Source organism: Hibiscus syriacus, unplaced genomic scaffold (assembly GCF_006381635.1).
Source record: "Hibiscus syriacus cultivar Baekdansim isolate YM2019G1 unplaced genomic scaffold, ASM638163v2 tig00109916_pilon, whole genome shotgun sequence".
Taxonomy (NCBI): domain Eukaryota; kingdom Viridiplantae; phylum Streptophyta; class Magnoliopsida; order Malvales; family Malvaceae; genus Hibiscus; species Hibiscus syriacus.
The window spans coordinates 948651-1017536 of NW_024062526.1; the positions used below are offsets into that span (position 1 = coordinate 948651).

Below are 68886 nucleotides of genomic sequence, written 5' to 3' on the forward strand. Positions count from 1 at the left end.
GAGAAGGTCAAGGTGGTGTCGTAGATGAATGACATCCCGCTATCCTCTATCGTAGGATAATAATAGCAGCTGGATTTTCCGAGCTCGTAATCACGGAGGAATAGGTCATTCACTCCATTTCTAGCTATGTCACTATATACATCTTCGTTCGACACCTTCTTCGCCTGGATCACCTGAAACATGTTTATATGGAGCGAGATTAATGGAAGATTTTGAGCGATTGTAAAAACCGAATAATTGGTATATTGTACATAGTTTTGGTTTTGACTATCTTGATAACAATGATGAAATCCCCGAGTTGTAATCCGTGTGTGCTAACGAATTCTCCTGAGGAATTTAATGCAATTACGATGAATCGAGTTGTCATGGAGAAAGCATGTTTTTTTGTTGATTCTATTAAAGGAAAATGAATTACGAGGGCGGGTGACGGGTTTACCAGTGTTTCAAACACATATATGCGGCTGTTGTTATTAGGCCAAAACCTGCAAACAATGAAGGAAACAAAATGTTTTTATCATGCTATTCAAGGACATAAAATGCTAATCGTTCTTCTTCTTGATATTCATAATACATATAACCAACTTAAATGCCATTATATCCCTAAATTATGGATTAAAAGTTTTCTTGCAAGACAAGGAAGAGAGTGAGCAAAGGAGAACTTGCCTATACTTGAAGCTCCATACATGCAGACCATCCAGGTCGTCCATGGTGATAAATGTCCCCTCTTTTGACTCGAGAGCAGGTAAGTGAGCCTCCGCTGCTCGCTGAAACGATGAGATTATTATATGATTACACCATGAAAGAGCCAAATTGCATCAAATGAATCGAACTGAGTGAGAGGTAACGATTGAAACCTTGGGGAGTATCATTCTTCTGAGGGAGCTTACGTCGCTGTTCTTAAGTTCCTTCTGGAAAAGGAATCTCAATCTCTTTGGATCAATAACCTAATCAACCGTAATATATAACATTCCATTATACTCAAACCAAACAAAAACATGTCTAGAATGCATCACCTGTCCAATTTTTTGCAAATCATATAAAACATCTCAATTTTTTTTTCTTTTTTAACACATTAAATTAAATTAACAAATTTTCTAAAATAATAAGATACACTTGACCTCTACAATAGCTTAATGCATCCGTCACTATTTTCACCCATAAATGAATCTGTTACTAAATTAATTAAATTGTCATTTTTCGCTTAATCTAAAAAAATTATCTTTCCAAAACATGAAATGATAATTTAAATTTTTTATAATTAAAACCATTTGAATATAATTTAATAATATTCAATTTAATTAATTTTTAAAAAATTTAAATTTTTAGTTGTTTTGGTTTATTATGGAAAACGCCTTAACACAAATATAGATAAATTATTTATTTAGTGACTCATCTATCTCGATTTTATAATTTGTCGCTTATAATTTTTTTCTATTTCGATCAATAAACCAATATTTTTTAAAAGAAAAATGGGTTTCGTTAAGAAAAACCTTTCATAATCTATGATAAAACAAAGTTTAAGGACGAACAGCGTAAAGAGAAAAGAGTACCTAGATAATATTATTAAAAAGAGAAAATAACCTCAGTGATCAAAAATGCCTTATAATATACGATTTTAATCAACTTTTTTTGGATTTGCTAAAATGACCAACTAAATCGCAATGCGATCGATAATTCGCAACGCGATCTCCGGTATCGCAAATCAGTTTCCAGATTCGCAACGCGATTCTGACTATCGCATTGCGATTTTCCTAATTCGCAATGCGAATACGACGTAAATCGCAATGCGAATACGTAAATCGCAACGCGAATCTGACTATCGCAACGAGATTTTGACTATCGCAACGAGATTCTGACTATCGCAATACTGAATTTCAAATTCGCAACTCGATTTCTGAATTCGCAACAGGTTTTAGTTTCGCAACACAAATGTTTTGGGTATATAACTACGCAGCAGCAAAAACTCATAACCTAAATCCCTAAATCGCAACTCATTCCATCTCCATCTATCACTCTCTCCGACGACATCCGTTCCTATATCCAACGACATCCTTCCCCATCCGGCAACAGGTTTTAGTTTCGCAGTTCGTTTGTTTAGTAAATTAATTTACAATAATGAAATCATCTAATGTTGATCATGTTTGGATAAATTTGTGTTTTGGAGGGTCATGGGAGAATGTTCATGGTGTTTTACAATATATGCCTTTACCCATGAATCTTCAACTAAAACTGTCATTAAAAAAGTTAACTTATGAAACTCTAATGTTACGTGTTGCAAATAAATTGAATTTAGAGCCCCTAAGTGGATTTAGGCTATCTTATCAGAAAAATGGTAAAGTTTATTTGTTAACCGACAATGAAGATGTTGAACGATTCATTGCTTATATTAGTGTTTCAAGTGATGATGTTACATTGTATGTTGTTGAACCTAGAAGTAGTGAAGTTGGGTCAGTAGCGGGTAGTAATCAACTAAGTTTTTCAACCCCAGTTTATGGTGCTCAAAATTTAATGGTTCCACCACAATTTCATCACCAAGCAAATATTATTTCACCACATTTCCAATACCAAACACAATCTCAAAACCCACAACCTTTCCCTAATCCAAATCCCAATCAACTTTTAGCACCAAATTCCGGTTTTCGTATTGACCAGTTAGACGATGATGAGCCAACAGAAAAAATTGTGAGTACTAGTCAGTATTCAAAATTTGATCTTGGTCAATACCCGGACTTTGATCTTGATCAATACTCGGATTTTGATGATTTTTCAGAAGAAGAAACAGACCCTGCGTGTAATGATTTTGATATTGGTCAATACCCAAATTTTGATGATGAAACAGCCGTTGCCGAGGAAGATGTTGTTGATGATAATGAGGAGGAAGTTACGACTGTAAATGAACATGTTGAACATCCATTCTGTAATTCATATAACCCTGAAGAACAAAAAGAAGAAGAAGAAATCCCCAAAGAAAAGTCCCCGAAGAAAATGCCACGGGAGTATAACTGGAATATGCCAGAATTACTTCAGATACCGGAAGAAGAGTTGGTAAAGATAGCAGTTGATTGTTACACAAAAAATATTCGTATCAAGAAAGATGATTGCTTTGATACAAAGGAAGACTTGAAGATAGCTTTGTATACGAAATGTGTGGAAGATGGCTATCAACTAAAAGTTAACAAATCAAGCAAAGATCGTTTCGAAACAAGGTGTATGATTGACAAAAACTGTACGTGGCGTATGATTGCAAAGAGGATAAAAGATTGTGAAATGTTTCAAGTTAGGAATTTTATTGATAAACATACATGTTCAAGAACCCAAGTTTTTCCTCACCATAGACAGGCAAACAAAAAGGTGTTGGGTGGTTTTCTGGCTGAGTTAATGTTTTTGAATGGTAGGGTATATCGGGGACATGAAATTATGACTGACATGAATGCTCGGTTTAAGATTAGTATCTCATATTATCAAGCTTGGAGAGGCAAATGTTATGCCTTGGAATTGTTGAGGGGGTCTCTAAAAGCATCGTTTGCCCAACTGTCGGCTTATTGTCATAATTTAAAGCTGAAAAGTCCTGGGTCGGTAACTCATATCAAAACAGATAGAGATGGACGCTTTGAGTTGCTGTTTATCGCCATTGGTGCTGCGGTTAGTAAATCAATATAATTTTGTTGACTCATTTTTGTTAGTTACATGCATTTCACATTTAAATGATTATATTTCTTGTGTATATGATTTTGTAGATTTGTTCGTTTATTACTTGCATGCTCCCAGTTATTATAGTTGACGGAGCACATTTAAAAGGTCAATACCTTGGAGTAAACTTATTAGCAGTAGCCATGGATGCTAACAATGGGATACTGCCAATAGCTTACGGGGTTGGCAAATCTGAAACCTCTGATTCATGGACATGGTTTATGGGGCATCTTAGGGATTGCATAGGTCCTATTAACAATCTGACAATCATATCCGATAGGGCAAACTCAATTGACAATGCTGTTAGAAGGTGTTTCCCAGATGCTTTTCATGGGCTTTGTGGTGTTCATTTGTATAGAAATATAAAATCAAGGTCTGCTCGTATAAAAAATCACAAATGGACATACTGGAAGGCTGTAAAAGCTTATCGGGAAGTGGATTTTAATAAGCATATAAACTGTTTAAGACGTGTTTTGCCTCAGTGTGCTCAAACACTAGATGATGTCGGGTTTGAAAGATAGTCAAGAGTACATCAAGTTGGAGCAAGATATGGTTTCATGACGTCTAATAGTGCAGAATCAATCAACGCTCTAAGTCGTCATTCCCAGAAATTACCCATTACTATGTTAATGGATTTTTTTCGAGCCTCTATTCAACAGTGGTACTACAAGAAAAGAAACCATGCAGGTATTATTTCTTTAAATTCGTAACTTATCATATATTTTACTAAGTATTATTTATTTAAATTTACAGGAACATTGGAACATCGTGTTACACCATGGACTGAAAAAAAGATAACGAAACGTGTTGTGAAGTCAACGTCATGGAGAGTTGAACCATGTTCAAACACTTTGTTTGAAGTACTGGATAATAACTTAAATGGGCTTGTCGATCTAAATGCAAAGACGTGTAGTTGTATGAAATGGCAAACATCTGGTTATCCGTATGGCCATGTTATAAAAGTTACTCTTCATCTAAACCAAGATGATTCAAGTGCATACACTATGGATTGCTACACTACAGAAGTATATCGACAGACTTATGTCGAGATTGTCTACCCTATTCCACATCCTTCTGAGTGGAACATACCAGATGACTTACAAACAGTTTTGCCACCAGCCATGGACAGAAGGCTACCTGGCCAACCAAAAAGTCACGATCGTATACCGTCTAAGGGTGAAGAGAAGAAGAGATCCACATGTAGTCGGTGCAAGGAAAGTGGTCATACAAGGTTGACATGTGGATCACCAGTGCCATCAGAATCATCTTTTCCTCTACCAAAATATGGATCCTCATCAAAATCTCAATCACAACCGGCTTCACCTTTTGGGACTGTTAACTTAGGTGATTTTTAAATGCAAACGTTGTATTATGTGTATATTATGTGTGAACTTTTAACATTTTCAGTTAGGCATGTATTAGTAACTTGAGTTTGAACATTGCTATGATATGTTCAGTTGTTATCACTTATTAGACATTCATTTGACTATCGCAACGCGGAAATCGCAACGCGAATATGACTATCGCAACACGGAAATGACTATCGCAACGCGGAATTGACTATCGCAACGCGAAAATGACTATCGCAATGCGAAATAAAAATCGCAACGAGTGAATCGCAATGAGAAAATGAAAATCGCAACGTGAATTTAGTTTCGCGTTGCGATTTTCATTTTCGCATTGCGATTCTCTCATTGCGATTTTCATTTCGCATTGCGATTCTCTCGTTGCGATAGTCATTTCCGCGTTGCGATAGTCTGTTTTGCATTCAACATAATGCAGATTGAAATCAACAAATCAACTATTATATTTCAATCAATTAAACAAGCACAAATAATAATTATGTACACATCAATTAAACAAATCAACATTTACAAATCATCTTTTACAAATCAATTAAACAATCAAAAAATAATAATAAGAATTATTTCCTCATCAATTATTGAATCAACTTTTGTACCCATATATCCATTTCACGCAGCTCACTTCAGGATTAACCTGCAGAAACCAAACATTGAATCAACAACACTTTCTACACATCTAAAACCTACAAACAGCAAATTATTGAATTCTAGCTACTTAACCAAACATTTTCAAACCAAAAAGAGTATATATGTTTAACAACACTTGCATTTGACTTACAAATTGTTTATGGACACTTTCATAACGCGGATGCAGGTAGGCAGCGTCTCTCATATATTGCTCTAGCCATAAAATGCCGAAACCACAAGCCTACTGCACCTCTATCTCTATCGGTGGGAGGTAGAAACTGTGTACTTCCTGTCGTCAAATGCTCCAAGCACATGCATACGAGAGGACCACAATCCCCTCTGGCTTTCTTCATTTGTTGTGGCGTGGTCTCGTCTCTGATAACTGTAACATTGAACTTCTTTGGCTTCTTGTTTCCAGAATTAGTCCAATAATTAATTGCATCCAAGAATTTAGCCAAATGAGAGCTCCATCCCTTAATAATATCTCTCAAATTAGACAATGATATATAATTTATCATGTTGTCATATACTATTGTCTTTAGGGATGAGAGTTGAAGCTCGACGAGAAGCCAATGAGTACGTTCCAAAACAGGGATAAACACCTGCATCGAAATGTAATAATTCAAATTGCGCACTTATTTATGAACACCTTTAAAATATTTAAACAAATATACTAACCTTATCGACCTCCCACCATGCAGGATAAAGTTTAGCTTATCCATTAGCCAACACATATGATTCCTGTCGTTGATTCTTCAAGTGAACTACGTGAAAAGACGTCGACATAATTGTATATCGTATTTTTTTAATATTTTTCTTCAATTTCCTTACAATTAGAAGACGTGTCACCCATGCATCAATATGTTGTTTTACAAAAAAAGACATATATTAGTGAATTACATAAATTTTTTAAAAAAAATAATCAAACTGAAATATAAGAAGAAATATAAGACTTACCCCCCATCGAAATAGTCGTTGTCTTCAACCCCTAATAATACACCCCACCAAGACCGTTCAATCAACAAATGCATATCATCGTTGAGTTTGTATATGTCAGCGTAACACCCTTGGCTCCGCTCATATAGATAAAAATCAACTGCAGTCTTAGCCCAAAGGGTATTATCCAGAATTGTTTTCGGTAGTTGTTTCCTCTCCACTTCATCTGCCGGAATGGTACTGGCCGGTAACTTATACGAAAGCCAACAGTCATCCATCATGTCCGGCACGTGAGGGGGCTTCTCAATAATTCGATATATTACGCCGAGTGAATCGGGCTCTAGAATGTTGGGAGGGACCTCTTCAACGATGACAGTGGCCTCTTGAACGCTGGGAGGGGACTCTTGAGGGATGATAGGGGCCTCTTGAACGATAGGGGAGGCCTCTTGAATTATGACAGGTGAGTCGGGCTTTTTCTTACGGATTCTTCGCACTATTGGGGTGAACGGAGACATAATGACATGTGCACGCCGTCTGATACGTGAACTCCGTCTTGCAAGAAAAACCCGACGTAAAACATCCACCTTAGCGGGCCGCTAAAAATAAATTAATACATAAATCAGTAAATAAACAGACATGATATTAAACAGTGAAAACAAAGACAAATATATTTCAAACTTGCACGGTATTCACCCAAGTCATTATTATATCATTGTTCACAAAATGCATCAGATAACATTCCAGAAGTAAGCACTTATATAAACATTTAAAAAGGACAACATATAGGTTTAGTGCAGGTTCAATGACAACATAAATAGTAGTAGTTTATTCTTGAAACTTAAATTTTCAACACTGTGAAATTAGTATTTGTCTTTTGGTTGAAGTAATGCAATTCATTCAAGTTTCAATTTGCAGAAGAAGAATAGAATCTGAAACTTAAAATCGCAACGCGAAAATGACTATCGCAACGCGAAAATGACTATCGCAATGCGAATTTGACTATCGCAACGAGAGAATCGCAATTCGATTTTCATTTCGCAATGCGATTCTTTCGTTGCGATAGTCAAATTCGCATTGCGATAGTCAAATTCATATTGCGATAGTCATTTTCGCATTGCGATAGTCATTTTCGCGTTGCGATTTTGTTGTTGCGTTTTTCATTTCGCATTGCGATTCTCTCGTTGCTATAGTCATTTTCGCGTTGCGATAGTCATTTTCGCATTGCGATAGTAAACTATTCTTCTTCTGCAAATTGAAACTTGAATGGATTGCATTACTTCAACCAAAAGACAACAAAAAACAAATACTAACTTCACAGGGTTAAAGAATAAACAGTTAAACAGTATTGGCAGCAACCGAATGAATTTACTAAGCAATCTAAGTGAAATTATGAGTAAATTTATCATCAAGTTAAATATGAAAAATATTAAACTTACCTCGTTGCGTAGAGTATGAACCTCATTCTGCAACGATGCTACAATCTCACGTAAAGCTGCTACCTCACCACGTAAACTAGACACCTCAACACGCCATGCACCATTGTCATCGCGTAAAGTACCGAGCTCCTCACGCAAGGCATTGACCTCATTACGTAACTCCCCTAACTCATCCCGTGGAGGTGGAGAACAGGGAGATAAACGTCGTGGCATCTTTGCCGGTCGCCTATCATGAGGTGATAGTGGAGAAGAGGCTCGATGATGTGACATAATAGGTGATTACTCTCGTTGTGGAGGTGTATATTCGGGTCGATCAGGTGATGGCTCTGGGTGAGGTGATGGCTCTCGAAGTGGTGGATGCTCATCATCCGTGCCATCAAAAAAACGCTTACTAGCTTGCCACCAATCAGTGGCAAGCTCAGCTTCCGTGGGTATCAGCCTCTGTAATGGAGTGTTGGCCTCCTAACAATATAAAAGCTCAAACAAAGTTAAACGTGTACTAGTAATAACTTGTTTATAAACATATGGTAGTATTTTTTGTTAACTTACATTATTTATTGTAGTATACGGTAGTAAATCTTCACATTGCTGCAAGGACCGTTTCCTCTTCCAGGAAATAGCCCTAGGAATATCATTAGAAGTTTTTAATGCATATGTCTGCATGGCGGGAAAGGCCTCAAATATCCAAATCTACAAACAATATAATAACAAACATTAGTAATTGTTAAAGAATTAATTATAATTTTGGAAACATTATATAAAAATTATTACCTTAAAGGCCCAAATAAAGCCTGACAAAGTGTATTTGGAACCATCGCCACGCAAACTTTTCCGATCATCAAAGGCAGACGACAACTTATTCCATGTAGCTCTCCATAGATACGAACCTCACGGAAACAGGTTCCATGCATTTAGGTCCTCTACCAATTTAATTAGATCATTAGGAATAGGTTGTCGGGCCTCTCTGCCTAAAAAGCCGGCTTGCAAAAGTATTAGAAGGCATACTCGGACAACATCGACGTCATCCATCCGAGTAAAACCATCTTTCTTATTCAATAATCTAGTCAAGTCTTCCACGTGTAAATTCGACTTCTCCGTTGACAGCTCAAGAAAAACCCGGGGAAAACCATGATAGGCGGGTAATATGTCTAGTGTACCAATCTACATCATCATGTCCGAAGCGTAGACCGGTGATTAAGCAAAACTCCTCCCGCCCAAAACACGTATACGCCGGTGGAAAATCAAACCATATCTCTTCATCACGACGTTGTATAGTCTCTGGTAGATCGCTAGTCATGGTTTGAAGAAACAGATGGGTCAACATAGCATCTCCACCCAGATGTTGTACTTTCAGCCATGGCCCGAAGCAAGTATCCTCAAATATTTTTCTTTGTGCAGGTGAAAGCTTCGACGCAATTGTTTTGGCCAGCTTACTTTATTTCTTAAGGTCAATTGAGCCGAATAAAAGTTCTGCAAAAACAATAAACATACCAATTTAGATATACCAAAAACTACACTGTGAAGATATAACAAGAACAATAAACATAAAGAGTAGTAGTTTATTCTTTAAACTTAAATTTGCAACACTGTGAATTTAGTATTTGTTTTTGTTTTTTGGTTGAAGTAATGCAATTCATTCAAGTTTCAATTTTCAGAAGAAGAATAGTTTATGAAATTTTAAATCGCAACACGAAAATGAAAATTGCAACACAAAAATGACTATTGAAACGCGAATTTGACTATCGCAACGCAAGAATCGCAACGCGAAATGAAAATCGCAACGACAGAATCGCATTGCGATAGTCATTCTCGGTTTCAAATACTAAAATTGAAAGAAACTTGAATGGATTGCATTACTTCAACCAAAAGACAAAACAAAGACAAATACTAACTTCACAGGGTTAAAGACTAAACAGTTTAGCAGTATTGGCAGCAATCGAATGAATATAATAAGCAATCTAAGTGAAATGGTTAATCTATTATTGAAAACACCAGTAAACTTATCATCAATTTCAATATGAAAAACCTAATAATAATGCAAAAATTTCAAAATAAAAATAATTAAAAAAACTAACCATCAGTGGTTGATTTGGTTGATTTTCCATTTCTGACCGTGAATGATTTCGCCGGAGATGGAGACTGATATCGTCGGAGATGGGGACTGATTTCGTCGGAGATAGGGACGGATGTCATCTTAGAGAGTGAGAGATAGAGATGAGACTGAGTTGTGATTTAGGGTTTTAGGTTATGAGTTGCGATTACGGGATATACTGTGGACGATTTAGTGTTCCGATATATTAATATATTTGTGTTTGGAATTTGAAAAAAAAATATGCGTTGGATACGAATGGCGCTGTAAATCGCATTGCGATACGTATTCGCATTGCGATTGCGATTTACGTATTCGTATTGCGATTGCGATTTACGTATTCGCATTGCGATTTACGGCAAAATCGCAACGCGAATTTGGAAAATCGCAATGCGATAGTCAGAATCGCGTTGCGAATCTGGAAACTGATTTGCGATACCGGAGATCGCGTTGCGAATTATCGATCGCATTGCGATTTAGTTGGTCATTTTGACAAATCCAAAAAAATTAATTAAAATCGTATATTATAAGACATTTTTTTAGGTTATTTTCTCTATTAAAAATCTCAAGAACCCAAATATCCTTACAACAATTGACCGAAAAAGCTACTTACACAATCACGGTACGATTACCGGAGGAGCCTCCAAAGAGCAGAACCTAACCTAGTGAAACTAAGAGAAACCTCGACTAAAATAATCAATACGGATCGATTATCATGTCTACGCCAACCTTCATAATTCTCAACTTCTACACAGCTTAAAAAAATTCTCGCACAATGACACATGCAAGCCGACTAAACTCAAAACAGAACCTAGACAGCCAACAAGTGAACGCCTCAGGATGTCAAAATAAAAGCTGAACTTTCCAGATTTGGAACATCGAATATCAATGCAAGGTGGAAGAGCATCTCTTAATTTTGTCGAAGACTGTATTTTCAGCGAACTTTTTGTGGTTTAATTTGGAGGTTAGTGGAATTTAGTTATTAGTGTTAGTTAATTCTATGGGTTTATATATGCTACTGTGTTGTAACTCAAAATTTTAATTTTCTCAGAATTTCTATGTTCAAAATTTCTGAGCTGTTCTTTTTTCTCGTTCGTTTGCTTGTTTCCTTTGTTTTTGAAATGCCTCAGAGATGAGATTGAACAAGGGGAGGAATATGCTAAACTTAGTCAAAATTATGGTCTCAATAGATGGGTATTCGCTGTTAAGCCTTTGTGAAATCTGAACAAAATGTTAACTTTGTTTGCTCGAGTTATGCAAGGAACTTCATGATGAAAAATGTGGGGAAATCATAGCCCTTCCGCATTTGACTGTAATGTACTAATGAATAAGAAGTCCCTTTATGTATTTAAACTTAAGAATGCATCCTTAAAATGTTAGGCAGATACTGAACAATTTACGAATTGAAAACAGGTGTGACATTTGTATTTTTCATTGTCGAGAGAATTACTTATATCTGTAGATCTTAGCTTGAAACCTATCAGCATGTTTTGCTTGAGAAGTTCATATATATTGTTTTATTAAGTGGTAATACTAGTGAATTATATTTTACGTTGGTTGAAATAACGTGGTTTCAGTTCATGTTTTAAAATGCACTATGGGTTTCCAGTTCAGCAATGACATAGCTTTTCTGCTTTGCAATTGGCGACATGTTTGTCATCTTGTTTTAACATTGTGTATGTTACTTCTGATTATGCCTGCCCTCGTCATTGTTTTTCTTAATTTGAAAATATTGCTTGGTATTGCTCCCATGTAAAGATGCTTTCGGCAGAAATTCACATGAGCTCTTATGTGGCTAGCTAGAATGCACGTAGGTTTAATGATAAATTTCATTGAAAAAGTGCAAGTGGTTTTTGAATATTCTAAAATTTAGGTTTTGCATACTGCTCTGATTATGTGGCTAAGAATCCGTGAGTATTTGATCATTTGAATTTTCAAGTTTCCAATTACTAAATGCAAAGCAATTGCTAGGAATAATCATGTAAACAAAGCCTGTAAAGCTTCTTCTTCTTCTTCTTCTTCTTCATCTTCTTTTTGTTGAGTTCAAACTTCGTTTTTTAAGACGTAAGTTGTTGGAATCTAACGTCTTCAGGCTAAGTTGGTTCAGTTTAAACTAGAGTTGTATCCGTATCAGGCACCAATATATCAGGCCTTGATTGATGCCTTGGTAGTAATAGTATACTGGCCTTCTTCAAACTGCTTTCATATTTGTGATCATTGTTAGTGATAAAAACTAATTATCAATAGATATAGTAGTGCGGAAACTGCATCATTTGTAGTCATATAATAACTCTGTACGGAATGAATTGTGAATGAATTCATGCAAGTCTCGAACTTGTTGAGATGTTTATCTTTAGACAGTTGAAGAATCAATTTTGTTCCATAGAACCAGTCATGTCACATTGCAATGTTTTTTTTTATCTTCCTCAACTAGCTTACTAACTGGGTGGCTGCTAACGGAACTCTCTTTCCGTTGTTATCATTCGTCTCAAGGTTTGATTATTAGTCTTGTGTAACCTTATGGCAAGTGAACTCGCCGAATAGTAAGTGCTATGACAATCGTTGCATACATCCTGTAATACAGGTATTTTGTTTTGTCAACGTTGCATGTGGCGGATGCAATGCTGTTTTCAGATTGATTTATCAAACAATTCTGCCATGTTCACACCATGTGGGGGAATTTTGGCATTTAAATTCCTGGTTCACGTATGCTTTGATATAATTAATAGTGCATCAACAGCAGATTACTTTGTCTTATTGGAAGCAACTACTTGTTTTACTCCATTTATTTCCAATTATCTTTTACAGCAAGGTATAGTAGAAGACGAGCACACCGGGGCTTGGAGAAAGTGTCTACAGTTTCATAGCCCGCTGCAGAACAGCTGAGCTGAGAATGGATACGCAATGGCATATTTTAGGTTTATCAGCTTGCTTTTTGCCTTCTCTCAATACCTTTTACAATAAAGAGATTGGTTGACATCAACCGACCATTATTTTGGTCCTTAAACCTTCTTCAATTTCGTCTCTTTTTTTGTTGCCTAGCCGTATTTGCAGAGACCACCATGTACGACTCTTGTCGTTGCACATTTTAGAATACGCCCCGTCAAAAATGAAATGTGGTACTCGTCCTTTTCCTCATTTTCATTGGACCGACCTTAGAGACAACTACAGAAACATGTTTGAAGTTCAACCCTTTCAATCTAGAACAGTACCCCCTCATCCGCCTCTTGCAAACAATGATAAGTTTGGCTTGAAACAATTTGGACCACACACAGTCCATCTTCATGCGTTATCATGGCCGCATGCCCCCTTTGTGCTTTCCTTCCAAAACCACATACAAACTCTAGCATGAAATCATGCCCCCTAAGTTCACACTTCATTCACAATCAATCAACAAGTCTCTTATTAGGTGATAATAATTGGGGAATTGTTTTCAGCACTTTGAAATTTGGTTGGATAAATCTTTGTTTTGGGTGGTTTTTTTGTATACCCTTTGTGTACTTCACGTGGTCTGCAATTCTTGCAAATGATGAGCCCCCCCCCCCCTTTCTCCATATGAAGATGGTGAAATGATTATCACCATCACCCACTTCTTAAAAACATTATCCCCTTCTTTAATTTATTTATTTTCTTTGGTCAATTGTGTTCTTCTCCCCTGTAATAATATTTTAGTATTTTTATGAATTCGTTGAACAACTTAGTCCTAAAAGGAAGTATTATTTCTTCTAAAGGTTGTAGGTTCAAGCAACTACGTCGTACAAATTGTTAACGACTAAAAAAGATCTTGAACAGATATTACCTTGTAATCACTTTGGACTATTAAAAAGATACTATTTTTCATTATCCTTGTAACTAGCAATCCTTAACCAAGATCACTTTCAACTTACTTTTACATCAAAATTTTAAAAGAGAATAATTGCCACATTCAATTCGACACTTTGATGTATAGTAAAAATCCCATTTGAATTGAGTTGCTTGACACACTGGTTCAAAATGGCATTGTACAGCTCTGGTATGAGTTGGATCCATGTTAGGCCATTGAATAATTTAAGATTTAGCAAAAGAATCATCTACTAAAATCTATTACTATTAATTGGTAGCCCCACCATAACATGGCCTTTTGAGTCCAAATATTTTTTATTTCTTTTCCTTCATGGCCAAGTAATAGTAGGTGAAAATTGATGCAGGTGGTACACTGCCACTGAACATTTTCCAAGCGGCACCATCGAATTGGGGAGGGGTGTACAGCAATTTTTTAACTCCAAATTGCACATTTTCAACACTAATAAGGCCATTTTATATCATGCCACTAAAAACCAACAAATCAAACACAGCTACAAACACCTTTTTAGCTTAGGTTGGTTGCCTTAGTGCTGCCATGACCATCCATCCAAGCCCCCTCCCTCCAAATGTTGATTGTTCAACAAATGAATTTAACATTTTCCTTACCAACCGTTGCCTGTCAAATCCTTTTAAGTATCTTCTCTTATTGCAATCACCTTTGGCATATCAATTATCGGCCCTTGTTAGTGCCTGGGGTTCTCTCGAAGGTCACACAAACAAGGGAAGTTGATTTCTTTTAGGTTACAAATACTCTTACAAGCCATAAAATATCTCATTCGTAGTCAAAATAGTCCTACATAATCAATATGAATTACATATTTGCATACGATAAAATTCGAATTTATTTTTTTTAGTAGTGTTGGGTTTACTGAAATTTTGAGATGATGACGATTGAAGATGGACGCTTTACATATACTCAAACGAGGTAAAATTAGTGTCCCAATCATGGGGTTTTTAACAGTGGGGAGTGGTGAATTCCACAAGAAAACAAGTAAAAATGAAAATTAACTTTGCCCAAAGTGGGGTGGCAAACTGAGGAGAAATGGAATAATGTGGGTGGGCACTCCTGCTACATACAACATAATATAATTGAACTATTATATCAATACAAAATGACAAATTAATTCATTTGTCAGCCAAAGATTGTAAAATTTGCAACCCTTTCAGTTTCATCATTTCCATTTGTTTCAGCCTACGATCAATTGAGTCGGTTCTTATACACACATCCTGTATAAAAGAGTTACTATTATAATTACGTTTAATATAAAAATAAATATTTAAATTATATCGTTTTTTAAATAGATATTTTCTGTAAATCTAGACATTAAACGTGAAAAATATTATCAGTTTAGGTGTTTCAATTATAATGATTTTTAAAAAAACTCCATTAAATGATGCAAGTTGGGTTTAGATAATTTTGAAAGATTAAGAAAACACTTATAAATTTATTAAAAATCCCAAAATTCTATAAAAAAAAATTAAAACTTTAAAATCTTTTACTATCATCAACGATCACTCATTCGTGACTAACCACCTACTAACCTATCATTATCTTTATTATCATCTCAAACTCTAAAATTCTTACATCTCTGATCTTTTAAATCACAAAATTTTCTAACCCCTACTTCCTAAAATCACCCAAACGGCGGGAGATTTGTTTCTTTGTTCTTAGCTATTGCTTGGAGTCGGCTGCTGCACATGGATTAACAAATTATTCATATCATTTATCGTTATATTACAAATATCACGATACCTGTGAGGACTTGGGGACGGGAGGGAGAGGAACGAACATAAGCAGGAACAGCATTTTAATGGTTTTTAATAATTTTATTTTTAAAGAAAATTAAAATTATCATAATGTGATATGTGTCACTTAATATAATTTTTTAACGGTGATTACAGCCCGAGTACCTAAAATAATAATGTTTGTAACATTATGTACTTAGATTCACCGAAAAGGTCTTATTTTTATATTAAATCCTATAATTATGTAACCGTTAGAAAATATTAACTCTTGTAAAAAATTAAAATAATTTAAGATTTTTTATAACTATCGATATCTAATATATTAATTAATTAATTCTAATCGAATACTACATAGACAATGATGTCCCTCTAAACTTAATTAAGTAAATCTAATCCATCGTTCCACTAAATAATTAATTGTCGGCAAATGGTTTAATATTTTGTTTTCACATATTTCCTTTTAGCTTTACTTTGTTTATATGATGGTAATTGAGCGTATGTCATTTAGTCAAAGTGATAAATGGTTGGATAAAACCCACAACTAAACCAAGAAAAGTTAACAAACTTTGAAGAATCATTGCTTTCATTTTATTAAATGAACGTCTTTATGGAAGTTTTACGGATAACCTTAATATGTTACTGGAAATGCTATTTTTTTAATATTTCTAGTAAAAATTACCTAAAAATTATTTTTTATCTAAAACATTAATATTTTTTAATATTTTCGGTAAAGTATTTAATATTAATATTTTCAGTAAAAAAAAATATTTTACGTAGCGATTTACCGTATATGTTAATAAACCCGGAAAAACGCCCAATAATAACATTTCCGGTAGAAATAATAATGTTTTAAGTATTTTTTTACCGGAAATATTAAAATAATAATAACATTTCCAGTAACGTATTTCCTTAGCCGTATATTAGGTTGTCATATATTAGGCTGCCGCACATAAGACTTCCCCACGTCATTATCAATCCAAACATCAATTCTTAAATTTTTATTTAAAATTAACATAATTTTATTTAAATGGTAAATATCTCGATATCGCTTAAATAAAGTCTTAATTTTGAGTTATTGTACATGTAAAAAATATTATGCTCAAAGACTCATCCACCAAAATTAAATGTGCGACGCATATCGATCTTTATTAGTAAAATCCTAAAAGCGGGAGGGCAACTATTTTTTTTTTAATTTAAGGATTTCATTAATTAATGCATTAAAGGGTACTCTTTAAAGTTGATAATACTCATCGAATAATCAATTATTTATTATAATTACATATTAGAAGTCTTGATTTAGATTATTGACTGTCACAAACTAATGAAAACTTGTCACTAACAATAATATACTCTTTACCATCATCAATAATATGCCAATTGTCCTAATAAAACTAACTACGATCATTAACAAAACTACAAAACATTGATTTGTTGAGTTATAAAAGTTACAAAATACAAGACATTGGTTTTTAGTCTCTCGACTATTAAATGTTACAAAATAGTCACTTTACTATTTATATGTTCCAAACTTATCATTTTCTTTTAAAAAGTTGACAATTTTTTAAGTTAATTAACATGTTGATTGAGTTATGATAAAATTTGATCTCATAATCATTTGAGTTGTATAGCCGTTTGAAATTCTGAAATCATATTTTATCATATCTCGATCAACAGGTAACATGGAGGGTCATCAATATTTTAACAAAAAATGACAAGTTTAGAGTATATGAATAGTAATATTTTAACATGGAGGGTAAATTTTTAAGTTATATTTATGCCTATTATCATTAAACCGGTAGATTTGTTACCGTTTACATTGTAAATTTACGTATTACTTTAAAGTAATACGTTTCAAAATTCTAAGTATCGAAACTTTGTTGTAGAAATTATAAAAAGCGATATTTTAATAATGTGTATCTATATATTTTTGCGTGCAAATTGTTTTACAAACATACTTAAATTTGGAGTAGGTGTACAATATTTTAATAACTAGTATTGATATTTCAACAATCCTCAAATATAAAATACAAATACTTTTAGTATGGTATCGATACAGAAACGTAAGAATGGATACAAAAACTATGTAATTTATTTCAAAATTAATATTGCTGATACTTGAAGTAGGTGTACAAAATTGTAATAACGCATTCATCTTTTATCAAATGATATGGAGTAATCAACCAACAATTCTTCGAAAAATCTCGACCAATCAACCAACAACGCTTCGGAGATCAAATGTTGTGATATATTCGGAGCAATCAACCAACATGAAACGCGAGGGAAATCCCAACCATCATAAATTTGGGCACAAGCTAGAAGATTGGATATGTGAAGAATGTCTTCTGAATCAAATCTATTTCATCCAGCTTATGAAGATAGGATAACCGTAAACCGAAACCGTCTAAGAGAAACATAGATGATGAAGAAGCATATGCATATTTAAAATCTCGAAGGCGATGCATCTGGTTCTCAAACATTTGAAGCATCAGAAGCATATCAGACTTATGATTTGGGTTGTACACGGGAAATGCAACCAAAATTCTCGAAAATTGAACGATACATCTTTTAATAATAATGTTAAATAATTGAAGATACACACGTAAATAACAAGTATCGATACTTGGAATTTCAAAACCTATTACTTTAAAGTAATAGGTAAATTAACAATGTAAACGGATAAAAGTGTTCCGGTATAATGAAAATAGTCGTAAATGACAAGTGGCAATACTTGTCATTTACACCTATTTTCATTACACTGATAGACTTTTACCGTTTACATTGTTAATTTAGCTAAGAATCGATATTTTATACATTTGTATCCTTCAATTGTTTTTTATTATTATTACAAGTTGTAGCCTTCAATTCTAGGGATTTTTTGTTGCCCTTGGTTATATTTCCCGTATACCACCAAAATCATAAGTCCGAAACGTTTATGATGCTTTAACTGTTTGATAACCAGATGCATCGCAGTTGAGATTTTAAATCTACATCTGCTTCTACATCAGGCATGTTTTTCTTCGACGATTTCGGTTTACGGTTATTCTATCTTCATGAGATTGATGAAATGGATCACATCCGAAAGACATTATTCACACATCCATTATTCTAGTTTGTGCCTCAAAATTATGATGGTCGCGATTTCCCTCGCGTTTCATATAGGAAAAAACGATAGAAATTAGGATTAATCAATGATAACATGAAAATTATCTAAGTTAATAAGAAAAGAATCTTACAAATAACATTTGATGTCGATACGAAAACCCTAATATGCTCGTGTAGAAAATTTAAGACCGTAGGAATTCCATGTTGCCATCAACTTCACGTTTTGAAGCACTTGGATTAAAAGTCTTTGCCTAAGTCTTTGATTCTAAGTAGGTGGACTAAGGATGTGAAGGCTAGTGTACCAAGTTTTGTTGACTTGAATATACCCCTAGAAGTAATGCAAATGGCACAGTTCACTTCTCTACGTGCAACATCAAGTCGGTTATGCTACATTACATCAAAAACAGATGTGTCTTTCAAAACCGTAAGAGATGAGATGAAAAGACTAACGACCGAATTTGAACACTCATTTGGTTTGAAAGATTCAGTTAACCGAAGCAATATAGTAAACAAACTTCGTGACCCTAAACGAAAACAAGAAAAGCGAAAAGAAGTACAAAAATAATAAGGTCGATAAGAAAATTAGGCGATGTGAGTTCTACAATGGTGAAGGATATAACAAACTAACATGTCCTCAAGTCAAGCTCAGTTTGGAAACATGTACACATTCTACATCAACATATTTTTTTGAAGACGAAATGAAATGGTCGAACGGTCCCGCGAATGATGACAATGATGTGAGTTATTATGTCTATTTTACTATGATGTCTTCAATTTTCAATGTTTATATATAATTTCAATATGTCTATTAGGTCTCAGGACAACGACGACATTTGGAATACTGTAAGTCCCGATCTATATATATCGTAAATATCATAACACCTTATATGTATAACAAACATGTACAACAACCTATTGCTAACTTTACTCATCACATACATAATTTCATTTATATACAAAATTTCATTCACATGCAAAATTTGGCTTACATCATCACATATGTTTTTCCATGTGTCTCATGCAAGCAATTATCAACACATCTCTCATTTTATTTTGATCGTGGCTTATGAGATCGTTTAATATTCTCATATGATCCCAATCTACAACAACCTATATTCAAATTGTCAGTATGTTAACCACATCATTCAATCTACGACTTTTAACATTTTAACCGCAAAGTAATTTTTCATTCCACTTACCAAATCATCTGTTGACCCTCTAACAACAATCCCTTCTATCCGCATCATCACATAAGTACTACAATCATGTTTGTTAAAAAATTGAATACCACAAATGTTAAATATGAAACCCTTATAAATTGTGCATTCAATTTATGCTAACATTACATACACATTCAATTGCGCATTCATTTTATGATCCACAAATTTGAAATCTTTCAATGAGACTTTCACCTTCAACTGCCCACATGCATTTACAAATATCTATTCTTTATTATATTTATTTAATACAGTCATTTGCATGAAAAAATATCAAGTTATATTACAAACAAATTATGCATTATAAATTATTGTTTCCTTTCATACATACCAATTTCCTCACTTCTTACACTCTCTTTTTGGCCCTTGGCGTTGTAAATAGACTATCATAAATCGTTGCAACATGAGAAACCATATCCAACACCAACAGACACCAATGGGTCTGATTGTCGTTTATTGTAATAAAGATCTACAATAAATGTCACACCTAATTTAACAAAATACAATATTTTTTTATAAATATTTAAATACAAAACACCATTTGCAAATCATATGGTATCTTATCGTGTCACAATTAGTTAATTTCGAATAGTCTTTCAATATACACTCCCAAAAGCCCGTAACATGGTCAACACTTGGCATATGTTCTAACTTCATATTCTGTATTTCCTTGACAATCATTATTAAATGACCATCCATAACACTACTTTCCAACATTTATTAATTTAACTCATTATTAAGTTGTATGGAAGGTAGCCAATTTTTCGCTTCCTCGGTATCTTCTTCGAATCGTTAACCAACACTCAGCCGACCAATAACCTAACAAAATTAATTACACAATTACAACATATTCACTAGGTTTTAACAATTTATATTTTCTACTTACCACACCGCTAACTTATGCCATAGGTTCTAAAGTTTCAACGTCGGATACTGTGGCGCATTGATTTCCCAATTCGATTACAATATTGATGTATAATAAATTCGGATTAATGTTTTGTCATGAAATATTTAAATATCACTCACAAAGCAATATATATTACTGGCATCGATGGTAACCCACTATTACATACATATTCTCATATTCCACTTTCAAATGCACCAATTTCTTTTAGTATTTTCATTTTTTTCAATATACAATTTTGATTAAAAATATTAGTCACAACACAATAATAAAAAAAATTAATTTTTTATTCATCTTACCTTCTGCTTCTTCTTCTTAGGTGCAAGACATTCTAAATCCAGGTCAGCATCGATTACAATCTCTGGTGTCTGCATAACATTAACACACTTCCTCCTCATTGTATCCAACTTTTCTTCTTCATCTTTTTTAAATTCATATTTTTTCTCCATATAACTCTTCATATCTTTTATTTCAGCCATCATTTTCCCCCTTCATCAATTTTTTTCAACCTCTCCTATCACCCCCTTAAATTCACCCCTAAATTCCATCACTTATTTCATCACTCCATTAATTTTTCCACCCACTTCCCCTTTAAGGCTCTCAATTGCCTCTTCGATTCTGGATTGTCTTTACAAACAATCAGAAACAACTTTTTCTAGCTCCACCAACTCAGACATCAAAATGTCAAATTTACTTAAACTACCCTAACCATAATCCCCCTACTACCTTCTCTTATTCTTTCTCTTCTTCGCGCTCTTCCTCCTCTACCTCCTTGCCAATAACCTTTAAAATTAAATTACAATATTAATACATTTTTTTATATTCTTAATATTATATAATTACTTGTATTACCCTTTCTGGCTTGCTCGATCTTTCCAACTTCAATTTTGCCATCGCTCGAACTACTTCTTCCTTCCCCCATGCACAGATGTGTGCCACTCCGATTCTTTGGAATGCCGACACACTTGCACAATCAGACCACAAATCAAACAATACAACATGCATTTATAATGAAATTTATCATTTTCTATAATAACTATACTTACAAGTTTTCTAACCCAACACATCCTTCAGCTCATTTACTTCTAAGATTGATATGTACCATTTGAGGTATGTCTGGCTTCGACCCTTCTGTAAGCTAATTATTGATTGAATTAATCTGTCATTGACATATTCAGCCCAATTCAATTCACCTTTCAACCTTTCATCATAAATCAACTTGATATTGTCCTTGCTCGGGTATGTATCACCTGTCGGACAACAAGGTACAATAGTACTCGGGCCTTCAGGTTATCCCCGTCATAAGCTCCGCTTTTAATTTTCTCCTTGAGTCCAACATATGTCACCTTGGGCTTTAAATCATATTTCTTCGCAAGTCCTTTCCAGTTCTTTGTCTTAATGACTTCTTCAACACTATTGTCTTTATTTTCTAGCCCCAATACGACTACAACACATGGGACCCCTAGAGGAAATGAATAATCACAATATTGAACTCTACATTTTTCTACATCAAATTCATCTATCAACGATCGAAACAATTCCCTCTGAATTGGTCGATCCCCCACTCTGATCAAAGATATAAACCTCATTTCTTCCCGCACATGAACTTTATTCTTTTTCTTCAGGTGGTCAATTATGGAGTTCACTCTTTTGATACTACACCTTGTCGACATTTCCTACATTTTTTAAAAATATATGATGTTAGTGTTTTTATATATCGTTTATCACAATATTTACAAGTTTAATGAATACATTCTTTTCATGTGATTTCCTCCAAGCTTTATATTGTTGTCTATCCTTTTTGGACCGTGTCACATACGGTTCTTTCTCAGCATCACTCATCGACTTCCATTCCTCCAACACCTCATGTTTCACCTGAAATTAAGCATAAACGTTTCTTAATCAATAAATTAACGTTAAATAATACTCATGTCAATTTCAGTTTACATACCAAACTAATGTTGTAATTATCAGCTTCCTTCATCCTTTGGCATTCAATCATACTGTCAAGATTTGAAATTTGTAATCAATTTAAGGTTATTAAATACTTTAATCCAATTACCATTTCAACAACAATTACACAAATACATTGATATTTACTAGAAGTACATATATTCACCAAGTAGTTGCTTTCGATTTACTTCATTGTTGATACTCTCGGGCTCCATTTCTATGTCATATTCGCGAACAATAATTGCAAGATCTGTTAACTTCATTTTTATTTCATGTATCAGTTTATGAACATTCAAGGAAAGATTCTCTCACCGAAAACAAGTAAACAAAATAATTACTAGTGCCCGATCGAAATATCACGTAAGGTACTGCCGCTCCCGGAAGAGCTAATTCGGATAGTGAGGGAAGAAAGAGAAAGGAGTGACCTTCACTCGGATTAGGGGCTAACCTTGATACATGCATCACAAGGCTCACATCAAAGGAAGAAGTAATAACTCTTCCAAATGATCCACTCGTCCAAGCTTTGGAAAAGAAGATCAGAACAGTAGCAGAATTGAGACGACTTTTTTAATGGGATCCTGATCTTATTTGGTCAACATATCTTCTGGAGATACAACCGTATGTCTCTTATCTTTCCAACGGTTCTTGAATCGTATCAATCCGATATCGGAAACTCAAGATATGGCCATTTTATTGAAGACGGTGCATGCAGAAAATCCTATACGGGATTAATACGGGATTTTGTAAATATTACGAATTTTCAATATTTTTATTGATTATTTGTAATATAACTTAATATATGATGATGCATTATCTTTTAGGATTATATTTATTATTTTATTAGGAATTAAGGTTGGGTTAAAATATTATCTTTAGTTATTATTATTTTATTAGGAATTAGAGTTAAGACATGTTTAGTTTATTATTATTTTATTCATTAGTTATTTAGGACCTTTAGAACTCAACCCCTATATAAAGGAGGCTTCATTCTACTTTGTAAATCAGATTTCTTTGATTAATAATACAACGAGAGTTCGTTTTTGCAAGTGTTGATTGCCTTGTGCCTTCGAAGCTTCTTCTCCTAGAGTTCTTTCAAGTTCTTGTGAGGGAGATTAATCTTCACACTCCAATTTACCTTTTCATCGCGACTAGGAGGGTTGGTTAGAGCCATTTATCGTGTTTGCCTTTTCATTGCGACTAGGAGGGCTCGATAGGACACTTATCCATCTATTTTTCCACAAATCCATCCGCACCATCAATCATCTTTACCGTTCACCTTCATAAGGGAGATCTTTTGATTTCTTTATTATCTTATTTCATCTTTCATTTATTTATCTTTTGTTTATTTTATTCTAATCGTGTTGTCTTGATTCCAGCACATAAAAAAACCCTAAACAATCCTAGCGACTGCCGCCACCTTCCCATATTCATCACCTTTGTTCTTCATCGAGTCTAGAGCTTTCTAGGTTTGATTCTTCAATAAGAGCAATGTTCATCAATCCGCCACCGCTTCCCTATCAATTGGTATCAGATTTGGGCCGACTTCTGGAAAGAAGCTAGCAATCTTGCTTGTTCTTGCACACAAAACCGTCAAGATATCCCAACAGAGCTAGTTCAGAGAAGATTCATCATTTCAGGTTATTTCTATTTAATTTTAATTTAGATTCAAATCCTTCTTGTTAGTTTGCTATTTTTTTCAAAAAAAAAACAAAAAAAAAACAAAAAAAATTGGCAAAAAACAAAAAAAAACAAAAAAGCCAAAATTTCAAAAAAAAATTGCAAACGAAGGTATTTAGGTCTGATTTTCTTCAGATATCATAGTCATCTTAATTGTAATCTTCAGTCCAAAATTAACTTCAATCAAAGTTCATTAGAGCCTTCAAATACAACATTCAAGTTTTATTTGCAGATTCGGTCTAGAATATTGTCGAATTTCTTGAACATTCTACAGGAGGAATTTTGTGCTGAAAATTTCCAGATTGAAACTTAATATATTGGAGATCATTAACACAAAAAATCAGAAATTTTAGAGATCAAGAACAACTTCGAAAAAAGCGATCAAGTAAAACAGATTATTTGAGGACTCACTGTTCAACAGAGTCTACTGGATACTACTGAAGGTATTTGGTTCTGAAATTTTACAGGTGGTTGCTTGACGCATCGAAAGTCATTCAAGAATTTTTACAGAATTTTTGGACACCGGTAACCTCCTCAAAAACGTTGCTCAAGTTGATCCAGCGTTTTCTAGGTTTTCTGGTTTAGTCCCTTTTTCTTTGACTCTTAGTGCTTTAGGTTATTTTGTTTTCCCTTGTTATTGTTCTTTTGCATTATCTAACACATTATCTTCCTTGTGTTAGTAGGACTAAAGAGTTTGCATACTTCTTCATTCTTTGCATTCTCGTTCTCTTGGAGTCTAACCTTTGTTTGGCCTCTGAGAGCTTTTAGGTTTTTCTTATCGCCTTTGCTAGTAATCAAACTCCGATACGAACTGTGAAAGACTACTTGGTAAAGTGAGTTTTAAAGAGTACAAGATTGGCTTACTTGCCTCTCGTTGTGTTACTTTCTTGGAGTGACTTGTGAGGTTTCTTACTTTGTTGAATTTTCTTTATTTTATTTTTATTTTACTTTTAAATTTTTTTTTCGAGTGTTATGATTTCAGGATGGGCGACAATAACAACAATACACTTACGGCTATCTTAGCCGCACTTGCACGACTCACGACTCAAGTTGAAAGATTTGATGAACTTACCAATACCGTGAGAGAACGACAAGAACCACAACTAGATCTATCAAACCAGAATCCAAGACCAAACAATATTGAACTTCTGGTACCCAGGCGAGAACAACCACGTTTCCAAGCACCCGAACTCTTTGCAAAACCAAAGTTCATGATCCCTTCTTTCAAAGGAGACAATGATCCGGAAAGGTGCATCGATTGGGAAGAAAAAGTTGATCTCATCTTCGCATACCATGACTACCCCCAAGCTAAACAAGTTCCCCTCATCACCATGCAATTCGAAGGATATGCTCGAACTTGGTGGATGCAAACAAGGAAAAAGATCCAGAACTTCCAAATTCCAACAATCACTTCTTGGACCGACCTCAAACAAACCATGAGTAAGCGATTTCTACCGACACATTATACACGAGAAGTTAAACTACGACTACACCGACTTCGACAAGGTAGAAGTTCAGTTGAAGACTACTACAAGGAGATGCAGTCCTTACTCAATAGGGCTAACATAACCAAAAAAGAAGAGGTCACCGTGTCAAGATTCGTCGTCGGCTTGAACTCAAACATCACTGATCTTCTTGACCTCCATGGGTACGAAAACCTTGAAGATACACTAAAGAAAGCAATGACAATCGAAGCACAAATCCAGAGGAGATTTCGAGAACATTACCAAGGTACTTCATCCTCTTACCAAGGTAATCATTCAAATCCTTCCTCATCTTCTGCTCCATCTTCTCTGAAAAAGCCAAGAGATGACAAACCTGACAATGAGAAAGAACGACCAGCAAAGAATGACACACTTCCAGCCCCTAAAGATCAAATTTGTGAGGAGGTAGGGAAATCAAAAAAGAAAAAGTTGAGAAAGAGGCAAAGAAAAAGAGGTCACTAGTTACAAAAGCCAAAAGCATAATGACCCATGGGAGGTGAGTGAACCTAATTGTGAGAAGAAAAGAGTGACTCAAAATCTACGTGTGAGCACAAAAGAATTGAGAGAGAACCTTCTTTACAAACAGCCTTTCATCCTTGTTCGCTTTAGAGAATCAATTGTTTCAATTTCTAACATTAACAAGGATTTGCCTAGTGTGTTTTCATCTTTGTTACAGGATTTTCGAGAAGTGTTAGGTGATCCACCTGACGGATTACCACTGGAAAAAGGAAAACAACACTAAACCAATCTAATTCAAGGTTCCATCATACCTCGTCAAACATACAATCTCGAAGAAACCAAAGAGTTAGATTTGTTACAAAAAGGATACATCCATGAAAGCCTTAGTCGTAACGTCATCTTAATGACGAAACATGACTTGAACAACTCCACATGCTTTATAGATCGTGCACAGGGAATCCATGTAAATGATGAGAAAGTAAAAGCAACACGAGACTGGCCCACACCATCTTTCATCGCCAAGAGTTGTCGAATAGTGCTAGGTGACTCTCCTGACGGGTTACCAACTGAAAGCCCTAATCACTATGTCATATTAATGAAGAGTCACGATTTACGAGAGTCCAAAGGTAAGTATTTTATTACTCATTTTAATGACATTGTAACGTACTTCTTCTCCTTCTTACAAGGTAAGGCTCGTGAAGTTGTCATCCATACTAAACACAACTCCTTTAAGTGCGTAACATACCGAGGTAAGCAAAACACAGTAGACGATACACTACCACGAAGGTATACTCTTACCTATCAAACTCATATTACTATTCTGAGAATTGAACATATTAAAGATGTATATCACGATAACTCGGATATTTCTGATATTTCTACCCATACTTTTAAAAGTGCTTTTAATGAGCTTTATCTTGTATATGAGTTTTCTTGCCAACTAAACAGGTTCTACAGTCCACAAATATCCTCCTGGGAATCATTAATTCATGAACCACACTTAGAAGACTTAAGGGATTACTTTAACAAACCAGTTGACATGGTTTTTAAACACTCATTCTCACCACATACGAATAAAACCATGGAGAAATTATCTGAAATAATCATACAGAAAGCCAACAGTGGCCGGCGCCATGTTGAATTTCAACCAAAACATCATATTGCAAGACTTGTATGGAAAATAGGATTTCAAGAATACAAGAAATCAGTTCCTACAAATAAGAAACCTCGACTAAAACGCATAAAGACACATCACATTGATCCTGGTAAATGTTTCACAAGTTTTTCTTTCAACACATCTAAATCTCTTTCTTTTGGATTTTCATATTCGAGGACGAATCCTTTTGAGGAGTGGGGGAATGATACATGCACCAGAGTCCATAATACATGCTTCTTTGGACTAATGTTTCTACTCGAACCTATTAGAAGAACAAAGTCTAGAAGATTCAAAGCATATCTATTCGGTAAGCATAATGTGAATGAATTATTAAACTATTCTAATTTTGCTCCCTTTAATGTTTCAGATTCGAGGTCGAATCTTTTTGAAGAAAGAGGATGATACATGCATCACAAGGCTCACATCAAAGGAAGAAGTAATAACTCTTCCAAATGATCCACTCGTCCAAGCTTTGGAAAAGAAGATCAGAACAGTAGCAGACTTGAGATGACTTTTTGAATGGGATCCTGATCTTATTTGGTCAACATATCTATGTAGATACAACCGTCTGTCTCTTATCTTTCCAACGGTTCTTGAATCGTATCAATCCGATATCGGGAACTCAAGATATGACCATTTTACTGAAGACGGTGCATGCAGAAAATCCTATACGGATTAATACGGGATTTTGTAAATATTACGAATTTTCAATATTTTTATTGATTATTTGTAATATAACTTAATATATGATGATGCATTATCTTTTAGGATTAGATTTATTATTTTATTAGGAATTAAGGTTGGGTTAAAATATTATCTTTAGTTATTATTATTTTATTAGGAATTAGAGTTAAGACATGTTTAGTTTATTATTATTTTATTCATTAGTTATTTAGGACCTTTAGAACTCAGCCCCTATATAAAGGAGGCTTCATTGTACTTTGTAAATCAGATTTCTTTGATTAATAATACAACGAGAGTTCGTTTTTGCAAGTGCTGATTGCTTTGTGCCTTCGAAGCTTCTTCTCCTGGAGTTTTTCAAGTTCTTGTGAGGGAGATTAATCTTCACACTCCAATTTGCCTTTTCATCGCGATTAGGAGGGTTGGTTAGAGCCATTTATCGTGTTTGCCTTTTCATTGCGACTAGGAGGGCTCGATAGGACACTTATCCATCTATTTTTCCACAAATCCATCCGCACCATCAATCATCTTTACCGTTCACCTTCATAAGGGAGATCTTTTGATTTCTTTATTATCTTATTTCATCTTTCATTTATTTATCTTTTGTTTATTTTATTCTAATCGTGTTGTCTTGATTCCAGCACATAAAAGAAACCCTAAACAATCCTAGCGACTGCCGCCACCTTCCCATATTCATCACCTTTGTTCTTCATCGAGTCTAGAGCTTTCTAGGTTTGATTCTTCAACAAGAGAACGTTCATCAATCCGCCACCGCTTCCCTATCATTATGAACATTCAAGCATTAAATTAACTCAAATCAAATCAAATACAAGTTACATACATTTTATTCAATACACAAATATCGATAACTAATCTTATAGTAACCGAGTTTCCTTCAAAGAAACGTGAATACTCTTTACTACAAGTATCGGTACCTTTATACAACTTACAATATTATTTTCTACCTATAATATTATATAAAAGTATCGATATTTATTTTCTACCTAGAATATCTGTAACACCCCCAACTCGTACCCGAACCGAATACGAGTCCGAGATATCACATTGCCTTTTAAAACAATATTCTTACCAAATAACAGAATATTTGAACCTATTTTAAGAAAATATGATAATATACTATTAAATAATGTTTGTTATAAAATTTTGAGGCAAAAATGTATTTATGAACAGTAAAATATGGTATGAACAGTACCGTGAACATCAATGAACATTACCATGAACAGTACCCGTGAAATCAAATTTTGCCAGATTGCAAACAGGGTACCGATTCCCTACTACAGGGTACCGATTCCCCTACTACAGTACTGCTACAGTATTTCCGTAAAACGTACATAAAACTCGTAAAAATTTAACCGTTAATTACTATACGTTTACATTTACATAATTACATTTAAAACATTAGAAAAGTCGATCAGAGCGTCCGTACTAAAACGTTTCTTACATGCCAACATACTATACACAATCAAAATACATACTTTATCAATTACTTCTGATCTAATCTTCTAGCAGTGTTGATGTTCTTGCCACTTCTATTTATGCTATTCTTGGTTCTTGGTACCTACGTGTAAATCACTTACACGCTAAGTCATAGACTGAGTGAGGCATAATACTAACAACAATGAAATATAATGATGATGCCATAATAAGATAAAATGTAATGAAATCCCATATACAATCCATGTAAGCTGCATAACATTGTATCTTACCAATAATCTCATCAAGTTAACCATCATGAATTCATATTAATAAATTCAATAGATTCAATAGCCCATGATATAGTACTGAGAACCCGAGGTATGTGAGTACTGTGAGGTTATACACTATGCTGTCACCACAGCTCGTATAAATTTGCACGAAGTGCCACGTCGAATTTGTCCCGAATGACCGCGTAGAAATGCACCGTAGTGCCATGTAAGATTTGTCCATAAAGACCACATAGAAATTCCTTAAGAATCATATACATATACCAAGGATCAAGTAGGTGTCTCAAAGACCTCATACATTTTCCAAAGAATACATATATGTCCTGAAAGACCACGTAGAATTGTCCCGAAGGACCGCGTAGACCCTCTACTCTTGGCATGCCAACTATACCTCTAGTTCTCATCTACATAACATGGGCTTTCACAATTCATATAATTTATATCACATAGACATATCATTTCCATACCTTTTTCACATAGACATATCATTTTCCATACCTTTATCACATAGCTCATATAACTTTTCCTGCATATTCATGTCACATAATGCATATAATATGAATCCATGTCATGTATCATAATATGAAATGTGATTATGTATCAAAATATTGAATCTAGACTTATTACAAGTCTATAACTGATTATAATACTATATTCATGCTATGCATAGGCACTCACCTATATCTCTTTGTCTTTTCCTTGATCGATTTTACTTGTCACTTGTTCTGGAACTCGTTTAGGCTCGATATCTACATAAACATAATTTCCGAGACAATTATCAAAAGCCTAAACCTTGTAATTTGATACTAATAGCTTAAATGAATTTAATGAACCAAACTTCAACTTTTCCTTTAGGGGGTATTGATACCCTCCCCATAGGGAATCAGTTCCCCCTGCATAATCTGTAAAAACCCAGAATTTACTGTTCAAACCCGAAAATCATCAACTCTTCACTAAATTTTCTCATACAAAGTTCCTTTCATACCACCAACTTAACTAAAACCATTTTAACTAACTTCTATCATTTCAACACTTTAAATCTCCAATACTTCATTCAAATTCTTAAAGCTAAGAATCATACCCAATTTTCCTTGTTATCCAAAATTAATTCTAACACTTATAACTTATTATTCACACCTATGACAAATCAAATTCAACTTCTAAATTCACTTATTAACTCTTTTTCAGAAATTCACTTTGAAACCATTCTCTTTAATCTTCTATAACTCAAAACTCTTTGAGTTTCTAAGCCCTTTGTCCTTCCATCATGTTTCCTAAAGCTTCATGAATCAAAACCATACTTGAATTTGAAGGATTAACCAAAAGAAATCAAACTTAGAAGATGAAGGAAGAAGGAAGAAGAAATGAGAGAAATCTGAAAACATTTGTTTCCTACATAAGCCCCACGTGGTTTATAAAATAACCCAATTAATATTTTATTCATACACTTGTTCAATGACCCTTTTACTCTTCCTTCATTTGCTTATTAATCCTACACCAACAGCTTTCAATTAATTCCTCACTTTTCAATTTATTTAATTTGGTCATTGCATTTAAAAATCTTTCACTAAAATCACTAATCCGGTATTGAGGATGTTATAATATCACTTTCTACTTGTAATCGGTCACAAATCCTTCTTTACTTCGAAAACCCCAAACCCATAAATCTAATCCCTATTTTCAAATATTGTAATACTAAAAAACTAGGGTTTCGACAATATACATTTCAATTCGATTGCAGCAACAAACAAACAACTACGCTTTCAAAAATGTCTTGTTTCTATTTCGCAGCAACTAGTACGCTTCGATTTCAAAAACACGGTCGTCTTCTATCTATTTCTCTGGTAGCAATGTCTTTGATATTTTAACCGGTTATGTTATTTATATTTAATCGATATCATTACCCAAGTCTCAATACTTTTGTGTAAGGTATCGATACTTTCGATACATTTTCATTTTTTTTTCATTTCTTTTCAATTCCTAAAGTACCGATACTATGATACATATACTTATAAAAGTATTGATACCGTAGCATATCCGGTAGCGCTTTACCTATTTTGTCATATTGAAACTGGTTTTACAAATTTTAACATGTTATATTGTCATGTATCGATACATGTGTCTAAGGTATCGATACTTAATAGACGCTATTATTGCAATTCTTTTAAATTCCTAAAATACCATTACTTTGGTGCATATACTTATAAAAGTATCGATACAAATTTCAACCATTTGGTATCTCTTTATTGGTTTTGTCAAACTGAAACCGATTTTGTCAAACTTCAATGTATTATATTGCCATGTATCGATACATGTGTGTAAGGTATCGATACTTTCGAGACATTTTATTTTTTTCATTTCTTTTAAATTCTTACAGTACCGATACTTTGGTACATATATTTATACATGTATCGATACAAATTTCAACAATTCTGGTAGCTCTTTATCGATTTTCTCAAATTGAAATCGATTTCTCAAATTGAAATCGATTTTATCAATTTCAATCGGTTTTTTCAAATTCGTTACCTGTTTTGTCAAATTGAAACCGGATTTCTCAAATTTCAACCTATTATATTCTCATGTATCGATACATGTGTGTAATGTATAGATACTTTATAGGCATTTTTATTACAATTCTTTTGAATCACTAAAGTACCGATATTTTTATACATATACTTATAAAATATTAATACATGTCTACTTTTAATCGGTTTTCATCAATTTCTTATATATTATTATATATATTGATACTTTTGTGCACGATATCTATACCTACTAATAAGTTAAGTTTATCGATTATCAAATTTTTTAATATTTATTATATTTTTTACCTACAATATTATTATTACTCAATATTTTCGATAGCGTTAAACCAATTTTATTAAATATCTTATTAAATTTTCAATCATACCGTTTTTAATCGGATATTAATCTGTTTTGTTGGGATATCCCTCTGGTCTTGCAATTGGATAATGAAGAAAGACAAAGAGGGGATTTTTCTTTATTTTCCTTCTGTTCTCTTTTTTTTATAAATTTTATCTCTTTGTTTGTAAATCATTAAATTTCGATTCAGATAACAGTTTCCACTTATGGCTAAAGCTTCTTTAGATCTATGAAAAGTTTTCTTTCATATATTATCCTTTGTTTTCTTTTCTCGTTTAAACTGTAATGTAATTGCAGGTCTTTGGGTTTTTTTTTTTGAAAGGATCCATTTATTTTCTTTCATTTTCACTTCAAAATTCTCTATTTTTTCTTGAGAGAAATCGAGTTCATTTTCACTCTCTTTCACTTAGGCTCTTGAAAGAGAGGCGAAATATTTGAAAGAAAAAGCTTCTACTTTTTCCTCCCGCTATGGGTCGTAGTTAAAATCTTCAGATCTGGTCTAATCATCTTAATTATCTATCAAGTTATTTTTTTCTTTTCGTTTCCCTAGTTTTCCTGGGAAAGAAATTGGAAAAAGAACTCTTTATGTTATGGGGAAGTAGAAAAACAATAAACATGAATTATTTCCCAGATGAAGTTCTCGAGCACGTGTTTGATTTCATCACATCACATAAAGACCGGAACTCAGTGTCTTTAGTATGTAAATCTTGGTACAAGATTGAAAAATACAGCAGGCAAAGGGTTTTCCTTGGGAACTGTTATGCCATCTGTCCAGAGAGGCTGATAGCTAGATTTCCAGAATTGAAGTCGCTGACTTTGAAAGGGAAGCCACATTTTGCTGATTTTAATTTGGTGCCAGATGACTGGGGAGGTTTCCTTTACCCTTGGATCAAAGCCATGGCTAAGAGTAGAATCGGATTGGAGGAGCTTAAACTTAAGAGGATGGTTGTGTCGGATGAGAGCCTTGAGCTGCTGTCTAAGTCATTTCCCAATTTTAAGTCTTTGGTTCTGGTTAGCTGTGAAGGTTTCACCACAGATGGTCTTGCTGCTATTGCTTCCAATTGTAGGTAAGCTTGTTTAAGATTATTCTTTTTTTTATTATTTGGGTTTTGTTGTAACTAGTTTTTTATGAGATTCTTAGTTATATGGTCGATTTTTAGTTTCCCACTGATGCTAGTTCTAGTTGCAGTTTGCTGCCATGTGAGTTTTAACTGAAAGTTTGTGTTGATAGGTTAACAATTGCTTGGGTTGAATTGGTTGCAATTTGCCAGTTAAGACTTGAGTTCGTTTAGATGAGCATGTAGGAATATATACACACACACATGTTTGCTACTTGAATTGGTGTACTGTAAGCCGTAAGGGTGCAGCTTTAAGTGCCAAAGGTTTCCTTGTACTGAGCATCTTCTGAGATGCAATAATATTATGTATGTATGGGTGTATGTATGTATCTTTTGATTATTGCAGGGTATGGATATAATAGTGGTGTTTAATGGTGTGGCTTTAATTCGCTTTCTTTGATTGCAATTATTTGATTCTAGGTTTCTTAGGGAGCTGGATTTGCAAGAAAATGAAGTTGAGGATCATAGAGGCCATTGGCTTAGTTGCTTTCCTGAAAGCTGTACGTCTCTTGTCTCGCTGAATTTCGCCTGCCTCAAAGGAGAAATAAACTTAGCATCTCTCGAAAGACTTGTTGCAAGATCAACCAACCTCAAGAGTTTGAGGCTGAACCGTGCTGTGCCTTTTGATACACTCCAGAGATTGTTGATTCGAGCGCCTCAACTGGTGGACTTGGGTACTGGGTCTTATGTACATGATCCATCTTCAGAGGCCTATAACAAATTCAAAGCTGCCATTCAAAGTTGCAATTCGATCAGGAGTTTATCAGGGTTTTTGGAGGTTGCCCCTCGTTGTATGTCGGCAATTTATCCGATTTGTGAGAACTTGACCTTCTTGAACTTGAGCTATGCTGCAGGCCTTCAAAGTAATGAGCTTACTAAGCTGATTCAGCACTGCAGGAAGCTTCAGCGTCTCTGGGTATGCTCTTTTAATTATTTTTCTATCCAGCTGATGACCTTGCCCATCTAAACTAACTGAATGACAATAATCGGTTTAAACTTTGAATGTTGCAGATACTGGATTGTATCGGAGACAAGGGACTAGGAGTTGTAGCTTCAACGTGCAAAGAATTGCAGGAATTGAGGGTTTTCCCATCCAATCCCTTTGATGCTGGAAATGCTGCGGTGACAGAGGAAGGTTTGATCCTTGTATCTGAAGGATGTCCAAAGCTCAATTCATTGCTGTACTTCTGTCAGCAGATGACCAATGCTGCCCTCATAACTGTAGCCAACTGCACGAATTTTATCCGTTTCAGATTGTGCATCCTTGACCCCATCAAACCCGACCCTGTAACCAATCAGCCATTGGATGAAGGTTTTGGTGCAATCGTTAGGTCTTGCAAGGGTCTGAAGCGGTTATCACTCTCCGGCCTTCTGACTGATCAGGTCTTTTATTACATAGGAATGTATGCTAAGAAGCATGAGATGCTATCCATTGCTTTCGCCGGTGACAGTGACAAAGGAATGCTTTATGTGCTGAACGGTTGCAAGAAACTTCGCAAGCTAGAGATCAGGGACTGCCCCTTTGGTGATGCAGCACTTCTAGAGGACATGGGAGAGTATGAAACAATGCGATCCCTTTGGATGTCCACCTGCGATGTTACCCTTGGAGCCTGCAAGATGCTTGCAAAGAAGATGCCAAACCTGAATGTCGAGATCATAAATGAAAGCGAACAGACGGAATCCAACCTCGATGATAGTCAGAAGGTAGATAAGATGTATCTTTATAGAACATTGGTGGGGCATAGGGAAGATGCACCGGAATTTGTGTGGCTTTTATAGTGCATTGTTTTGGCTCTGCCATTTTCTTTTCTGCTTAATTAAATAGTAGTACTTTGTTAGGATGATTAATCTTCATGGACCCTTAGCTGGCCGGTGATCTAGATGTATGCTACCGTTGTTTAATTTCCAAGTGATTTGCTTATTTAAGTAGTAGTACTCATTATTTTTAGTCGATATCTGCTATCTGTTGCAATGAACATGGTTTCGTTCAGATTAGGCCCCATAAGTCGTACATTATTGGTGTATCCGGTGCCGGTGGGTTGACTGAATGAAAAGTTGGCCTTGAAACAGGGGGAACTTTTGAAGAGGTTTTGGGGGGAAGAAAGATCTGCAGATTTATTGAAGTGGCGGGTCAGTTCATAATGAACTAAGCCTGAATCATCATATTAGGACATGTTAAGTTCATGAAATTGTAACAAAGTATCAAAGTGGGAAGGATGACTTCATCATCTGTGGATGGAATCAAGTTGGTGATGGACTCCAATCATTTCAAATAGTAGTAAGCTCTTAGAAAGCTGAGCAATCATCCTGTAGGTGGAAGATAACAAAGTGGCATTTACTCCAGTCCTGAATCAACTAATCTGAATCTAACTGTAATCCAAGGAGTATGGCTTTAGATTTGTTCTGTAGGAAAGAACGTCAGTAAGTTTTAGATTTGTTCTGGTAATCCTAATTCTTACAGTGGTGGAAAGTGTTGACGTTTAGGATCTCTGGATGACTGCAAACTGGTTAAATATCTCCATGACCTCGCAGAAACTCTAGAAGTAAGGCCAAACTTAACTGAAAGACCAGGACTGCAAAAACCAATGAGCAATTAAAGCGTAATCACATGTTGATGTGGATCTCTGCGATGTTTTAATTGCTGGATTTTAAGTTCCAACAACACAAGATTTATCAACGTCAAAAATTAGAAAGTAGTAAAATATAAAGCGTTATTAACCATTGGAGACACGGCTAAGCAACCCAGATGGAGGATTTCTTAAGGTGTTATCTCAAGTCAGTTTTCTCTTTAACACACGTATTTTGGCTAATCTTTTTTCTTATATAACCAACGGTTTGATCTTTCAGAAGCTGCAACATCTTTCAAAACTAACAACTTCAACAAAAGCAAACCCAAAGAAGAAGTTTAGTTCTGTATTGAATTCCCTGCTAGCACAAAAATGAATAGCAACCACAACGAATCACAGCCTAATTACCCGATTCTCACCCTTCCGAGTGAAGACCACACCAACACTTTTCATCAACCAAGTGCTCAAGAAATACAGCCGCAGATGCAAGATGCAGCTGCACCAGAGGCGGCACCAGCATCGTCATCGCCTCCCCCTCATCCAGAACCAGCTGATCAGAATTCTGAGAAATGAGAGACTCATATCATGGGAGCACCAGCCGTTCCCACACGCCATCCAGATAACAGGAAGGCAGCCATGTGGGGCGATGGTAACCAACATCCATATCTCCAATATTACCCCATAGAAAAATCAAGCAACAGCCCCATGGAATCCATGCTTCAACTCTTCAACACCTGGAGCCATAAAGCTGAGACTATGGCCAATAATATTTGGCACAACCGTACGATGTCATTTCCTTACAATCTAGTCTTTAATTTCATTCCCTTCCCCGTTAACATCTCATTTTTGTCAATCAAACAGGAACCGGATCATCTGTACCGGAGCTGCTTGGGGGAAGATGAACGTGATGGCGAAAGCCATATCAGGAGGTAGTTTCGAGTATCTTTACAAGCAACATTCTCTACTGATTCAAACGAGAAGCTGAAGAAATCATTCGCGTACTATCTGTCCACTTCGACTGGACCGGTTGCCGGAACACTTTACATATCCAATATCCATGTAGCTTTCTGCAGTGATCGTCCCTTGTCTTTCACAGCACCTTCAGGACAGGAAACATGGAGTTATTACAAGGTTATGATACCTCTGAGCAAAGTTGGGACAGTAAACCCTGTAATGATGAGGGAGAATCCGTCGCAGAAATATGTGCAGGTGGTTACGGTGGACGGACATGATTTCTGGTACATGGGATTTGTGAATTATGAGAAAGCGTGCAAGCATCTGTCTGAGAGTGTTTCCAGTTTCATAGCCGTTCAACCTCCATCTGTTGCATAAACAGAGGATTATAAACTACTTACAGGATTCTTTTTTTTTTAGAAAATTTCATAATCTGGTTCAGATGTGTTGGATTTGTTTGATCTATTGTACCATTTTTTTTGGTAAAAATAAATATGAAACATCTCGTGTTCTTGTTTGTTTGCAATGAGACCAATGGAAAACAGTAGATAATAAAAATAATGTAAAAAGCTTTTGTTCGCCGTTGCCGGGGATCGAACCCGGGTCACCCGCGTGACAGGCGGGAATACTTACCACTATACTACAACGACTACTTGATGGATAATGATAACAAAATTAATATCATGGTGATAATAATATTTTCTTTCTAATATATTGCTTTAGTTTTAACCTTATCTTATATGAGATTTTAGTTTATGAATTTTAATAACTTAGAACTAAAAGTAATTTGAATATAAGAACCTATTGACTGTGTTAAAGGAATGAAATTAAGAAAACAGGCTTATAAATAAGGATGTTTATGGGTTGGTTGAAGTTTTGGTATATCTGATTTAAAAATTGATTTTTTGGGTAAATTATGTCAATAGTCCCTTTTATTTTTGGTTTGACTGAATTTAACTACCGATTTTTTTAAATAAGTGTGTTTTGCCCCTTACGTTATTAATCCGTTTGATTTTAGTCCCTCGACCGTTAGCTCCGCCAACCTTTTAATGAAAGTGTTACATGGTAATTAAAAATAAAAAAAATCCACGTTGTTTTCTTTTTCTTCTTCTTAAATTTATTTAAGGGTAAACTTCTCATTTTCAAACACGATCAAGGTGTACCTGTCTTCAGCCGTCGTGTAACCCCCTAGACCCGGTCTGTGAGTTAGACCCAAACTAAGTGGTCACATATCCCATTCAGAGGTTTTTTTTTATATATAACTTATAGAACGTTAAATATAATATAGAACATAATATTAATAATACAGATATGTCCAAAACGATAATAAAATACATGTCACCAAACATAACCGAAAAACATATAGAAATATATGTTCGTACAAAATAAAGTAGTTGATTTCTCCTGATGCCAAATCTGCTAGCTTACGGTCTGCTGTTATCTGAAAAAGGTTAAAATTTACAGAATGAGCTAAAAAGCCCAGTGTGTTCCATACAGCGTACAAAAACATATTAATAAGATATTATCAATAAAAATCGATTTATGCAACATGTTTTTTTTTTAAATATGAACACTACCCCCATCCGTCACGAACAAATTGTGTAGGTTCCCATAACCATACACCCCGTCACGACCAGTAAGGCCCTGAGCACAAAGCCGAGGAGCCTGCAGTATTTTCTTCCTCCAACAATTCTTTCCCCCCCAATGACAGTAATAAACAAATATGTATTCGAGTAAAAATGGTGATTAATCCATTAAAACATGAAAATGGATCATGCTTGAAAATCATATACAGAAATACGGTAATCAGATGTCGGTAACCATTATTCAGAAATCAGATATCATGTATCATGTCATAACAATATTTTGAATAATCACCATTCTGAAATAATTCAAATAATATTTTAAAACAGTAAAACAACACTGTCAGGAAACACACCTGTCACACTCTGAGAAATCGGATAGGGAATACTACTATTGGGTTTGTCGATCACGTTCTGCTGCAGCGCTAGATCCTACGAAGTAGAAAAATCCATATTGGAATCCTAATATAAATAATCTAAATATTATTTAAATAATATACGGAAACCTATGGGTAATTCTCGTAGTATGCGGTTCAGGCTGATCTAACGAACGGATAACACCGGACCTAATTGATCCTTGCTCAGGTGAAACACGAGTACCTTCATAAAATATTTTTATTGAATAAATCCTTGACCAAATCTCATTTAAATAATCAAAATATTAAAATATTAAGCCTTTTGGGTTTACAAGCTCGATTCAGGAATTTCGGGTCAGAATTTGGCAAAACGGACTTCGGAATCAAATTCAGGACGTCGAAAAACATAATGTATGATCTTCCGAAATTTCGAATTCTTGGTCAAAATTAAAGTCAACGGATTTGACTGACGATTTGGAGACTTTTGGGTTTGAATTTAGCAAAACGGACCCCAAAAACAGATTCGGGACGTCGAAAACTATCAGGATAGGTATTCTTGGTCGAAAACAAATGTCGTTTAATAGCTGGTCAAAGCCGGTCAAAGTTCTGGTCAAAGGAGGTCAACAAACTGTCAAACATTTTACACAAATAGCACCCTTTTTAAAAAAATTACCAAAATAGCACCCATTTCGAATTAATTCCCAGAATAGCACCAAAACGAATTAATTCCCAAATAGCACTAGTCAAGGGTCAACGGGTCGGGTCGGGTCAACGGGTCGTGACCGATCAAACCGGTCAAAAACGGTTCAAAACCGGTTTCCAGCGTTCGCTTGCCTGCGGCGGCGCGTACGACGTCCTCCGGGGCTCTAAAAATCACGGAAAAATTTATAAAAATTATTTTGAGCGATTTCGAGATACTTACAAAGATCGGTTCAAATTTTTGAACGGCGGAGAGCTCGATTTCGACTTGGCCGAATCTTTGATTGATCCACCTCCCCACGCGCCGCCGTCAACGGAGATCGAGGATGACACCGGCGGACTCAGAACGGCACAAGGAACACGATGGTGCGGAGGTGTCGTAAAACGAGCAACGATCGGCGATGAATTTAGGATTTTCTAGGTGATTGAGCTTAAAAAAAACGTCGATGCTTTGACTTGAAATTCACGACGTTTGGTAGCGTTTCGCTTCAATTAAATTGAAGGGTTTGTTCCTCGCTCGATGATGAACACGATGGTGGTTTTAAAATGATGATCGGAATTCGGACGGCGTCGGGATCGTCGTCGGAAGTTGAGGTTGGGAGAGGGAATTTGGGAGGAATTGGGTTCTGATTTTCAGAACCCAATTCACGCATATATCATATATATAAACCAAATACCTAATTTTTTGGGTAAATTCAGGGCTTGGTCCCTGAATTTTCTTTAACTCAAAAACAAGCTACAAGTTTTAAAAACTTCCAATTTAGTCCCCAAAAATCCACCATTTTTTACAATTAAAACCTCAATTCCCAATTAAATATTATTTTGAAATTTTCGGGTTGTTACAATTCTCCCCCTCTACAAGAAATTTCGTCCTCGAAATTTACCTTATGAAAACAGATGAGGAAATTGAACCTCCATTGACTCCAATGTCTCCCAAGTAGCTTCTGAGGGGCTACGATTACTCCACTGTACTTTGACCATTGGAATACGCCTATTTCGAAGAACTCGCTCATCCCTCTCTAAAACCTGAATAGGCTCCTCCTCATATGACAAATCAGGTCTCAGCTCTACCTCATCAACCTGAATGATGTGATCTGGATCTGGACGGTATCGCCTCAACATAGAAACATGAAAAACATCATGAATACGACTGAGCTGGGAAGGCAACTCAAGCTGATAAGCAACAGGTCCAACTTTCTTCAGAATACGATACGGCCCAATAAATCGCGGACTCAGTTTACCTTTACGTCCAAATCTCAATACCTTCTTCCATGGAGATACCTTGAGAAAAACCTGATCTTCAACCTCAAACTCGATATCTTTACGTCGCTTATCTGCGTATGACTTCTGCCTATCAAATGCCTCTCTTAAGCGATCACGGATCAGTCTGACAATATCTTTAGTCTCTCGAATCAAATCTGGACCCAAAGTTTTTCTATCATGTAACTCTGTCCAACATATAGGAGTACGACATCTACGTCCATACAGAGCCTCGTACGGTGCCATGCGAATACTCGCCTGATAACTATTATTGTAAGCAAACTCAGCTAATGGCAAGAAATCTTCCCAACTACCACGGAAATCAATCACACAGCCCCGTAACATATCCTCCAACACCTGAATCACTCGCTCAGACTGTCCATCAGTTTGAGGATGAAAATCTGTACTGAAATTCAAACGAGTACCCAGAGCCTCATGTAAAGCTTTCCAGAACCTGGAAGTGAATCTCGGGTCTCGATCAGATATGATAGACAACGGAACACCATGAAGTCTAACGATCTCAGAAATGTACAACTTAGCCAGTTTATCCAGAGAATAATTAACTCGAATAGGGATAAAGTGCGCTGACTTGGTGAGTCGATCAACAATCACCCAGATAGAATCCTTTTTGGAAGGAGTTAGAGGAAGACCAGTAACGAAGTCCATCGTAATATGCTCCCATTTCCACTCAGGAATCTTAATTGACTGTAATAATCCAGATGGATGTTGGTGCTCTGCCTTAACCTACTGACAAGTCAAACACCTCGCCACAAAATCTGAAATATTTTTCTTCATACCAGTCCAAAAGTAGCGCTCTTTGAGATTATTGTACATTTTGTCCCCACCAGGATGCATAACATAAGGACTACTATGAGCCTCCTGAAGAATAACCCATTTCAACTCATCATCTTTAGGAACGCAGTAACGACCGTGAAAACACAAAATACCATCCTGATCCATAGTATACTCCGAACTCGATCCTTGCTTAACTTGTTCAATAATGGGAAGCAACGAGTTATCAAGGAGTTGTTTATCCTTAATCTCCTCGGCCAAAGTAGGTTTAACATGTAACTCTGCTAACAAACTATTATCATCAAATAAGCTCAAGTTGGCAAATAAGGCTCTGAGATCTGATATCGCCTTACGGCTCAAGGCGTCTGCCACTACATTAGCCTTCCCTGGATGATATTCTATCTCAAAATCATAGTCCTTTAAAAGCTCCAACCAGCAACGCTGTCTCAAATTTAATTCTTTCTGAGTAAGCAGATACTTCAGACTCTTATGATCAGTATAGATATAACACTTTTCTCCGTAGAGTAGTGTCTCCAGGCCTTTAAAGAAAAAACCACAGCAGCTAATTCCAGATCGTGAGTAGGATAGTTACGCTCATGCGGCCTTAACTGACGTGACGCATAAGCGACAACCTTCCTATCTTGCATCAAAACACATCCTAATCCAGAATGAGAAGCATCACTGTAGACAGAAAAATCCTTCCCAGATTCAGGCTGAATCAACACTGGGGCTTGAGTTAGAACAGTCTTCAATTTCTCAAAGCTAGCTTGTTGGTCCTCAGACCAGACAAATGGAACTTCTTTCCTCAATAGTTTCGTCAGAGGAGCTGCAATAAGGGAGAACCCCTCAACGAAACGACGATAGTAACCAGCTAAGCCCAAGAAACTACGGATCTCAGAGGCGTTTCTGGGTTGCTTACAGTTCAGAATAGCCTCCACTTTGCTTGGATCCACCTGAATGCCATCAGCAGAGACGATATGTCCAAGAAAAGTCACTTCGCTGAGCCAGAACTCACACTTGCTCAACTTAGCGTATAGCTTATTCTCCCTTAGAGTCTGAAGAACAATCCTTAAATGCTCCTCATGTTCTACTTCACTTCTAGAATACACCAGTATATCATCAATGAATACAACTACAAACTGGTCCAAATAAGGTCGAAACACCCTATGCATCAGATCCATAAAAGCAACAGGGGCATTAGTTAACCCGAATGACATCACTAAAAACTCATAGTGCCCATATCGAGTACGGAAAGCAGTCTTCGGAATATCCGAATCTTTCACTTTGAGTTGATAATAACCAGATCTCAAGTCTATCTTTGAAAAGATAGAAGCCCCTCGAAATTGGTCAAATAGATCATCGATCCTAGCAGAGGATATTTATTTTTAACAGTGAACTTGTTTAGTTTCTATAATCAATACAGAGTCTCAATGTCCCATCTTTCTTCTTGACAAAGAGAACTGGAGCTCCCCACGGTGATACACTAGGTCGAATAAATCCCCTGTCCAACAACTCCTGAAGTTGAACTTTTAGTTCCTTAAGCTCCTTTGGGGTCATACGATAAGGAGCCATTGAAACCGGGGTGGAACCAGAATAGACTTCAATCACAAACTCGACTTCTCTATCTGGAGGTAATCCAGGCAACTCCTCGGGAAAAACATCGGGAAATTCCTTGACAATTCGGATGCCTTCAATATCGGATTGAGATCTCCTAGTGTCCAAAATATAAGCAAGAAACGCCTCGGAACCCTTCCTGATCATCTTCTCCGCTACCAAGGCAGACACAACATTCGTCAGAAATCCACGTCGTTCCCCGATCATTACAATCTTTCGATTATCTGGGGTCTTCAGAACAGCTCTCTTAGTCTCAAAATCAATATTTACTTGATGTTTGTCCAACCAATCTACGCCAAGAATCAAATCAAACTCTTCAAAGGGTAACTCCATCAGGTTAGCCAGAAAAATCTCCCCATTGATCTCTATAGGCCACTATCTAAAAATACGATCCAACACGATGGATTTGCCTAAGGGACTTTGAACTATCACCGAATGCTCAGTATTTTCAACGGGAATATTTAGACCCTCAGAAACGGAATTTGATACATAGGAATTTGTAGAGCCACTATCATATAATGCAAAGTATGGAACTGAATGAATAGTAATAGTACATGCAGTCACATTAGGCCCATCACGATCTTGTCGAAGTCTAGCAGTGTAAACCAATGTAGGTTGTCTAGCCTCAGATCTGACTGGACCCCTACTCTGAGATGCTCGGCCTCTACTAGATAATCCAGGTGCTCTCTCCTGAGTACGTCCCCGTGCTGGAGTCTCAACTGTACTATGAGAACTAGCGGGAGTACGAGCTGGTGTCTGAACAGAATGAGGTATCTCCGGACAATCCTTCAAATAATGGTCACCAGACCCACATTTATAACAAGTGCCCAATTTCTTCCTGCATTCTCCAAAGTGATTTTTCCCACAATAATCACATGTTGGAAAGGGTTGCGACCCAAAAGAACCACCATGTCTAGAAGACTGAACTGTTGAAGCACCAGATGCAACAGGTCTGACACTTGCACCGCTTCTCTGAAAAGAACCACCCCTGCCTCTCTTGCTAGGATGTGCAGAAGAATTAACAGAACCAGAAGGCCTCCTGAATCGATTCTGGGCTCGATCACTATCTCTCTTGTGCTCTATACCCAATCGCTCTATTTCCTCAGCAGTCTTGGCTATCTCAACCAGGGCGTCAAAATTTCTCTCTCGGTGGGTAGCGACTCGACTCCTGATCTCATACCTGAGTCCATTCTCGAACCTCAAGCATCAATCTGTCTCAGTGTCCACAAGTCCAGGAGCATATCGGCTCAATCGGATGAATTCAACCTCATAATCCATAACAGACATATTACCCTGCTCCAGATTCTGAAACTCCTGGCGTCGCTCCTGCAGATATCTCTCTCCAATGTAGCGACTTCGGAAACGCGTCTTGAAAAGATCCCATGTTAATTGGTTCCTCGGAATACTACCATAAATGGATTGCCACCATCTGAAGCTTTCTTTCTTCAACATAGTTAGGGCCCCCTTTAACTTTTGCTCAGGTCTGAGGTCCATCTCATCCATAATCCTCTCTGTGTCCTCCAGCCAATACTCACCGTCTGTCGGAGGTCCACCAGTAATACCCTCGAATGGTACTACACCAGCAGCAACCAGAGAATTTGAAATCTCCACTGCAGTCATGTTACTAGGGGCTCTAGCAGCTCTCTGAAACATGCGGAAGATAGCTCTATTAATGGCGTCTTCATTCATCTCAAAATCCTCATCTTCAGTGACGGGAGGGTCTCTCATAGGAGTAAACTGATCATCATGAGAAAGAGTAGGATCTACTTGCGGAACAGGAGGATCACGTGGTGACATCGGATCGTCTATCGTAACAGAAGGTCGAGTGAGTCGCCCTCTACCACGTCCACGTCCTGTCTTACGACCTCTAGCATATTCATCGTTGGATCTATAAGGCTCTACAGAAGAATTTGAAACATATGTCAGATTAGCATCAGGGATCTCGAGAAAACTTTAAATCATAACATAAGGTGACATTTTTTTTCTTAAAAATTCAAAGTTTAGGACCCATATACAGTCCGAGTGTTTAAAACCGAAAGCTCTGATACCACCAAATGTAACCCCCTAGACCCGGTCTGTGAGTTAGACCCAAACCTAAGTGGTCACATATCCCATTCAGAGGTTTTTTTTATATAACTTATAGAACGTTAAATATAATATAGAACATAATATTAATAATACAGATATGTCCAAAACGATAATAAAATACATGTCACCAAACATAACCGAAAAACATATAGAAATATATGTTCGTACAAAATAAAGTAGTTGATTTCTCCTGATGCCAAATCTGCTAGCTTACGGTCTGCTGTTATCTGAAAAAGGTTAAAATTTACAGAATGAGCTAAAAAGCCCAGTGTGTTCCATACAGCGTACAAAAACATATTAATAAGATATTATCAATAAAAATCGATTTATGCAACATGTTTTTTTTTAAATATGAACACTACCCCCATCCGTCACGAACAAATTGTGTAGGTTCCCATAACCATACACCCCGTCACGACCAGTAAGGCCCTGAGCACAAAGCCGAGGAGCCTGCAATATTTTCTTCCTCCAACAATTCTTTCCCTCCCCAATGACAGTAATAAACAAATATGTATTCGAGTAAAAATGGTGATTAATCCATTAAAACATGAAAATGGATCATGCTTGAAAATCATATACAGAAATACGGTAATCAGATGTCGGTAACCATTATTCAGAAATCAGATATCATGTATCATGTCATAACAATATTTTGAATAATCACCATTCTGAAATAATTCAAATAATATTTTAAAACAGTAAAACAACACTGTCAGGAAACACACCTGTCACACTCTGAGAAATCGGATAGGGAATCCTACTATTGGGTTTGTCGATCACGTTCTGCTGCAGCGCTAGATCCTACGAATTAGAAAAATCCATATTGGAATCCTAATATAAATAATCTAAATATTATTTAAATAATATACGGAAACCTACGGGTAATTCTCGTAGTACGCGATTCAGGCTGATCTAACGAACGGATAACACCGGACCTAATTGATCCTTGCTCAGGTGAAACACGAGTACCTTCATAAAATATTTTTATTGAATAAATCCTTGACCAAATCTCATTTAAATAATCAAAATATTAAAATATTAAGCCTTTTGGGTTTACAAGCTCGATTCAGGAATTTCGGGTCAGAATTTGGCAAAACGGACTTCGGAATCAAATTCAGGACGTCGAAAAACATAAAGTATGATCTTCCGAAATTTCGAATTCTTGGTCAAAGTTAAAGTCAACGGATTTAACTGACGATTTGGAGACTTTCGGGTTTGAATTTAGCAAAACGGACTCCAAAAATAGATTCGGGACGTCGAAAATTATCAGGATAGGTATTCTTGGTCGAAAACAAAGGTCGTTTAATAGCTGGTCAAAGCCGGTCAAAGTTCAGGTAAAAGGATGTCAACAAACTGTCAAATATTTTACACAAATAGCACCCTTTTTTAAAAAAAAATTACCAAAATAGCACCAATTTTGAATTAATTCCCAGAATAGTACCAAAACCGAATTAATTCCCAGAATAGCACCGGTCAACGGGTCGGGTCGGGTTGGGTCAACGGGTCGGGTAAACGGGTAAACGGGTCGTGACCGGTCAAACCGGTCAAAACCGATTTCCAGCGTTCACTCGCCTGCGGCGGCGCGTGTGGCGCGTGCGACGTCCTCCGGGGCTCTAAAAATCACGGAAAAATTTCTAAAAATTATTTTGAGCGATTTCGAGATACTTACAAAGATCGGTTCAAATTTTTGAACGGCGGAGAGCTCGATTTCGACTTGGCCGAATCTTGGACTGATCCACCTCCCCACGCGCCGCCGTCAACGGAGATCGAGGATGACACCGGCGAACTCGGAACGGCACAAGGAACACGATGGTGCGGGAGGTGTCGTAAACGGAGCAACGATCAGCGATGAATTTAGGATTTTCTAGGCGATTGAGCTTAAAAAAAACGTCGATGCTTTGACTTGAAATTCACGACGTTTGGCAGCGTTTCGCTTCAATTAAATTGAAGGGTTTGTTCCTCGCTCAATGATGAACACGATGGTGATTTTAAAATGACGATCGGAATTCGGACGGCGTCGAGATCGTCGTCGGAAGTTGAGGTTGAGAAAGGGAATTTGGGAGGAATTGGGTTCTGATTTTTTTGGGAAGTTTTCAGAACCCAATTCACGCATATATATATATAAACCAAATACTAATTTTTTGGGTAATTCAGGGCTTGGTCCCTAAATTTTCTTTAACTCAAAAATAAGCTACAAGTTTTAAAAACTTACAATTTAGTCCCCAAAAATCCACCAATTTTCACAATTAAAACCTCAATTCCCAATTAAATATTATTTTGAAATTTTCGGGTTGTTACACGTCGGCACGAATTTGACTCTATAATTGGCATTCCATCCCACAACTTAGAGCTCCCAAACCATATTACACTTCTGCAAATTCAATCAGCAAATATAGTTTCATATATTGATTTCATATTTACTAATTCTACAAATGCTTTCATCATAGTTATAGGGAATTCAATGGTGTGCTTGGTTGCTGGCTTGATTCTCACCTCTGTTACGGCATCCACCACAGTGAACACTTGTTCACCTTCTCTACTCAGTCCACCATATTGAATCGCTACTTGTTCAGGAGCAACATATCTATTTTTTTGTCGAAAAAATTATCAATATATACATGTATGATCAAATAAGCAAATTAAAAGAAAAAAATATTAAAAATCCACTAACTTGAAGAGGGTTTCAGCAGATTTGGATGGACTTGCACATACAAATTTGCTCTTGGTTCTCTGAGTCAGAAAAGGACTGATCATCCTATCGAAAGCCAAGTACTACCATGGAACATTGATTGACGCCTTTAAAATCGAAAACCCATCATCGATGCTGGTTCAAATTTTAGCAAGAAATTACAGAATATATATAAGGAGATGAATCATACTTGTTTGGCCACAAACTCTAGATAGTTATCTGTAGCAAGTTGAGGGCTTGATTAGTGGCTTGTCTAAGCTCTTTTTTGGCTGGTCCAGGTGAATTATTGAGATCGTTCACTTGAACGATTGTGTTGATGTCATTAGGAGTGAAATCAAGTTTTTAAATGCTCTTTTCCAAGAACTGAATCTTCCATCTCAAGAACTTGGTTCGCTTTTCTAATAAAACACCAATATTAAACAAATCTGTGCTATTAGGCCAAACCCAAAACAAGTTTATTCCATGAAAAGCATAATATCTAGCTGCTTTCATGGAGGAATCAATCAAAGACTCCCTTTTATAAGATGATAAGGCCACTGAAGTCATTAACCTTTTCACTAGATATAGATTTTTCAGTTGCAGATATCACATTCCAGACGAATAACAGTGTTTTAACCGATGGGTTTCTTCGTTTGACTATGATTGCAAAAGTTGAGAAACATTATTTACAGGCAGAGAGGATAGAGAGCTTATAATTTGAGGCGTTCACTTCAGCAAAGGCACATGAAAGATGAGTGAAAAAAGCAAAATTTAGCTTACCAGTAACCAGTTTTAATCCAAGTTTGTGCACCAGAGAAGTGGATTTTTTTTTTAAAAAAAGGTAAGATTTCATTCAAATGCTCAAAACATCGAAAATTATATTATCTTTGATACAATCTGGTTCATCGTAATAAAACCAATATAAATTATTATTCGACAAAGCCCAATGAGCTAAGGAGTGAGCTATCCTATTCGTTTCTCACTTGGTGTAGTTAACCTTGAAGTTCAGATGATGTGTGTCGTAACCGGTTTTCGTCCGGGCACGAATTTTTTACTTGGCGGGAAAAGTGATGGGAATAAATGATTTTTTTATAAATAATTTGGGAGTCGCCATCGGCCTTTTGGGTCAGGTAGGTCGAATACCTAAAAATTATCCTTTAAAAGAGTTTTTAAGAAAACATCGATTAAAAGATAAACTGATCTGCGTTTTAACCAAAAATTCATTTTTTTAATGATAAAAAGAGATTCATGGTCGGTTACGTTTAGGGAAGGATTAACACCCCTACAACGCCCAAAATTGGTACTTTTTAATTATAAATTGTCTTTATTATTAGAAATTTAAAAATTCAAAATATATTTAATTTATAATCCTATTATTTCAAAATTATAATTATGAGAAAAAATATTAATTTATATATATTTATAAATAAAATATTTATTTATTTAGAAATATCAGAAAAGGACTTCTAGGTGCCTTAAGATAGCTCTTTTCTTCGATATTAATAAATATTAACAATATAATAATTTAAATAAAATTAAATTATAATTTTTTTATAATATTTAATTTTAAAATACCAGAATAGGACATCCAGTTGTATTAAGACTGCACTTTTCTTCGATATTGAAAAATAAATAAATATTAAAATATGATAAAAATAATATATAAAAAATATAAATTATTATTTATTATATATATATATTTATATTACTATATAATAATAATAAATATAATATTTAAATATATAAACAAGTAAAATTAAAACATAAATAAACAATAATAAAAATACAATTAGAACTATTATTTAAAAGCAATAAAACTTTATAAATGAAAATATTTAAAAATAGTGACTAAATTATAATCTAATAAAATTAAATACCTAATTCATTATTTAAAATTATAGGGATTAAACATGCTATTTTCCTTATTTATTAATTTGGTGACTAAAATAAAATTATATAAAATTCGAATATCAAATTAAAATAAATTAAAAATATATACTTCGGGATTAAAATATTAATTATTAAAACTAAAGGACTAAATACGTATTTTGTCTAAAATATTTATAAATACGGTTAAGGGCTAAAATATAATAAATAAAATTTAGAGACCAAATTAAAAGGATTATAAATTTGATTCAGTGACTAAAATGTAAGAATTACAAGTTAAGATGGCTGCGGAAAGGGTTTAACCTTTAGTTAATTACACAAATAGCCCTCCCCAAAACCACGTCGTTCGGGAAGGGCTATTTAAAGCCCGAAACGGCTGGCCCTTCGGGCCAGCTCTCTCATTTCTCAATTTATCATTCTCTCTCTAACTGAGAGAGAATGAAATGCTCTCCCCTCTCTCTAGCTTCCCTCATCGGAGGGGAGCCGGCTACCGGACGGCAGCTGTCTGCCGCCGTAATTCCCACCGCCGGCCACCGCATCCGGTGGCCGGAAAAATTTATTTTTACACCACAATGTAGATCGGACCGTCCTAATGATGGTTCCGGTGTTCCTTTCTTTTAAATAGCTCCCGATCGGAGCAAATCTAAGAAAATACCTTCGGTTTTCGAAGGTTTTGGTGACGTTGGAGGCCGGTGGTGACTCCGATCAAGGCGTTGTCTTCCACAGTAAGTTTCTCTCGTTCCTTTCCTTACTGTTTTAGTGATTTGCTTTCTGTCCCTTTTTTTTTGTTCTCTGTTTTTGCTGGTTGTCCGTCTTTCTTTGCAGGTTGGGTGATGGCTTTATAGCCATCACCGGCGCTTGTCTCAAACCGGTCCTAAGGGTGGAGTTCGGTGAGTCACCGAGCTATGTGGTGACTCACCCCATAGCCGCGACGTGTGGGGGGCAGCTGGATCTTCTGGAGCGTTCTGTTGAAGTGGTGGCAGCAGCTTCCTGAGGCGGCGGGGTGGCAACAGTAAGGGAAGCAACGATGTGGCCCTAGGGTGATGATACCCTAGGGTTTCCTCTAGCAAGCTGTGGACCGTTTGATCAAACCTGATCCAACGGTTGAAATTGATGCTGGTGGCTGAAAAATATGAAACCCTAATCAGTTTAAGGTTTCTGTTTGTAACTGGGCCTGGACCAAGTTGGGTCTGTTGGGTCTGGGCCAGTATGGGTTGTAATTGGGCCTCCGATCTGGTTTGTAATTTGGGCTGTAATAATATTTTTTAATAATAAAATAATAATAATAATAATAATAATAATAATATAAATAATATTTAAATGAAAAAAATGAGTATCTTCAGCTGCCCCTCTTTGCTTATTCTTGTGTTAATAAGAATAGAGCAAAGACGAAAAGATAATAAGTTTTTTCATTTGACTTCACTTGATTAATATGGAGATGTTGAATAAATTCTTCTCTTTCTTCAGATGAGTTCTTCTCATTATGAACTTTCCACTGGGGATGATGTTGACCTATTTCCTTCTGTGATAGAGTCATTCAAAAGGTTGAATAAGCTATTCTTATTATGAGTTTCTTCTTTCTTTTTCGGATGAGTTCTTCTCATTATGAACTTTCTTTCTTTTTCTGATGAGTTCTTCTCATTATGAACTTTCTCTGGAAAAGCTGATCCATCAAGTGATGAATTTGAGCAAAAGGTTGAACAAATTCTTCTCATTGTGAATTTATTCTTCTTCAGATGACGATTTCTTCTCATTATGAACTCTACCTGGCAATGTTGATCCATCAAATAATGAATTTAAACAAAAGGTTGAACAAATTCTTCTCATTATGAACTTCTTCTTCCTTCTTCAGATGAGTTCTTCTTATTATGAACTCAAAATGGTAATGCTGATCAATTGAATGATGAATTCAAGCAAAAAGTTGAACAAGTTCTTCTCATTATGAACTTCTTCTTCTTCTTCAGATGAGTTCTTCTCATTATGAAATCTACCTGCAATGTTGATCCACCGAGAGATGAATTCAAACAAAAGGTTGAACAAATTCTTCTCATTATGAACTTCTTCTTCCTTCTTCAGATGAGTTCTTCTCATTATGAACTCAAAATGGTAATGATGATCAATTGAATGATGAATTCAAGCAAAAAGTTGAACAAGTTCTTCTCATTATGAACTTCTTCTTTTTCTTCAGATGAGTTCTTCTCATTATGAAATCTACCTGGCAATGTTGATCCACCGAGTGATGAATTCAAACAAAAGGTTGAACAAATTCTTCTCATTATAAACTTCTTCTTCCTTCTTCAGATGAGTTCTTCTCATTATGAACTCGAACTGGAAATGTTAATGCTGATCTATCTTCTTTTGTGATAGAGTCAAAGAAAAAAGTTTGAACAAGCTCTTCTCATTTATGAACTTCTTCTTTCTCTTCAGATAAGTTCTTCTCATTATGAACCTTCTGGCAACGCTGATCTATTGAATGATGAATTTGAGCAAAAGGTTGAACAAATTCTTCTTTCTTCAGATGAGTTCTTCTCATTATGAACTTGAACTGGAAATGTTGATGATCCATTGAATGATGGATTTGAATCTTTGCTAAAATCTTTGAAATTCCTGTCAAAATTCAACATGGATAAATGAATGAAAATGCACTTATTTTTGCAAATGCCTAAATATGATGCATGAATGTTAAGTTTATTTGATTTCAAATTGGTGAACTGAGTATTTCTTCAGTTGTGTAGAAATCCAATAAATCTTTCTTCTTCAAATCGGAAAATCTATCATCTTTGACAATTGTAGATGTAGATATAATGTCACAAAATCCTTTGAGAACAAAACTCAATGGCACAGGCTCTTGAAAAGTTTGTACTCATGTTGATTCTGATAACTACTCATCTAATTATGAAGTGATCTCTCAAGATGATTTCACAGATATCGATAGTTCTTTTGATACCGAGAAAATCCTGAATTCTGATTCTGATGAGGAGAGTAAACTGTTATACTTGATGAAAATGGGATACTCAAATGCTATGTCTTCAATAGTCATAGAGATATAATCCTGATTCATCAATTGCAGAGTTGACAAATTTTATATGTGCTGCTCAAATGGCTAAAGATGCTGACATACTTCTTCCGGTAAAGATAGGAAGCCATTATGCAATGATCCCAATTACAAGAAAAGGCGAAACTTGGGCTATGATTTTCTTAAAAAAGAATAAGCAGAAGAAGCTTGAAAAAAGCTTTTAATGAAGACGATCATGCAGTTCATCTTTTAATTCCAATGATTGGTTTTGTGGTTCCTACCGAACCAGATCAGATGACTCAAAGAACACTTCCAGAAGATGCTATTGGGTCTCTTATTTCTACTATGAGCACATTCATATTTCAAATCCAATGATTGATTTTGGGGTTCATATCAAATCAGATCAGATAACTCAAAGAACACTTCCAGAAGATGCTATTGGGTCTTCTTATTTCTACTATGAGCACATGGCACTTGCTCCAATTAATGTTTGAACTGGAATATCATAGTACTTATTTGATGTAGAGCCAGAATTTGTAGATTCGAAGCATTTTCATGCTACTACACTGAAAAGGACTATATTTATAATTCTGCCAATTGAGAACAGATTTCTTTTTATCTTGTTTTTTCCACGCACTATACATGATATTTTTCCATTGACAAAGAAATGATGGCCTTCCTGGGATCCAAGAACAAAGTTGAACTGTTTATAACATGTACAGAAGTGCCAAATTGACAGAAAGGATCTGTAAGGCTCTTGAAGCTTATGATGATGAGCCACCTTCGAGTGTCCAAAAGTATGTTCTTGATGAGTGCTGAAAATGGAATCTGGTATGGGTTGGAAGGAATAAAATTGTTCCACTTGAATCTTATGAGGTGGAAATGCTTCTAGGTTTTCCTAAAAAAAAACCATATACGAGGATCTGTATAGAGACATGTTCCATGGTGGTTTCATTTCCTGTCTCTTTTCTCTGGGATCAATGATGCAGAAGTTACCTTTTACTGTCTTGGCATACTTTTGAAAACAGATGTGCAAGAACTGAATGATGTTTGGTTGGAGCAATTGATGAGTAGATTTAACGGACTCGACCTTGTTGTCGGTGGCATCCAGCGTAACAACCTTACTGGAAGAAATAAACATCATTGTGATGGGCTTAAAGATTTTGTTGGTGCATTTACTTGCAATAATTGCTACAACAAACTGTCTCTTCTGCTGCTCCATATCCCATTCTTTTCGAATCATGGAACGCTTTAGTTGACAGTAAAACTTGTCATCTTCAACTTTTGGAATCCTGTAACCAATGTTACCCTATATAAAAAGCCTATAAGGGTAGATTTTGTTCCAATGTTTTATTTTGTGCTATAAGTCCTCAAATTCAAATCCAACAATTTTCTGAAGGACATAATGAATATCATCTTGACAAAGAAATTGATCGGCATAGAAGAAGTAGCAATGATGTATCAAGACTTGTCAGCATTACGGTATAACCAGAGTGTAGGTAATGACTTGTTCATGGCTTTATGGTGATAATTTGCTTACTTTGTATTCCATGCCTTTAAAAGTATTAACATAAAGTGATATTCAGAAATCTTTAACTTATTTCAAAATTATGTTAATCCATTTACAAAATAAAAGAATAAATTGAATTTTCGAAAATAAATTGAATCTCAAATAAATTGAATTTAAAGAAAATAAACTTGGAATTTATTAATAAATAGATAGAATTGTATTCAAAGTTATGGCAAGCATAAGAATGATAAAAATTCAAATGACTCAATAAATTATTAGCATAAGTATTTCTAAATTAATCAAATTGACACAATTTAGAGTACTGATGTAAGCTTTTGTCTGGAAGATCTCAAACGTTGTCAAAATGTTTGTAGATGTGAAGTTTCTCCCAAACTATCAAGATCTTAAGAGGGTTCAATTGCCAGATGCCTAATATCAATATTCATTTGAGCCGCCCATTCAGGTTTTCAACTCAAATCCTTCCTTTGGTTACAAGATGCCTTTTGTGGGTTTTCATCTTGACCCCTCTTTTCTTTTTCTTTCTTTTTCTTTTTTTTCTTTTTTTTCTTTTTTTCTTCAAGCATAATATTTCTTGACAGAATCCGAGTTTATTGGATTTTTCATAATTTTTCCATCCATTTCTGCCAAGATCAACGCTCCTCCGGAAAAGGCCTTTTTTACAACGTATGGCCCTTCCCAATTAGGCATCCATTTCCCACTAAAATCTTTATGTATAGGTAAGATCTTTTTTAGTACTAGATCACCCTCTTGGAATTCTCTTGGATGTATTTTTTTGTCATGAGACTTCATCATTCGTTTCTGATACATATGTCCATGACAAATAGCTTTCAATCTTTTCTCCTCAATAAGGTTCAATTGATAAAATCTAGCTTGGATCCATTCAGATTCATCCAATTTTGTTTCTCTCAAAATTCGAAGCGATGGAATCTCAACTTCAATTGGTAAGACTGCTTCCACCCCATAGACTAAAGAAAAAGGTGTTGCCCCAGTAGATGTTCGAACAGTAGTTCGGTATGCATATAGAGCAAAAGGTAACTTCTCGTGCCAATCTTTGTAAGTTTCAGTAGTCTTTGTAATGATTCTCTTGATGTTCTTATTTGCCGCTTCAACTGCCCCATTCATCTTTGGACGATATGCCACTGAGTTTGCATGTTTGATCTTAAACTATGCACAAAGTTCAGTCATCATTTTATTGTTCAGATTCAGATCATTATCTGTAATGATCCTTTCTGGTAGGACATACCGACAAATTATCTCTTTCTTTATGAATTTGCAGACTGTGGACCTCTTAATGTTGGCATACGAAGCAACTTCAACCCACTTGGTAAAATAATCAATTGCCACAAGGATGAAACAATGTCCATTCGATGCCTTTGGTGTGATTGCCCCAATGACGTCTATTCCCCACATAGAAAATGGCCAGGGTGCTGTTATTACATGTAAAGGAGATGGGGGTACATGAATCTTGTCTGCATATATCTGGCATTTATGACATTTCCTTGCATAATCAATGCAATCTGTGTGCATGGTAGCCCAATAGTATCCATATCTCATTATTTTTCTAGCCATGGAAAGACCATTTGCATGTGTTCCACATATTCCACTGTGTACTTCTTCAATGATGCTTCTGGCTTCGCTGGTATTTAAACATCTCAATAGCATTTGATCATTGCTTCTTCTATACATAATCTCGCCATCAAGAAAATATCCAGCAGCCATTCTTCTCAAGGTTCTTTTATCAATTTCAGATGCATTTTGTGGATAACTTTGATTTTTGATATATTGCAGGATATCATGATACCATGGTTTACCATCTACCTCTTCTTCCACACTATAACAATGTGCAGAATTCATATACTTGCATTTTGATTGGCATCATATCAACTTTCTTAGTTGCCTGAAACATAGCAGCTAATGTAGCCAAAGCATCTTCCATTTGATTTTCTTCTCGATGGAGATAATTGAAGGTGACTCTCTCAAATTCTTTCACTAATTTGAGGGTAAAATTTCGGTATTCCAACAATTTGGGATCTTTTGTTTCCCATTCACCTCGCAATTGATACACCACTAACGATGAATCTCCATATATCTTGAGACATTTAATTTTTCTTTCTATGGCTGCTTTCAATCCCATGAAACAAGCTTCATATTCCGTCATGTTATTGGTGCAAAAGAACTCCAGTCTACTTGTAAAGGGATAATAAATATTTTCTGGAGAAATTAACACTGCCCCAATTCCTCGTCCCAATGCGTTGGATGCTCCGTCAAAGTAAAGCTTCCAAGATGCAGATGCATCATTTGTTCCGACTTCTTCATTCATGGATATGCACAACAAATCTTCATCTGGAAAATTGAAACTCAAAGGCTGATAATCATTTGATACACGACTGGCCAGAAAATCAGCTATGACACTTCCTTTATCGCTTTTGGTTGACATATACAATATCAAACTCGGATAATAACATCTTCCATCTAGCCATTATGCCTGTCAAAGCTGGTGATTCTATTAAGAATTTCAAAGGATCAAGTTTGGATATCAACCAAGTAGTATGATATAACATATATTGTCTGAGTCTTCGAGTAGCCCACACCAAAGCACATATTTTTGTATTGGTGGATATCGAATTTCACAATCAGTAAATTTCTTGCTCAGATAATAAATGGCTTTTTCTTTTCTTCCAGATTCATCATGCTGTCCCAGCACACATCCCATCGAATTTTCAAAGACTGTCAAGTAAAGAATTAACGGTCTATCAGGCATTGGTGATACTAAAATTGGGGCCTTGGATAAATATTTCTTAATAATATCCAAAGTTTCTTGACATTCATCATTCCAGACTTCAGGATTGTTCTTTCGAAGTAATTTGAATACTGGATCACATTTGTCAGTTAATTGAGAAATGAACCGAGATATATAATTTAATCTTCCCAAAAAGCCTCGAACTTCTTTTTTTGTATTGGGTGGTGGAAGATCTTGAATTCCTTTTACTTTATCTGGATCAATCTCGATTCCTTTTTTGCTGACCACAAATCCCAAAAGCTTCCCGGAAGTTACCCCAAAAGTGCATTTAACGGGGTTGAGCTTTAATTGATACTTCCTCAATCTCTGGAAAAGCTTTCTCAAATTTTGAATATGTTCTTCTTCGGTTTGGGATTTGGCAATCATATCATCTACATATACTTCAATCTCTTTGTGCATCATGTCATGAAACAACGTTACCATGGCTCTTTGATACGTTGCCCCTGCATTTTTCAATCCAAATGGCATTACTTTATAGCAGAATGTGCCCCACATGGTTACAAATGTTGTTTTTTTCCATGTCTTCAGGATTCATTTTTATCTGATTATATCTTGAAAAGCCATCCATAAATGAAAACCATGCATGTCCTGCAGTATTGTCCACCAAAGTATCTATGTGGGGTAATGGAAAGCTATCTTTCGGACTAGCTTTGTTGAGATCTCTGTAATCCACACACATTCGAACTTTCCCATTTTTATTTGGTACTGGAACAATGTTGGCTACCCATTCTGGGTATTTGGCTGCCTGTAGGAAACCTGCATTAATCTGCTTCATCACTTCTTCTTTGATCTGCAACAACATTTCTGGCCTCATTCGCCTGAGCTTTTGTTGGACCGGTTTATATTCTGGATTGATTGGAAGCTTGTGCATCACTATATCTGTACTCAAACCAGGCATATCTTGATAAGACCAGGCGAAGATATCTTTGAACTCTTGAAGAAGATTTATCAATTCTTGTTTTATCTGGATTGTTAGAGTAGTACCAATTTCACCTCATTTCCATCTTTCATTTCTTCATCTGTTCCCATATTCACAGTCTCAATCTCTTCTTTGTGAGGTAGAATTTGTTTATCTTCTTTTTCTACCAGTCTTAATAATTCAGTAGGAACATCACATTCCAGTTCATCCTCACACTCATTGATTTCCTCCAGACATATGGGCTGCTCTAAATTTATCTTTCGATTAAATTTAGGAATAAACATGCTATTAACATTGTGACACCTGCTAATTTAAGTCAGACATATTTCCGAAAGAATATAATAAATTTATGTAATAAATAAATGTAAAAATGTAAGAAAATGTAAAGAATGATTGCCATCTGAAAATTTTAAAGAAAATTTCTTATATTTAATATTAGGTGAACTTAACATAATTTCCTTTACAAGATAACAAAAAGTTTTCATACTCTTGGGCCTAACATAAAGATTAGTTCTGAATATTACTCTGTGTTAATATTAAAAACTACAGGAAGGTCTTCAGTGGTCCAATTGTTGAGTGTTTCTCCAGGAAAACATGGGTGAATTCTATCCAAATATTTTCCAGTCTTGTTGTCATTCATGATCATGTTGATAAATAATCCATTCATAGCCTCTTCAACTATGCTTTGATCTTTTGTCAACTTTTCTTCTTTAAATGCCTCAACAAGCTATTGTTCTACATTAATTATTCCCCCTGATCTGAATGTGGTCTTCAACTGTGGGAAAAACATGTGTTCCCAAAGGATTTCTTCTCCTTTCAACCTTGCCTTTCTATCTTCACACCTTCTTTTCATCTCTTTGTTCTTTTGCTGAAAATTTGGCTTAAATCCAAGCCCAAAACGATCTTTCTTCATCTTTATACTTACAGGAACTGAAATCCCTTGAAGATTCTTTCCTAAACCTTTCCCAGCTCTAGCTCCGATGCCTAAAGTTTGTCGTACCATCATCTTGGTACAATTAGATAATCTGGGATATGGAATTTTGCTTCCTTCTGCAATAAAGGTTGCATTGACAAATTCAAGAGCTCGGAAAGAACATTCGAGAGCATCATCATTGGTTTCAATATATGGAACATCACTTGTTATAGACGCAATGATTTCTTCTTCAGCTCCTACGCATATTAGTTGTCCATCAACAACAAATTTCAATTTCTGATGTAACGAAGAAGGAACGGCTCCTGCTGAATGAATCCATGGCCTCCCTAATAAACAATTATATGTAGGGTGGATGTCCATCACCACAAAGTCAATATTGTACACGACTGGTCCGATTAACAACGGTATTTCCATTTTCCTAAGCACCTCTTTTTGAGTACCATCAAAAGCTCGTACTACATTCTGATAACTCTTCATGTGTGATTTATCCACAGGCATTCTTTGAAGTGTGACTAGAGGCATCAAGTTGAGAGCGGATCCATTGTCAATTAATACTCCTGGCAAAACATGACCATGACAATGTGTAGTGATATTCAAAGCTTTTACTGACCCCATTCCGCCTTCAGGTATTTCAGCATCCGTGAACGTTATGTAATTGTCAGCGGCTATATGTCCCACAATTCTGTCAAGTTTATTGAGGGATATATCTTCAGGGATAAAGGTTTGATTAAGCATTCTCATCAAAGCATTTCTATGTGCTTCTGAATTCATCAATAGATCAAGAATAGAAATTCTCGCTTGTTGTTTGTGTAGTTGTTCAACCACACTATACTCACTATGTTTCAGGAATTTCAAAAATTCTTGCGCTTGTTTTTCTGTTACAGGCTCATGAATGCTGGAGGGGATTCATCATCAAATACCTTTTGGGGTATTACCATGGTTTTTCCTTTTGCTTTCACTTGTTCCGAGGCATTGGATGTTTCGGGAGAGTAATATCTCCCACTTCTTGTAAAGAATCCGACTTCACTCACTGCTTCAGATGTCGAACCCAGACTCTGTATTTTCTCTTCTATTTTTTCTAGAGAAACAGATCCTCCTACCATTGAAACATTAGTAGTATAATTCCAAGGTACTCTGCGGGTATCCTTGTATGGAAATGGTAGAGGAGTGGTGATAACTACTTTCGGCTTTGTGGTGCAGGAATCACCGTAGATGATTTCACATTAATGATCACAGGATCACTTGTTCTTTGATTAGGTTTAGAATCATCTGATGAGCAAACGTCATCTTCTCTTTTCCCTGGTTCTTCTTCAAAGAACTCTATCTCTCTGTTATTCATCAATTTTTGCACCAAATCCCTAAACTCAGGACATAATTGAATTTCATGCCCCTTCTCTTGATGATATTCACAATAATTCTTGCCTTCATTATGCTTTGGCCTGAATTGTTGTGGAATTATACCGGCTAAAGAGAGTTGTTGAAATATCCAAATAAAAGGAGATTTAATTTCAGAAATGTCAGTTTTTGCTTTCTTTCTGTTCCTTCCTGAATTGCATTCACATTTTTATCTCCATGATTTGGCAATGGATGATTTGATGTAGATGGTGAATTGAATTCCAACTTTCAGTGTTGATCAAATTTTGAACCACCCTTTTGAATGCCAAACAGTTTTCAATAGAATGACCCGTAATTCCTTCATGGTAAACACAGTGTGCCTTTCATCATACCATGGGGGAATGGTAGTTGCATGGGAACCAAAGGATAGGGCCGTATGACATCTGCTTTTAACAGCGAATCATAGATTTCAGCATATGGTACTGGTAAAGGTGTAAAAGACAACCTTTCATTTTCCTTTCGAGATCCTCTGGACTCTGCTCGATTAGTGTTTGTTTCTTCTTTTTTAACCCTTGGCTGGGTTATTGTAACACTTTTCGATGAATCCTTGTTGTAAGAATTTGCATTGTTGACTTCATCTCTTTTTTCCGATACATAGGTCTTTTGGAACTAGACCCCTCATTTGATTCAATTTTGCCACTTTTCAAGACATTTTCAATGAGTTCTCCAGAAATGACCAAATCTGCAAAATTTTGGTTGTATTCCCCATTAGATGATTTAAATAGGGAGCTTTTAAAGTATGGACAAATATTACTGTGGCCTCTTTTTCTGACAAAGGTGGTTGAACCTGGGCTGCCGTGTCACGCCATCTCTGAGCATACTGTCTGAACGTTTCGTTATTCTTTTTCTCCAAATTTTAGAGAGTCTATCTATCAGGGACCATGTCTGTTACGTGGCGGTACTGCTCTAGGAATGCTTTAGCCAGATCTTTCCAGGATCTAATATTGGCTTTGGTCAATTGAGTACACCATTTTAAGGCTGGTCCTGTCAAACTATCTTCAAAGCAGTGAATTAACAATTTCTCGTCTTTCACATATCCTGCCATTCTGCGACAAAACATAGTAATGTGGGATGAAGGGCATGTGGTACCGTCATATCTATCAAATTCGGGAACTTTGAACTTTATGGGAGGATTAGGTCTGGAACCAAACTCAACTCACTAGCGTCAAACCCATAGAATGATTCAGTTATTTCCACAGATTTCATTCGTTCTTCTAAGCTCTTGATATGTCTGGTCAATTCTTCATTTACTTTTTCTTTCTCATTCAGCTCATTCAAATCTGGGATTAGATGCTCAGCATTAAAATCCCCTATTTTCACATCTGATATAAGTGGATTTTTGCTTGAAGATGCAGGATCCACTTGTCGATTTTCATGTGGTTTGGCTTCTTGAAATGCTGATGTGTGGGCATTGATTTGTATAGGTGTAGTACCAGAATGATAAATTGGTTCTGGTGGAAAACCTAGAGGATACATAGGTTCTTGGTCGAAAGATACAGGATTTTCATGCATTTTTCCAATGATAGCCTGTCTTTTAAACATGTCTTCTATTTTCTGCATCATGCTGTCTTGTGAGTTTGCAATATTGGCTTCAATTTTCTCTAGCTTCATTCTCATTTCTGCTTGTTCTTTATTATGCTGTTCCTCAATACGTTGTATTTTATCCTCCATAATTCTCTTAGTAGCTTGTCTAGTACCGTAGTGATGTTGTATTTCTCTTTTGGCCAGAATAACTGCGATTAAAAATTCTTTTAATATTATTTTTTCAAATTTTAATTAACGAATGTTATAAAAATAATGAAAATAATGCAATGAATGTATGTATGCGGAATGCATGTATGTAAAAGGTATTGATCCCAAAAAGTTAATTGTCATAGAACAACTTTCATCGGCATACAAAAGTTTCTTTATAATAGTTCATAACTACAGATAAGGCGTAGCTTCTTATTAAGCTCTATAATTTCTTTCATTAGCCATGACACCTTCTTTCCGAATTTAGAAACTGGATCAACGTGATGCTCAATTATTTTGCTTCAACAGATAGTTCCAACATATCTAGCAACTTCGCTCATTTGTACCATGGCCTCGAATACCATATTACTTCTTTCTTCACTTCTTTACATAAAAATCAGTTGACTTTTGCCATTGTTCATTAGTTCCTTCAAGAGTTTGCTCTAACTCAGTGATTCTGACTTGACAATTGTGCAGAGTTTTTTCAAGATCTCTAATGCGTCTTCGCAGTGAAGCACTTTCCTCATTACTTTCTTTGAGATTACTAGGTCCTAGATGAATCTTTTCTTGAAATAATGACTCTTCAAGTTGCAAAATGTAAGCGTTAAACTCTGAGTTTTTGTTTCTAGACTGATCCAGATCTTCTTCAAGTTTTGTTCGTGCTTCTTGATTCTTTGATTAAGCTTCTGGATTTGGACATTCTTGTTTCTGCATCTTTGCATCCAATTGCTAGCCACTTCTTGCTCTACCTCAAGTCTGGGTTGAAATTCTTTCTTTCCAGCTCCCATTTTTCTTTTCAATATTGAACTCTTCAATCTTTTGGCCTCTGACTTCAAGTTCGGCAATCAGTTGGTTCATTTTAGATTCAAATCCCTTGAACATGATATTTTTCTCACCCTCAAATTTATCAAGAATATCACTCTTCATCTCTTCTAAATCTTTGGCTCGATCCCTTTCTCTTTGCATGATCTCGCGGTGTTCAGCTTTGTTTTTTATAATTCGCTCTCTTCTGTTAACCTCAAAATCTTCCATTTTTTACTTTTCTTTCTCAAGGCTTTGAGTAGACGGCTATTCTTTCCTTTCAGATCTTCAACTCGACTTTTTCGATGTTCAATTCTCTGGTCATCTGTGATGTTGATCGGCTTGGTCCTGATGCTTTCCGGGATTTATAAACTTCTGGTAATTTTCTTTAATGCTCTGAATTCACCATCAACTTTTCTTTGTTTTCTCTCAACATTGCACATTGTGTGAATGATGAAAGTCAATGTCAACACCCATAGCTTTGTCTCGTTTCATTTGCTCTAATTCTCTTGACCAATCTTCTCTTTCTGCTTCAAACTCAGCTCTCAGGATTTCAATTTCTGATGGAACACCTTAATGCGATCTTCCATAGAGATATCCTCATTTTGATCTGGTAGAGGAATATTTTCATTTTTCTTGACAGGTCTCCATTCCTCATAATCAGGAGTTAGCATTTATTTTGCTACTTTAGCTTGGATACAAAAAGTTGTTTTCCAAGCTGTAAAGGCTTCCATGATATTTCTTTTATAATTTTGTTGTGGAATGCGAACTCAGATGAATGTAATCCAGCAGTGACAGATACAATTGACGACCTTCATACTATCTTATGACCAGAAGTGGTGCATATCCAATTCCTCCCACAATCCGAGCAGCATTATCCAGTTGTAATCACCACATTTATAAAAGAATTCCCTTTGGATTTGCCACGAGGCTCGCCAAACAATGTCATGCTTTGCAGATTTCGAAAGGCATTAATCAACATATCTTTCTTAATTTCTTTCGGCCATTCTTGCTCCATAAATTCTTTTAATGGTGAGTAATCCGTATTAAAGCGCCGGTATGAAACCTTTTCTTTCCTCCAGAAATGGCTACGGATCCAAACATATAACAATTGGGTACACCCTGAGAATCGTCCACCTCCTAGCTTTCTACAAGCATTTAACGATCTGAAAGTCTCTGCTAGAATTGCAGAAGCATGATTAATCTTTTTGGTACCTGCTCAAATAAATCTACTACTGCAGCTTCAATATATCCCAACTTTTGGGAAGATGACCATACCATACATACCCAGAGCAAATAGATCGAATCGTACTTTAGTGTCTGGATGACTCTGAATAAGTTCTTTAATGTTAGTCCAAGCAATGCCTTCGCTTTCGCCCTTTTGTTTTGTACGGGATGCCACCCATCTTCTCGTACCCCGACAATCTTGCTAATTTAACTCGAAAGGGTTGAGTTTTAATTGACTTTGAATAAATTCGATTCTCCAAAGCCCCTTCTATATGTAACAAAGTTGTGTACTCTTCAATAGTAGGGACCAAGTCCTCTTTATTGAGAGTGAAGCAATTGTACCCGGGATTCCAGAATTGAATTAGGGCTCGAAGTAAGTCATCATCAACTTCAACATAGAGCAAATATGGGATGTCTCCGTAAGTCTGTTAAAACTGCAACTTTTTGTTTGAGTCCCAACTTTCCCAAATGCTTCGCAAATCTTGCATATCATTTCTTTTTAGTGAAACTGGAGCATAACTTGCCAAATCAGATACATAGTCATCTTGCAGACTGTCTCCTCTTTGTCTTTGTAAGTACTCAGCCCACTGTCTTACTTCTGAGTTTAGAACTATTTGATTTGAACACTTTTTATCCATGGATGAAGGCTTTCCAATGAGACAATTAACACGAAGATCAATGCCTTTTATCCTGTATGATGCTATGCAAACAGAAAAAAATAAAGAAAACATAAAAAGAAAGAAATTAGTTTACATAATAAAGAAAAAAATTAATAATAATGTCTACTTAAATATATTATTTAAACATGCTTTCTTCATAATTTAAATAATTTAAACTCACATGCAATTTAATCAGTAAGAAAATAAATAAATAAATTAAAAGGAAAATTAGAATTCATTTCTCCTATGTGTACACCTTTTTTGGACAAAATTTCAGCATGGCTTTAGATCGGAAGAGTTTCTAGGGTTATTATATGCAGGGTTTCAAATCTAAGAATAAAGGTACCCGAATTGTCCTGTTAGTGCCCCCTTGGGCTGTTAACCCTCAATCTAGTCCATTACAGACTAAAGTGGATCGAGTTCAATTCGAGGGATACACTTCTCTATGTCTGACACGGAGAATAAATTCTCACAAAGACGTCGCTTTCACTCCCACTTAAAAGGGACAAACTCAATTATAGAGCTTTATGTTATGCAATGCAAGTGTTGTGTGTGAGGAGAAATGTTTAAACCTCTGACAGAAAAAATAAATAATGAAATAAAATACTTGTAAATAAAATGAAATATAAATACTAATAATAAGTAAAAATTTGAAAAGAAAGAATTATAAATTAAATATAAGAATTTTAATTTATAATTAATAGAGACAATTTATAATTGATTTTAAAAGTTTGACCAGGGTCCCCAGCGGAGTCGCCAAGCTGTCGTAACCGGTTTTCGTCCGGGCACGAATTTTTTACTTGGCGGGAAAAGTGATGGGAATAAATGGTTTTTTTTAAATAATTTGGGAGTCGCCATCGACCTTTTGGGTCAGGTAGGTCGAATACCTAAAAATTATCCTTTAAAAGAGTTTTTAAGAAAACATCGATTAAAAGATAAACTGATCTGCGTTTTAAACAAAAATTCATTCTTTTTAATGATAAAAAGGGATTCATGGTCGGTTATGTTTAGGGAAGGATTAGCACCCTACAACGCCCAAAATTGATATTTTTTAATTATAATTGTCTTTATTATTAGAAATTTAAAAATTCAAAATATATTTAATTTATAATCCTATTATTTCAAAATTATAATTATGAAAAAAAATATTAATTTATATATATTTATAAAGAAAATATTTATTTATTTAGAAATATCAGAAAAAGACTTCTAGGTGCCTTAAGACAGCTCTTTTCTTCGATATTAATAAATATTAACATATAATAATTTAAATAAAATTAAATTATAATTTTTTTATAATATTTAATTTTAAAATACCAGAATAGGACATCCATTTGTATTAAGACTGCCTTTTCTTCGATATTGAAAAATAAATAAATATTAAAATATGATAAAATAATTTAAAGAAATATAAAAATTTATTATTATATATATATAGACTATATAATAATAATAAAAATAATATTTAAATATATAAACAAGTAAAATTAAAACATAAATAAACAATAATAAAAATACAATTAGAACTATATATTTAAAAGCAATAAACATTATAATAAATGAAAATATTTAAAAATAGTGACTAAATTATAATCTATAAAATTAAATACCTAATTCATTATTTAAAATTATAGGATTAAACATGCTATTTTCCTTATTATTAATTTGGTGACTAAAATAAAATTATATAAATTCGAATATCAAATTAAAATAAATTAAAAAAATATACTTCAGGATTAAAATATTAATTATTAAAAACTAAAGGACTAATACGTATTTTGTCTAAAATATTTATAAATACGGTTAAGGGCTAAAATATAAATAAATAAAATTAAGAGACCAAATTAAAAGGATTATAAATTGATTCAGTGACTAAAATGTAAGAATTATAAGTTAGGATGGCTGCGGAAAGGGTTTAACCTTTAGTTAATTACACAAATAGCCCTCCCCAAAACCACGTCGTTCGGGAAGGGCTATTTAAAGCCCGAAACGGCTGGCCTTCGGGGCCAGCTCTCTCATTTCTCAATTTATCATTCTCTCTCTAACTGAGAGAGAATGAATGCTCTCCCTCTCTCTAGCTTCCCTCATCGGAGGGGAGCCGGCTACCGGACGGCAGTCGTCTGCCGCCGTAATTCCCACACGGCCACCGCGGAAAAATTTATTTTTACACCAAAATGTAGATCGGACCGTCCTAATGACGGTTCCTGTGTTCCTTTCTTTTAAATAGCTCCCGATCGGAGCAAATCTAAGAAAATACATTCGGTTTTTGAAGGTTTTTGGTGACGTTTGGAGGCCGATGGTGACTCCCATCAAGGCGTTGTCTTCCACGGTAAGTTTCTCGTTCCTTTCCTTGCTGTTTTAGTGATTTGCTTTCTGTCCTTTTTTTGTCTCTATTTTTGCTGGTTGTCCGTCTTTCTTGCAGGTTGGGTGATAGCTTTATACCATCACTGGCGCTTGTCTCGGACGGTCCTAAGGGTGGAGTTCGGTGAGTCACCGAGCTATGTGGTGACTCACCCCATAGCCGCGACGTGTGGGGGCAGCTGGATCTTCTGGAGCGTTCTGTTGAAGCGGTGGCAGCAGCTTCCTGAGGCGGGGTGGGCGGGGGGTGGCAACAGTAAGGGAAGCAACGACGTGGCCCTAGGGTGATGATACCCTAGGGTTTCCTCTGGCAAGCTGTGGACCGTGGATCAAACCAGATCCAACGGCTGAAATTGATGCTGGCGCTGAAAAAGATAAAAACCCTAATCAATTTAGGGTTTCTGTTTATAACTGGGCCTGGACCAAGTTGGGTCTGGGACAGTATGGGTTGTAATTGGGCCTCCGATCTGGTTTGTAATTTGGGCCTGTAATAATATTTTTTAATAATAAAATATAATAATTATTATAATATAATATAATAATATAAATAATATTTAAATGAAAAAAAATGAGTATCTTCAATGTGCTAGGATATTGTGCGCTTCTTTGAGTAATAATTCGAAAACATAGATGTCTTCTTGTCGGTTAGTGAGGCGGTTGACAATAGAAATTGTGTCTCCTTCGAGAATGGCATGCTCCCAGCCATTTTTAATACCAGTCGGAGGCCATGAATAAAGTCATTGCTTCTGTTATTACGGAGTGTGAAGGGACTCAAGCTTTCGTGTCATTCCCCGGTTCCCCCTACTACCGTTCCATGGTGATCATGAGCGACACACCAATAGCCATGCGCCAGCGACGTTAATTTTAAATCTACCTGGTTGAGGTCGTTGTCACGAGGATCTGGAGCAACAGTCGAAGATCCAAAACTTATCATGACTGACAGATGCTTCCTTAAAGT

At 35.6% G+C, this 68886-nt stretch overlaps 1 protein-coding gene, 1 non-coding gene and 1 pseudogene across 2 annotated transcripts; 2 read left to right on the forward strand and 1 right to left on the reverse strand.

Moving 5' to 3' along the window:
- The first annotated feature begins 33506 nt into the window (after window positions 1-33506).
- Window positions 33507-36015, forward strand: LOC120210184 (protein AUXIN SIGNALING F-BOX 2-like). The gene is made up of 3 exons (XM_039208970.1): window positions 33507-34038; window positions 34510-35005; window positions 35101-36015. Exons 1-3 carry the CDS (start codon window positions 33557-33559, stop codon window positions 35866-35868), a joined length of 1746 nt encoding a protein of 581 aa, XP_039064901.1. The 5' UTR covers window positions 33507-33556; the 3' UTR covers window positions 35869-36015.
- Window positions 36016-37028: 1013 nt separating this feature from the next.
- LOC120210124 lies at window positions 37029-38008 on the forward strand (annotated as a pseudogene).
- Window positions 38009-38188: 180 nt separating this feature from the next.
- Window positions 38189-38260, reverse strand: TRNAD-GUC. Its single transcript has one exon. It is a non-coding gene; the product is annotated as a tRNA-Asp (tRNA).
- Window positions 38261-68886: the final 30626 nt, after the last annotated feature.

Coding starts and splice junctions, on each gene's coding strand:
- LOC120210184 (XM_039208970.1), top strand. CDS start 33,557: ATGTTATGGGGAAGTAGAAAAACAATAAACATGAATTATTTCCCAGAT. Junction 34,039..34,509: donor GCTATTGCTTCCAATTGTAG/GTAAGCTTGTTT, acceptor ATTTGATTCTAG/GTTTCTTAGGGAGCTGGATT. Junction 35,006..35,100: donor GGAAGCTTCAGCGTCTCTGG/GTATGCTCTTTT, acceptor TGAATGTTGCAG/ATACTGGATTGTATCGGAGA.